This window comes from Anser anser (genome assembly GCF_964211835.1).
Source record: "Anser anser genome assembly, chromosome: 7".
NCBI lineage: Eukaryota > Metazoa > Chordata > Aves > Anseriformes > Anatidae > Anser > Anser anser.
Window position 1 is genome coordinate 36,998,154 of NC_139727.1, and position 56,655 is coordinate 37,054,808.

General features: G+C 44.2%; 3 protein-coding genes across 3 annotated transcripts; all 3 read left to right on the forward strand.

Moving 5' to 3' along the window:
- Positions 1 to 7,821: 7,821 nt before the first annotated feature.
- On the forward strand, positions 7,822 to 56,301 carry LOC310902327 (scavenger receptor cysteine-rich domain-containing protein DMBT1-like). The gene is made up of 30 exons (XM_083843682.1): positions 7,822 to 8,514; positions 8,807 to 8,854; positions 9,772 to 10,083; positions 10,345 to 10,386; positions 10,994 to 11,305; positions 11,570 to 11,611; positions 12,879 to 13,190; positions 13,374 to 13,493; positions 13,786 to 13,833; positions 14,751 to 15,062; positions 15,324 to 15,365; positions 15,973 to 16,284; positions 16,546 to 16,587; positions 17,782 to 18,264; positions 34,029 to 34,190; positions 34,844 to 35,104; positions 35,272 to 35,583; positions 36,694 to 36,844; positions 37,143 to 37,354; positions 45,378 to 45,575; positions 46,415 to 46,726; positions 47,366 to 47,389; positions 47,771 to 48,082; positions 49,504 to 49,527; positions 50,158 to 50,469; positions 51,490 to 51,513; positions 52,491 to 52,802; positions 53,556 to 53,579; positions 54,285 to 54,596; positions 54,802 to 56,301. Exons 1-30 carry the CDS (start codon positions 8,352 to 8,354, stop codon positions 54,813 to 54,815), a joined length of 5,556 nt encoding a protein of 1,851 aa, XP_083699808.1. The 5' UTR covers positions 7,822 to 8,351; the 3' UTR covers positions 54,816 to 56,301.
- On the forward strand, positions 18,944 to 27,615 carry LOC310902349 (scavenger receptor cysteine-rich domain-containing protein DMBT1-like). Its single transcript, XM_083843736.1, has 8 exons — positions 18,944 to 20,088; positions 20,347 to 20,391; positions 21,228 to 21,381; positions 21,588 to 21,796; positions 22,415 to 22,587; positions 23,169 to 23,560; positions 25,457 to 25,734; positions 26,410 to 27,615. The coding sequence occupies exons 1-8, from the start codon at positions 19,710 to 19,712 to the stop codon at positions 26,580 to 26,582; spliced, it is 1,803 nt and encodes a 600-aa protein (XP_083699862.1). The 5' UTR covers positions 18,944 to 19,709; the 3' UTR covers positions 26,583 to 27,615.
- Positions 37,429 to 40,822, forward strand: LOC310902357 (scavenger receptor cysteine-rich domain-containing protein DMBT1-like). Its single transcript, XM_083843769.1, has 3 exons — positions 37,429 to 37,770; positions 38,278 to 38,666; positions 39,274 to 40,822. Exons 1-3 carry the CDS (start codon positions 37,621 to 37,623, stop codon positions 39,557 to 39,559), a joined length of 825 nt encoding a protein of 274 aa, XP_083699895.1. The 5' UTR covers positions 37,429 to 37,620; the 3' UTR covers positions 39,560 to 40,822.
- Positions 56,302 to 56,655: the final 354 nt, after the last annotated feature.

A 56,655-nucleotide genomic window follows, 5' to 3' on the forward strand; every position in this document is an offset into this window, starting at 1 on the left:
GTTCAAAACAGATCTAGTTTTCTAACGAGAATTATTTAACTAGATATTGATTTAAAGTATTTATCTTTGTTGGTGATTGACAGATATGCCCCAGAGCTGAACAAGAACTTTGGGTCAATCTATTTTTTAGTTTCAGTTCCATTTCCTGCAATGGACATAGCTAATTCTTCCTCATGCAAAGGATTTATAAGTGATTTATCATAGAATGTATTAATAAATCCTATTGTTAAAAAAGTATTACCAGATGTTAAACTTCCTACAGTCTGTACCAGTCACCTTATCAGCATAGCACCAGGTTTGATTATCTTTCCTGAAGTCTGAAAGACAATGCGTTGGCCATGCAAGTGGTCTTCCTAACCTTACATGGCTCCGTTAACAAGGTCAGGAATTGCACAAGCGCTCCTTCAGAAGAGATGAATGTTGTGGAGTTCAATTTTGAAAAGATGGTACTGAGAATAGAGCTGTGGAAAATGTAAATAATTATTCTTCTGTTGGGGTAGGTCTGTAAATCACCAAGAATTTCACAGCAGGTGACATTATTGCTGCTTTGGTGGCATAAACGTAAGAGATCTGCTTATCAATTAGCAGTAGCTATAAACAACCTCCTCACATTTCAGTCAGCACTTACCAAAAATGCTAATTGCACGGATTTTGTAAGAAGAGAAGTGTTAGCAAGGAGTTTATGTTTTGGCTCAGCCTTACCTCATGAGACATTTTTTTTTAATTGAACTTCCCATTATCCATGATAACCAGCTTTTCTGGTTTGTTTGTGGGATTTTCTAATACACCTCTGTCTTTATAGGTGGTAGGGCTTGTTACCCTGGCAAAAATCCAGTTGCCCTGCTGAAGTTCAGTATGTGCAAGGATGGGAGCCTCCCCTGTTCTTCTTCCAGAGCTCGTCTGAAAGCTTTTAAATGCTTGGGTCCTTCAGCTGAGAAAATCAACACCCAGTAATCCTGGCTTTTCCGTTATGACCCTTGCTTTTTTTCTGCTTTTTAACCTCTGAAACAAGATAAAATTCATGAGAGATACAGCTCTGGGCAGCACAATGTAGATATCTGCTGTGCAAGCTACCAGTTAGGAAATCTTGGGGAACACCTACTTAAGCTGGGCTGATAATGAAAACCAGCACTGGCTATCACTGTAAACTTATCTCTGGGAGTCGAGACTGTTAGTCCTGTTGGCTTCTTTAGGGTCAAAAGAATTAAGTAATTTTAATGTGTTGTTCTGTTTTGTTGTTGTTGTTGTTGTTGTTGTTGTTTGTTTTTTTCCCCACTTAGAACTACAGGTGTTCCTCCCCACATCTGTATACTTGAAACAGAGATATGATGAGACATGGGACTGGAGTTTAGTATGACAGGTAACAAAAAGGAATGCTTACTCTATTAGCTTTTGAATTTCCTCAAATACCACATGTAAAAAAAATTATGCACACTATTTTTTTTTATCCAATAATATTTCCTGCAAATAAAATGTATTATTTTTAAGTAGCTTAATTCAGCTTTTTCTTTGCATTTTTATGTTTAATCACAGGATAATTTTTAGATGACAAGTTTTGGCAGGTGTATAGGATGAAGAGAAAGTCCTTGACAAAGATACCATGTTGTGGTGAGATAATTAAAGAGTTTTTCAAAGTTCACAAAGTCATTGAAAGTCTTTAGAAGTAAGCTATTGTTGTCATGTTCTGAGAACAAATGGAAAAATCTGTAGGTTAGTTAAAACAAGACATGGAAACATGGTCTTGAAGGGAGCTGGAATGGTTAAAACCTTCTAGACAAAATGATTTATGTGGGTTAATTTCAGCTTTCTCTAGGAGTTTGCTGCTTAACAGTTTGAATACGCTGTAAAGTAGCATAAAAGTTGAGTAACATGTTGTAAGTGGATTGGTGCTGGGAAGTAATCACTGCAAAACTTCTAAATGAGTGAGGAGTCATTTCACAGGAGACTTCCTGCTGTGATTTTGGTATGTGCAGTATAAAATAGAGGTACTAAGGGATTTTTTGTACAGAGGATGCTGGCATTCAAGCAGATGTAAACCAAAGGTACCTGTTATTAAATCGGAAGATACAGGTCCTAAGTTAACTTAAAAATGTTGACTGGAAATGTCAGAAATTTCCTGTTAGGCTGGAATACGGTGAGGCCTGGCAAGAACTCTGAAAGCCTAGTTTGTGATAAAGAGCTATGCTTGCAGATTTAATGCTTCCACATTTAATGCTTTTATAATAAAATGCTTTTATGCTTCCACATTTAATTAATGTGGATAAATTCAACCACTGCACATCTATCCCTCTTCTGTTCTTGAACCTCCTTGACATCATCCATAAATTTTCTATTCATGGTACCACAGACCAGCTGAGGCTGAATTGCATCTCTGGAGATCATCTGGACCACCTCCCTTCTCTAGGTGGGGTCACCAAAAGCAGGTTGCTCAGGACTGTGCCCAGTCAGATTTGACTATCTGTAAGGATGGAGGAATCCACGGCCTTGCTGGGCAACCTGAGCCAGTCCTTGGTCACCCTCACAGTGAAATTCAATTTTAAAAATTTTTAAATGGATTTTACTGTACTTCATGCCCATTGCCTCGTCCTGTCACCACTGAGAAGAGGCTGGCTCTGTCTTTACTCCATCCCATCAGATCTTTATACATACTGATGAGATCCCTCTGAACCTTTTCCAGGTTCAACAGAGGCTCTCTCAGCCTTGCCTTCTATGAGAGATGCTCCACACCTTTAATCATCTGAACAACTTCTCTAGACTTGCTCTAGTATGTCCATGTCTCTCATGTACTGGGTAACCCAGAACTGGAACCAGAACCCCAGGTGGGTCTCACTGTATTGGGTTTACGTGGCAAGGTTTTGGTGGCAGAGGGGCTGCAGGGGGGGGCCTCTGTGAGCAGAGCCCAGCAGCTGCCCCATGCCAGATCAGAGACAGCTCCAGCGAAACCAGCACGCTCACCAGTGCTGAGCACAGGGGATGACAGATCACCTCCCTCAGCTGCTGGCAATGTGCTTCTGAAAGCGGCACCAGCGTGCCATTGGCCATCTTCGCTGCAATGGCACGTTGTGGGGTCATGGTCAATTTGTTCACCAGGACCCCAAGGTTCCTTGCCTGCAAAACTGCTTTTCAGCTGGTTGAGCACCTTGGCCTGTACAAAAATGGTTTTTTTCAAGAATTTAAAGGAAGGAAAATGACCCCACAGCCCCTTCCGAATCATGATGTGTGATCACTCCACTGAGCACATGGTATTGTTTTTCCTTTTGTCAGGAACAGCAGAGCTGTGAATAGCAATGTTCATGCTTCCATTTCTTCATTACATGAATACAATCAGTTGTATTTACCATTGTCCTCCAGTTTGTTTGTTCTTCTCAGTGACTGCTTTGACAACTTCTGATTCTGTTTCTGGACCCTGGTCTTTTGTCTTTTCTTCCTCTATTCTAGTGCTGTTAACCTTTTCAGAAAGAGAATTCCTTATTCCCTTTGTCTCTAGACCCAAGCTGTGCCTTGCTGCAAGAGGAAGGTTGGAGTATACCATCAGGAATCACGAATTATGTCAGCTATGTGGTTTGATTGGTGTTTGTATCATAGCCAAAATGGACAGATAAGTATAGCCTGGATGAAGTGTAATGAACAGAATATTAGACCAACAAATATCCTGTTTCTAGCTGTCCTGTATTTCTTCTCGTCACATGGGGAGAAATAGTAGAAGTGCAATATAGTGACTCCAGCTAACAAATTAGCAGGACAGGCTGTTGTTCCCTTAGCATTCTAAAAATGCATTAAGACTTCACACAGACCAAATAATGAAACCAGTTCAACAGAACTTTTGGGTTTTCTTCAACCCATATTTCTTTCTCTTTTGATAAACTTCATGGTTCAAAGGATTTTTTATTGTCAAATTCAGCTAAGGAGCATAGTGGTAGATTGAGGGAAGACATTGCTAAACCAGAGCAAGCTCAACAGAGGTCCCTGGTTAGGCTTAGTTAGGGTATTTAACAAATAGCTGACATTAATTTATTTTTGGTACCAGACTCAATCACATGTATGATGTGCTGTTTGTTGACAAGCAACAGAGAAGCAAGCGTGTAATTTCAAGAGGAAACCATCAGAAATAGAAACATTTATGAGACCAGAATTCTTTCTTGAAGGATTCATCAGAAAGCCTGGTATGAATTTGATGCCTCACCTTGCAATGCATTACAGTCTGCTTACTTAAGCCATTAGCTACAAGCAGCAAGTAAATAAAATTGGTATGGTAGGTGCAAAGAAACACATGGGTTCACCAGTCTGGTTCCAAAGGTAATGCTGGGCCTGCACACAAGTCAAATATATAGTTAAGATAATTTGTATTAGTGACGACAGCACAAATTTTACAGGAAATGGAAACTTTGTTCTTCATAGGTTATCTTTCTGTAAAGATCAGGTAGTCATAAAAATATTGGATAAGAAATCAGACATAACTTGGACCATGACTGTTAAACTACATTTCATAACCACCTATTGTTTGGACAGACTGGCCTTGGGAGCCTCACCCTTTCACAGGTGTAGAAGTATAAATTCTGATGCTCTGCTTTATTGGCACCTCTTGGCAAGATGGGTACCAACAAGATCTTGCTTTTCCTCCTAAGTACAGCACTTCTGGATGCCACAGGTAAACCACTTAAAATTTTTAAAACCAGTATTTCCAAAAAAAGGTAGAAAAAAAGGGGATGTCTTACGCTTCTTCAGTGGTTCCATACATGTAACTCATGTGCTAACGTTATAAACTTTGTGCAAAGATTGGATGTAAAACGGGCTACAATTTGATAGCATCATGTTGTCTTATTAAAAATATGATCCATTCAACATTGTGATTAACTATTATTTATATTTAAGTAAATTTATTACAATGAAATCAGTATCGTTCCAACTTTAACAGTAGTGTCCTGTAACGTAGATTAAACCAAATAAAAAAAATAAATGACCTTGAATATACTAATAAAAGACTTTGCATAAATTTGTGTTTTTCAATATGAAATTATGAAAAAATGTAGTTCCTTGGCTGTAATGTATACTTGCTTTAAAAGAATTCAAAGTTAACCTTCTAGATGCTTATGGAACCACCCAATACTTATTTAACTTTATATAACTTAATAGAAGCACAATAGTAAGACACAGTTGCTATCATGCATGGCATCATGTAGTACCAGGGGCATGCATTTTCCTCCCAGTTATGCCATTGAGATGGTCATGCACACAGATGGAAAACCTGGAGACTGTAAAAACCCAGCCTTGCACATTTACACAACCAAATCATAACAGAGACAGTATTCAGGTAGGTTGTGCTTTCTCAGAAACCAACATTTAGTTGACTGAGGACTTTCTAAATACTACTGATATTTCACAAGGGTGATATCTTGCACTCGCCATTCTCAGCAGACACCTCCTGAGCAGTGTTATGCCCATCCGCATCATGGTTTGCATTAGCAAAGGGACTTCCCAGCTTTAATTCAGGCACATGTGCTTTTAAGACATAGGCAAAAAAAAAAAAAAAAAGGTGTTATAATCCTTCTAGGGAAACCTGTCTGTTTGCTGAAACCTATCTGTTGTTCTTTGCAGCTATGAATAAGAAAACATCCTTTGCATCCTTCCAGTATTTAAAATATATTGGTGGGCAAAATATACAGCAGGCCCTTTCCTTAAAGCACATTTTCAGCAAATCTCCCTCACACCTCTCCTGTGTGTCTTGTCAGAAGATGCGTCAGTGTGCTGTTGTAAGAGTCATTGCATGGATTGAGTATGTCTCAGAAAAAAAGTTTGTCTAGCTGTTTTGTTTTCCCATTGTAAACCCATTGTCTCAACTGAAATTTGTAGCCCTAGAAAAAGTAATCTGCATAGTTTTATTGATTTACTTTAAATTGCTTACAAATTGTATTTCTGTCAGTTTCTACATAAGATTGTACAACTAAATCCCTATCCAAGGCATTAGATTGTGCAACCAAATACACAAGTATCTAGCTGAGAAGTAGATAAAAATGAAAAAGGAGGAATTCTGGAGAAATTCTCTCTTCTGGAAAGATTCCCGTGTCCAAATAAAAGATCATGTCTCACAGTCTGGAAACTGTGAAAGCACATCACTGAATAACCCAGAACTGTGAACAAGACTTGTAATGCTCCTTCCTCCCAAAGTCCCTCACTTAATTATTGCTTTTCCTCAATCCACAAGTACAAGTATCTCAAGAAGGTCTACGACCATAAGTATATTTACAGGTATGTATGCATCTCCCTTGGCACCTTTCTCTGCATTCTCCTCGGGCGACACTGGTTAGCAGCCCAAGCAGCTTGGCGGTCTGACGCTGCCCAGTGCCAGGTTTGGGGGGGCAGGAGGGCAGTGCTGGTAGCCGCACACACCAGGGCAGGGCATGGTGCTGCCCCTGGGGTTGTTGTGTGCCTTGCCTGCAGGCATGGAGAGCGCAGAGCACAAGGATGCACCGTGCCCTGTCCAGATTGTGCTTTCATCCAGAAGTCCCTCACTTGCTTCTTTCTCTTCCTCCAGCAACAGATACTATATCCACGACGAGCTCATATCCCACCACAACTCCAGGTACGTCTGCATGTCCCATGGCTCCTTTCTGTGCGCTCTTCTCGGGCTGCACTGATTAGCAGCCCAAGCAGGTTGGCCACAAGCATCAGGCTAGTGCATGGTGCTGCCCCTGGGGCTGTTGTATGCCTTGCCTGCAGGCATGGAGAGTGCAGAGATCCAGGAGAGATTGCTCTGTATCATTATAGATGAGGGATATTCAGGGAAAATATTCCTCACTTGAGGTTGCCCCTCTTCTATGTGGACAAATGTAACCACTCTTTAAACATGCCATTTCCAACAAGAAACTCAGCTTAGTTTACGAGACATAGAGATGGTTCCTTTGCCATTCCTGTTTTGCTCTGTCCCCACGCTGGATGCCCGTGCTAAGACCCCAACACTATGCATCGCCAGCGCGCCTGGTCAGCAGCGCCATGCCCAGTGCTGGGAGCAAACCTGGTCATGCTCCTTCCTCCCAAAGTTCCTCACTTACTTTTTTCTCTTCCTCCTGCAACAGCTGAAACAGCCATGACGAGCAAAATTCCCACCACAACTCCAGGTACGTCTACATCTCCTGTGGCTCCTTTCTGCAGTCACAGAGAGCGTAGAGCTCAGGGATGCACCGTGCCCTGTCCAGATTGCTCCTTCATCCAGAAGTCCCTCACTTGCTTCTTTCTCTTCCTTCCTCTGCAGCTGCAATAACCACGACGAGCCCATATCCCACCACAACTCCAGGTACGTCTACATCTCCCATGGCTCCTTTCTGTGCATTCTTCTCGGGCGGCACTGGTTAGCAGCCCAAGCAGCTTGGCGGTCTGATGCTGCCCAGTGCCAGGTGTGGAGGGGCAGGAGGGTGGTGGTGGTTGCCACGTGCACCAGGGCAGGGCATGGTGCTGCCCCTGGGGCTGTTGTGGCCCCCCATTGGAATGGCTGCCATATCTTTTTATCCAGATTCCGTTGTGGAGCTCAGAACTGTGCACAGGACTCGAGGTGCAGCCACAGCTGTGCTGAGTTCAGTGGGGCAAGCACTCCTTCCGACCGGCTAGCTCAGCGGTACTATGTGCACGCCACATCAGGGCTGGCCCTGTTGGCAACCAGGGCCCGTTGCTGTCTCACATTGAGCTTCCAACCACCAATGCCCCCTGAACCCTTTTAAATCAACACCAGAGTCACAGAATAGAAGGATGGGAGAGGCAAGCCAGGGGAAAGGCGGAGCCTAGTAGCATGGAGGGTGCTGATTCCAGTGGCCTGAAAGTGTTGTGGTGATGAAATGCAACGGTGAGGGAAGGTGCCTGTGTGCCAGCAGCTTTTCCCACGTTTTCCTTGTGCCCTGCTTTCCCAGGTGTCTCTCTGAGCTTGGTGAATGGCAGGAACCGGTGTGAGGGGCGCATAGAGATCTACCGCAATGGGAGCCGGGGCACGGTGTGTGACGACAGCTGGGGCCTCAGTGATGCTCAAGTTGTGTGCAGGCAGCTGGGATGCGGCTATGCTGTTTCTGCACTCGGAAATGCCTATTTTGGACAAGGCAGTGGCAGTATTTACCTGGACGATGTGCAGTGCACAGGGAGTGAGTCCTCCCTGTTTGAGTGCAGGAGCTCTGGCTGGGGCGTCCACAACTGTGGGCACTATGAGGACGCAGGTGTTGTCTGCTCAGGTAGTGTTGCTTTTTCTCCATCAATCATAGAGCGATTTCATAAAATACCCCTACTTTGCCTGACAAGGAGATGGTTCGGAGCCACTCTTGCCATTTCTGTTTGGCTCTGTTCCTACACTGGATGCCTGTGCTGAGCCCCCCATGCTCTGCATCACCAGTGCAACCGGGCAGCATGAAATTGACCATTGCTGGGAGCAAAACCTGCTAATGTTCCTTCCTCCAAAAGTCCCTCACTTTCTTTTTTCTTTCCTTCCCTCAACAGCTGCAAATTCCATGACAAGTCTATATCCCACCACAACTCCAGGTACGTCTGCATCTCCCATGGCTCCTTTCTGTGCATTCTTCTCGGGCGGCACTGGTTAGCTGCCCAAGCAGCTTGGCGGTCTGACGCTGCCCAGTGCCCGGTTGGGATGGGCAGGAGGGCAGTGCTGGAAGCCGCACGCACCAGGGCAGGGCATGGTGCTGCCCCTGGGGCTGTCGTGTGCCTTGCCTGCAGGCATGGAGAGCGTAGAGCTCAGGGATGCACCGTGCCCTGTAAAGATTGCTCCTTCATCCAGAAGTCCCTCACTTGCTTCTTTCTCTTCCTCCCTCAACAGGTCGGACGTACAGAACCACAGTTGGCTTCCAACCAACCGTTCCTCCAGGTACGTCTATATTTTTCCAGTGTTTTCTGTGCACTTCTTTTGGGTATCATCAGTTGCTGAGTGCCAGGGTGGGCTTTGCCTCTTCCGTGGAGTCCCAGACCCGTAGAATATCCAGAGCTGGGAAGGACTCACAAGGGCCATCGAGTCCGTCTCCTGCACGTGTCTAGGAGCATTGTGGAAATGCTTCCTCAGCACTGAGAGGCCTAGGGCCATGACCACTTGCCAGGGAGCCTGCTGCAGTGCCTGACCTGCCTCTCAGTGAAGACGCTGTTCCTACCATCCAACCTGAGCCTCCCCTGAGGCAGGTTTCAGGCATTTCCTCGTGTCCTGTCACCGGAGGAAAGAGATCGGTGCCTCCCTCTCCATTCCCCATTGAGAGGAAGGTGCAGGCAGCAGCGGGCTCACCCCTCAGGCTCCTCTTCTCTAAGCTGAACAAACCAAATGGCCTGAGCCTCTCTTGCTAATGTCAAGCCCTCTAGGCCTTTCCCCATCCCTGTGACCCTCCATTGGAATGGCTGCAATCTTTTTATATCCTTCTTCTGTCGTGGAGCCCACAGGACTCAAGGTGCAGCCACAGCTGTGCTGAGTTCAGTGGGGCAAGCACTCCTTCTGACCGGCTAGCTCAGCGGTGCTATGTGCGCCCCACGTCAGGGCTGGCCCTGTTAGCGACCAGGGCCGGTTAGTAGCTCATGTTGAACTTCCATCCACCAATGCCCCCCGATCCCTTTCAAAGAAGCACCACAGTCACAAAATAGAAGGATGGGAGAGTCGAGCCAGGGGAAAGGCGGAGCCTAATAGAGCGGAGCATGTTGATCCCAGTGGCCTGAAAGTGTTGTGGTGATGACATGCAACGGTGAGCGCAGGTGCCGGTTTGCCAGCAGCTTTTCCCATGTTTTCCTTGTGCCCTGCTTTCCCAGGTGTCTCTCTGAGCTTGGTGAATGGCAGGAACCGGTGTGAGGGGCGCATAGAGATCAACCACTATGGGAGCCGGGGCACGGTGTGTGACGACGACTGGGACCTCAATGATGCTCAAGTTCTGTGCAGGCAGCTGGAATGCGGCTATGCTGTTTCTGCACTCGGAAATGCCTATTTTGGACAAGGCAGTGGCAGTATTTACCTGGACGATGTGCAGTGCATGGGGAGTGAGTCCTCCCTGTTTGAGTGCAGGAGCTCTGGCTGGGGCGTCCACAACTGTGGGCACAGTGAAGACGCAGGTGTTGTCTGCTCAGGTAGTGTTGGTTTTCCTCCATCAATCCTGGTGTGCTTTCATAAATCGCCCTTATTTTGCCTGTTGTGGAGAAGGTTCAGAGCCACATTTCCTGTTTCTCTTTTGCTCTGTCCCCATGCTGGATGGCCGTGCTGAGCCCCCCATGCTCTGTATCACCAGTGCAACCGGGCAGCAGCAACACGCCCAGTGCCGGGATGAAACCTGGTCATGCTCCTTCCTCCCAAAGTCCCTCACTCACTTCTTTCTCTTCCTTCCTCTGCAGCTGCAATAACCACGACGAGCCCATATCCCACCACAACTCCAGGTACGTCTGCATCTCCCGTGGCTCCTTTCTGTGCATTCTTCTCGGGCGGCACTGGTTAGCAGCCCAAGCAGCTTGGCGGTCTGACGCTGCCCAGTGGCAGGTGTGGAGGGGCAGGAGGGTGGTGGTGGTTGCCACGTGCACCAGGGCAGGGCATGGTGCTGCCCCTGGGGCTGTTGTGGCCCCCCATTGGAATGGCTGCCATATCTTTTTATCCAGATTCCGTTGTGGAGCCCAGAACTGTGCACAGGACTCGAGGTGCAGCCACAGCTGTGCTGAGTTCAGTGGGGCAAGCACTCCTTCCGACCGGCTAGCTCAGCGGTACTATGTGCACCCCACGTCAGGGCTGGCCCTGTTGGCAACCAGGGCCCGTTGCTGGCTCACATTGAGCTTCCATCCACCAATGCCCCCTGAGCCCTTTTAAATCAACACCAGAGTCACAGAATAGAAGGATGGGAGAGTCGAGCCAGGGAAAAGGCAGAGCATAGTAGCGTGGAGGGTGCTGATTCCAGTGGCCTGAAAGTGTTGTGGTGATGAAATGCAACAGTGAGGGAAGGTGCCTGTGTGCCAGCAGCTTTTCTCACATTTTTCTTGTGCCCTGCTTTCCCAGGTGTCTCTCTGAGCTTGGTGAATGGCAGGAACCGGTGTGAGGGGCGCATAGAGATCTACCGCAATGGGAGCCGGGGCACGGTGTGTGACGACAGCTGGGGCCTCAATGATGCCCACGTTGTGTGCAGGCAGCTGGGATGCGGCTATGCTGTTTCTGCACTCGGAAATGCCTATTTTGGACAAGGCAGTGGCAGTATTTACCTGGACGATGTGCAGTGCACGGGGAGTGAGTCCTCCCTGTTTGAGTGCAGGAACTCTGGCTGGGGCGTCCACAACTGTGGGCACAGTGAAGACGCAGGTGTTGTCTGCTCAGGTAGTGTTGCTTTTTCTCCATCAATCATAGAGCGATTTCATAAAATACCCCTACTTTGCCTGACAAGGAGATGGTTCGGAGCCACTCTTGCCGTTTCTGTTTGGCTCTGTTCTTATACTGGATTCCCTTTGCTGAGCCCCCCCATGCTCTGCATCGCCAGTGCAACCGGGCAGCATGAAATTGACCATTGCTGGGAGCAAAACCTGCTAATGTTCCTTCCTCCAAAAGTCCCTCACTTTCTTTTTTCTTTCCTTCCCTCAACAGCTGCAAATTCCATGACAAGTCTATATCCCACCACAACTCCAGGTACGTCTGCATCTCCCATGGCTCCTTTCTGTGCATTCTTCTCAGGCGGCACTGGTTAGCAGCCCAAGCACCTTGGCGGTCTGACGCTGCCCAGTGCCCGGTTGGGATGGGCAGGAGGGCAGTGCTGGAAGCCGCACGCACCAGGGCAGGGCATGGTGCTGCCCCTGGGGCTGTCGTGTGCCTTGCCTGCAGGCATGGAGAGCGTAGAGCTCAGGGATGCACCGTGCCCTGTAAAGATTGCTCCTTCATCCAGAAGTCCCTCACTTGCTTCTTTCTCTTCCTCCATCAACAGCTCGGACATACAGAACCACAGTTGGCTTCCAACCAACCGTTCCTCCAGGTACGTCTATATTTTTCCAGTGTTTTCTGTGTGCTCCTTTTGGGTTTCATCAGTTGCTGAGTGCCAGGGTGGGCTTTGCCTCTTCCGTGGAGTCCCAGACCCGTAGAATATCCAGAGCTGGGAAGGACTCACAAGCGCCATCGAGTCCATCTCCTGCACGTGTCTAGGAGCATTGTGGAAATGCTTCCTCAGCACTGAAAGGCCTAGGGCCATGACCACTTGCCAGGGAGCCTGCTGCAGTGCCTGACCTGCCTCTCAGTGAAGACGCTGTTCCTACCATCCAACCTGAGCCTCCCCTGAGGCAGGTTTCAGGCATTTCCTTCTGTCTGGTCACCGGAGGAAAGAGATCGGTGCCTCCCTCTCCATTCCCCATTGAGAGGAAGGTGCAGGCAGCAGCGGGCTCACCCCTCAGGCTCCTCTTCTCTAAGCTGAACAAACCAAATGGCCTCAGCCTCTCCTGCTAATGTCAAGCCCTCTAGGCCTTTCCCCATCCCTGTGACCCTCCATTGGAATGGCTGCAATCTTTTTATATCCTTCTTCTGTCGTGGAGCCCAGAACTGTGCACAGGACTCGAGGTGCAGCCACAGCTGTGCTGAGTTCAGTGGGGCAAGCACTCCTTCTGACCGGCTAGCTCAGTGGTGCTATGTGCACCCCACGTCAGGGCTGGCCCTTTTGGTGACCAGGGCCCCTTGTTAGGTCATTTTGAGCTTGCTTCCACCAATGCCCCCCGATCCCTTTCAAAGAAGCACCACAGTCACAGAATAGAAGGATGGGAGAGTCGAGCCAGGGGAAAGGCGGAGCCTAATAGAGCGGAGCGTGTTGATCCCAGTGGCCTGAAAGTGTTGTGGTGATGAAATGCAACGGTGAGGGCAGGTGCTTGTATGCCAGCAGCTTTTCCCACATTTTCCTTGTGCCCTGCTTTCCCAGGTGTCTCTCTGAGCTTGGTGAATGGCAGGAACCGGTGTGAGGGGCGCATAGAGATCAACCACTATGGGAGCCGGGGCACGGTGTGTGACGACGGCTGGGGCCTCAATGATGCTCAAGTTGTGTGCAGGCAGCTGGGATGCGGCTATGCTGTTTCTGCACTCGGAAATGCCTATTTTGGACAAGGCAGTGGCAGTATTTACCTGGACGATGTGCAGTGCACGGGGAGTGAGTCCTCCCTGTTTGAGTGCAGAAGCTCTGGCTGGGGCATCCACAACTGTGGCCACTATGAAGACGCTGGTGTTGTCTGCTCAGGTAGTGTTGGTTTTCCTCCATCAATCATAGAGCGATTTCATAAAATACCCCTACTTTGCCTGGCATGGAGATGGTTCGGAGCCACTCTTGCCATTTCTGTTTGGCTCTGTTCCTACACTGGATGCCTGTGCTGAGCCCCCCATGCTCTGCATCACCAGTGCAACCGGGCAGCATGAAATTGACCATTGCTGGAGCAAAACCTGCTAATGTTCCTTCCTCCAAAAGTCCCTCACTTTCTTTTTTCTTTTCTTCCCTCAACAGCTGCAAATTCCATGACAAGTCTATATCCCACCACAACTCCAGGTACGTCTGCATCTCCCATGCCTCCTTTCTGTGCATTCTTCTTGGGCGGCACTGGTTAGCAGCCCAAGCAGCTTGGCGGTCTGACGCTGCCCAGTGCCCGGTTGGGATGGGCAGGAGGGCAGTGCTGGAAGCCGCACGCACCAGGGCAGGATATGGTGCTGCCCCTGAGGTTGTCGTATGCCTTGCCTGCAGGCATGGAGAGCGTAGAGCTCAGGGATGCACCGTGCCCTGTAAAGATTGCTCCTTCATCCAGAAGTCCCTCACTTGCTTCTTTCTCTTCCTCCATCAACAGGTCGGACGTACAGAACCACAGTTGGCTTCCAACCAACCGTTCCTCCAGGTACGTCTATATTTTTCCAGTGTTTTCTGTGTGCTCCTTTTGGGTTTCATCAGTTGCTGAGTGCCAGGGTGGGCTTTGCCTCTTCCGTGGAGTCCCAGACCCGTAGAATATCCAGAGCTGGGAGGGACTCACAAGGGCCATCGAGTCCGTCTCCTGCACGTGTCTAGGAGCATTGTGGAAATGCTTCCTCAGCACTGAGAGGCCTAGGGCCATGACCACTTGCCAGGGAGCCTGCTGCAGTGCCTGACCTGCCTCTCAGTGAAGACGCTGTTCCTACCATCCAACCTGAGCCTCCCCTGAGGCAGGTTTCAGGCATTTCCTTCTGTCTGGTCACCGGAGGAAAGAGATCGGTGCCTCCCTCTCCATTCCCCATTGAGAGGAAGGTGCAGGCAGCAGCGGGCTCACCCCTCAGGCTCCTCTTCTCTAAGCTGAACAAACCAAATGGCCTCAGCCTCTCTTGCTAATGTCAAGCCCTCTAGGCCTTTCCCCATCCCTGTGACCCTCCATTGGAATGGCTGCAATCTTTTTATATCCTTCTTCTGTCATGGAGCCCACAGGACTCAAGGTGCAGCCACAGCTGTGCTGAGTTCAGTGGGGCAAGCACTCCTTCTGACCGGCTAGCTCAGCGGTGCTATGTGCACCCCACGTCAGGGCTGGCCCTGTTAGAGACCAGGGCCGGTTAGTAGCTCATGTTGAGCTTGCATCCACCAATGCCCCCCGATCGCTTTCAAAGAAGCACCACAGTCACAGAATAGAAGGATGGGAGAGTCGAGCCAGGGGAAAGGCGGAGCCTAATAGAGCGGAGCATGTTGATCCCAGTGGCCTGAAAGTGTTGTGGTGATGACATGCAATGGTGAGCGCAGGTGCCTGTTTGCCAGCAGCTTTTCCCATGTTTTCCTTGTGCCCTGCTTTCCCAGGTGTCTCTCTGAGCTTGGTGAATGGCAGGAACCGGTGTGAGGGGCGCATAGAGATCAACCACTATGGGAGCCGGGGCACGGTGTGTGACGACGGCTGGGGCCTCAATGATGCTCAAGTTGTGTGCAGGCAGCTGGGATGTGGCTATGCTGTTTCTGCACTCGGAAATGCCTATTTTGGACCAGGCAGTGGCAGTATTTACCTGGACGACGTGCAGTGCACGGGGAGTGAGTCCTCCCTGTTTGAGTGCAGGAGCTCTGGCTGGGGCGTCCACAACTGTGGGCACAGTGAAGACGCAGGTGTTGTCTGCTCAGGTAGTGTTGGTTTTCCTCCATCAATCCTGGTGTGCTTTCATAAATCGCCCTTATTTTGCCTGTTGTGGAGAAGGTTCAGAGCCACATTTCCTGTTTCTCTTTTGCTCTGTCCCCATGCTGGATGGCCGTGCTGAGCCCCCCATGCTCTGTATCACCAGTGCAACCGGGCAGCAGCAACACGCCCAGTGCCGGGATGAAACCTGGTCATGCTCCTTCCTCCCAAAGTCCCTCACTCACTTCTTTCTCTTCCTTCCTCTGCAGCTGCAATAACCACGACGAGCCCATATCCCACCACAACTCCAGGTACGTCTGCATCTCCCGTGGCTCCTTTCTGTGCATTCTTCTCGGGCGGCACTGGTTAGCAGCCCAAGCAGCTTGGCGGTCTGACGCTGCCCAGTGGCAGGTGTGGAGGGGCAGGAGGGTGGTGGTGGTTGCCACGTGCACCAGGGCAGGGCATGGTGCTGCCCCTGGGGCTGTTGTGGCCCCCCATTGGAATGGCTGCCATATCTTTTTATCCAGTTGCCGTTGTGGAGCCCAGAACTGTGCACAGGACTCGAGGTGCAGCCACAGCTGTGCTGAGTAGAGTGGGGCAAGCACTCCTTCCGACCGGCTAGCTCAGCGGTACTATGTGCACCCCACGTCAGGGCTGGCCCTGTTGGCGACCAGGGTCCGTTGCTAGCTCATGTTGAGCTCGCATCCACCAATGCCCCCCGATCCCTTTTAAAGAAGCACCAGAGTCACAGAATAGAAGGATGGGAGAGTCGAGCCAGGGGAAAGGCAGAGCCTAATAGCGTGGAGGGTGGCGATCCCAGTGGCCTGAAAGTGTTGTGGTGATGAAATGCAACAGTGAGGGCAGGTGCCTGTTTGCCAGCAGCTTTTCCCACATTTTCCTTGTGCCCTGCTTTCCCAGGTGTCTCTCTGAGCTTGGTGAATGGCAGGAACCGGTGTGAGGGGCGCATAGAGATCTACCGCAATGGGAGCCGTGGCACGGTGTGTGACGACGGCTGGGACCTCAATGATGCCCACGTTGTGTGCAGGCAGCTGGGATGTGGCTATGCTGTTTCTGCATTCGGAAGTGCTTATTTTGGACAAGGCAGTGGCAGTATTTACCTGGACGATGTGCAGTGCACAGGGAGTGAGTCCTCCCTGTTTGAGTGCAGGAGCTCTGGCTGGGGCGTCCACAACTGTGGCCACCATGAAGACGCAGGTGTTCTCTGCTCAGGTACCCTTCGTTTTCCTCCATCAATCATAGCGCGCTATCATAGATTGCCCCTACATTGCCTGATGGGGAGAAGGTTCAGAGCCACATTTCCTTTTTCTAATTTGCCCTGTCCCCACGCCTGATGCCCATGCTGAGATTCCCATGCTCTGCGATGGCAACACGACCGGGCAGCAGCAACATCCCCAGTGCCGGGAGCAAACCTGGTCATGCTCCTTCCTCCCAAAGTCCCTCACTTACTTCTTTCTCTTCCTCCCACAACAGCTGCAATAACCATGACGAGCCCAAGTCCCACCACAACTCCAGGTACGTGTGCATCTCCCATGGCTCCTTTCTGCAGGCATGGAGAACTCAGAGCTCAGGGCTGCACCGTGCCCTGTGCAGATTGCACCTTCATCACGAGTGGTGTTCCCCTAGGGTTGGTGTTGGTGCCCATCCTCTCTAGTATCTTAACTGATGATTTGGATGGGACAATTAAGTGCCCCCTCAGTAAATTTTAAGTTGACGCCAAGTTGCGAGGAAGTGGCGATCTTCTGCAGGATGGAAAGTCCCTGCAGAGGCACCTGGTCAGGTTGGATCGATGGGCTGAGCCCCAGGGGATGAGGTTCAACATGGCTAAGTTTCAGATCCTGCACTTTGGTCACAACAGCCCCCTACAGCGCTACAGGCTTGGGGCAGAGTGGCTGGAAAGCTGTGCAGTGAAAAAGGACCTGGGGGTGTTGGTCACTGCTCACCTGAACATGAGCTGGCAGTGTGCCCAGGTGGCCAAGAAGGCCAAGGGCATCCTGGTTGTGTCAGGAATGGTGCAGCCAGCAGAAGCAGGGAGGTGATCGTCCCCCTGTGCTCTGCTCTGGTGAGGCCGTGCCTCGAGCGCTGTGTTCAGCTTTGGGCCCCTCACTACAAGAAGGACATCGAGGCCCTGGAGCGTGTCCAGAGAAGGGCTGCGAAGCTGGTGAAGGGTCTGGGACACAAGTCCTATGGGGAGCAGCTGAAGGCACTGGGGTTGTTTAGTCTGGAGAGAACAGGCTCAGGGGAGACATTATTGCTGTCTACAGCTCCCTAAAAGGGAGGTGTGGGGAGCTGGGGGTCAGCCTGTTCTCACAGGTATCTAGTGATAGAACTAGGGGGAATGGCCTCAGGTTCCACGAAGGCAGATTCAGGTCGGAAATGAGGAGATATTTCTCCTCAGAAAGTGCAGTCGGGCGTTGGGATGGGTTGCCCAGGGAGGTGGTGGCGTCACCGTCCCTGGGGGTGTTCAAGGAGAGGTTGGACGTGGTGCTTGGGGACATGGTTTAGTGGGTGATATTGGTAGTAGGGGGATGGTTGGATCAGAGGATCTTGGAGGGCTTCTCCAACTTTAATGATTCTCTGATTCGAATAGAGTGGAAGGTATTGATGCCGGTGGCCTGAAAGTGGTGTGGTGATGAAATGCAACGGTGCGGGAAGGTGCCTGTGTGCCAGCAGCTTTTCCCATGTTTTCCTTGTTCCCTGCTTTCCCAGGTGTCTCTCTGAGCTTGGTGAATGGCAGGAACCGGTGTGAGGGGCGCATAGAGATCTACCGCAATGGGAGCCAGGGCACGGTGTGTGATGACGGCTGGGACCTCAGTGATGCCCAAGTTGTGTGCAGGCAGCTGGGATGCGGCTATGCTGTTTCTGCACTCGGAAATGCCTATTTTGGACAAGGCAGTGGCAGTATTTACCTGGACGATGTGCAGTGCACAGGGAATGAGTCCTCCCTGTTTGAGTGCAGAAGCTCTGGCTGGGGCGTCCACAACTGTGGCCACTATGAAGACGCAGGTGTTGTCTGCTCAGGTAGTGTTGGTTTTCCTCCATCAGTCCTGGTGTGCTTTCATAGATTGCCTCTATGTGCCTGGTGTGGAGAAGGCTTGGAACTCACTTGTTCTAAGTCCCTCACTTGCATCTCTCTTCCTCCCTCTACAGCTGCAATAACCACGACGAGCCCATATCCCACCACAACTCCAGGTATGTCTGTATCTCCCATGGCTCCTTTCTGTGCATTCTTCTCAGGCGGCACTGGTTAGCAGCCCAAGCAGCTTGGTGGTCTGATGCTGCCCAGTGCCAGGTGTGGAGGGGCATGAGGGTGGTGGTGGTAGCCACACGCACCAGGGCAGGGCATGGTGCTGCCCCTGGGTCCGTTGTGGCCCCCCATTGGAATGGCTGCAATCTTTTTATATCCTTCTTCTGTCATGGAGCCCAGAACTGTGCACAGGACTTGAGGTGCAGCCACAGCTGTGCTGAGTAGAGTGGGGCAAGCACTCTTTCCGACCGGCTAGCTCAGTGGTGCTATGTGTACCCCAGGCCAGGTCTGGCCCTGTTGGCAACCAGGGCCCATTACTAGCTCACGTTGAGCTTGAATCCACCAACGCCCCCTGATCCCTTTCAAAGAAGCACCAGAGTCACAGAATAGAAGGATGGGAGAGCCGAGCCAAGGGAAAGTGGACAGAGAAATTGGGTGCACCCTCAGCATATTTGCTGATGTCACCAAGCTATGTCGTGTGGTCAACACGTTGGAGGAAAAGGATGCCACCCAGAGGGACCTGGGCAGGCTTGAGAGGTCAGCCTGTGTGAACCTCCAGGGGTTCAACAAGGCCAAGTATCTGGATCAGGGAATACCTAGCACAAATAGAGGCTGGGTGGAGCATGGATTGAGAGCAGGCATGAGGGGAAGAGCTGCTGGTGGATGAGAAGCTCAACATGAGCCAGCAATGCGTGCCTGTGGCCCAGAAAGCCAACCATACCCTGGGCTGCACCAGCAGCAGTACAGCCATCAGGGCGAGGGTGGGGATTCTCCTCCTCTGCTCTGCTCTGCTCTCCTGAGACCCCACCTGGAGTCCTGTTTTCCGGTGTGAGACCCCAGCGCAAGAAGGACATCGAAGTATAAGAACTAGTCTAGAGAGGCGCCACTAAGATGATCAAGGGGCTGGAGAATCTCTCCTGTGAAGACAAGCTGAGGGAGTTGGGGTTGTTCAGCCTGAAGAAGAGAAGGCTCCAGGGAGGCCTTATAGTGGCCTTCCACTACCTAAAGGGCGCTGCAGAAAATCTGGGGAGGGACTCTTTGTCAGGGGGTAGAAGAGGTGTTAGAAAGGGTAATGGCTTTAAACTACAAGAGGGTAGATTTAGATTAGATATAAGGAGGAAATTCTTCACTCGGAGGGTGGTGAGGCCCTGGCACAGGCTGCCGGGAGAAGTTGGGGATGGCCCATCCCTGGAAGTGTTCAAGGTCAGGCTGGATGGGGCTTTGGGGTCTGGTGAAAGGTGCCATGGTGTGGGAGTTGTAACAGGATGGTCTTTAGGGTCCCTGCCAACCCAAACCATTCTGTGATTATCTGATTCTATAAAAGGCACAGTCTAATGGAGTGGAGGGTGACGATCCCGGTGGCCTGAAAGTGGTGTGGTGATGAAATGCAATGGTGAGGGAAGGTGCCTGTGTGCCAGCAGCTTTTCCCATGTTTTCCTTGTTCCCTGCTTTCCCAGGTGTCTCTCTGAGCTTGGTGAATGGCACAAACCGATGTGAGGGGCGCATAGAGATCTACCGCAATGGGAGCCAGGGCACGGTGTGTGACGACGGCTGGGACCTCAATGATGCCCACGTTGTGTGCAGGCAGCTGGAATGCGGCTATGCTGTTTCTGCACTCGGAAATGCCTATTTTGGACAAGGCAGTGGCAGTATTTACCTGGACGATGTGCAGTGCACAGGGAATGAGTCCTCCCTGTTTGAGTGTAGGAGCTCTGGCTGGGGCGTCCACAACTGTGGGCACTATGAAGACGCAGGTGTTGTCTGCTCAGGTAGTGTTGGTTTTCCTCCATCAATCATAGTGCGCTTTCATAAATTGCCCCTACTTTGCCTGACATGGAGATCATTCGGAGACACTCTTGCCGTTTCTGTTTTGCTCTGTTCCCATGCTGGATGCCCGTGCTGAGACCCCCACGCTCTGCATAGCCAGTGCGACTGGGCAGCAGCAAATTCACCATTGCTGGGAGCAAACCTGATCATGCACCTTCCTCCCAAAGTCCCTCACTTGCTTCTTTCTCTTTCTTCCTCAGGAGCTATAAATTCCACAACGAGCCCATATCCCACCACAACTCCAGGTACGTCTGCAACTCCCGTGGCTCCTTTCTGTGCATTCTTCTCGGGCGGCACTGGTTAGCAGCCCAAGCAGCTTGGCGGTCTGACGCTGCCCAGTGCCCGGTTTGGATGGGCAGAAGGGCAGTGCTGGTAGCCGCACGCACCAGGGCAGGGCATGGTGCTATCCCTGGGGCTGTCGTGTGCCTTGCCTGCAGGCATGGAGAGTGGAAAGCTTCACAAGAGATTGTGCTTTGTTCCTCAAGATGTATCTCTTCAGGGATAATATTCCTCACTTGTGATTTTGGACTACACTTTTTAGTAGCCCAGTTTGGTGGTTGGATAAATACCTCAAACCCTGTTTCTACTCCAGTTTTAATTACTCTATGTGTGTTTGCATTTTTCACTATTTTCCTGTGCATATATTTTGATTTCTTTTAGTTACTAATGCATAGACTGGAATTGTAGTAATTACATTCTTTAATTTATTCCATATAATTAATTATTTTTTCTTCTTTAATCCTACACACTCTCCTCTATGACTCAGTTTCTTCTGGGGATAGATTTCAGCCTCTGTTGATTTTGTTTCTGACCTTTTCTATACCTTGTATTATTTGGGCCAGTGTCTCTTTCTGTCTCTTGTACACATATATATCTTAAGTTCACCAGCTTCAAAGTAGTACAGAAGAGTCAGAATTCGTTGATTAAATCACCCTTGTAGTCTCAGTTAGAAGAACATATCCATCCAGTTTCTCTAGAGACTTTACCATCAGTTGCTATGGCTTGGGTACATAAAATATATATTTATTTGTTCATAGGCAAATCTATGTGAATCACATCTGTATGTTTTTTTTTTTTTCAGCTAGAAAATATTTTTGTGGTGGCTTATTGTCAAGATCCTCCGGAACAATTCAGAGTCCTTTTTATCCTTCAAATTATCCAGATAATGCAAATTGTTTGTGGGAAATACAAGTGATGAATAACTTCCGCATTATGATCACATTTAGAAGCATTCAGTAAGTAAATTTCTTGTTGCTCGGGCACTAAATAGGGCCCAAATCTCAACTGAAAGCACAATTCCCAAGTGTGTTTCCAATACTTATAAAGGAATTTTAAATATTATCTGGAAATTGTGTGAATGCAGTATCTTATTTTATTGTTCAGCGCTTGAAAACTGAAGTTTACCGAATGTGTTTACCCTATATTCATGTTGCTTCCTCAGGTTGCAAGGTGGATGCCAGAATGACTATATTGAGATCTATGATGGGCCACCCAATACTTCTCCTCTGCTTCGAAGAATTTGTTCTGGGTATAACGTTGCCTACACATCATCCTCAAACCTAATGACCATCAGATTTCACAGCGACTCCAGATATTCAAGTAGCGGGTTTTATGCTGAATATCGATCCTTTCCAGCAGATCAGAGTACCAGTAAGTTTCCTTCACTTAATAATGTTTTCTTTGCTAAAAGGCTTTTATACCCTGATTTTATTTGCCAGATAAGTATTTGTTGACATTGTTGAGCCGCTCCCACAAAGATGATATTCCTTCTTGAATTTCATAACTAGTTATTGACTGATCACTTTCAGACAATAATTACTTTTTACTTTAAAAAAGACTTTCAATTATGTAATTAGTTGCCCTTAGATGTTTCCTATGATGGTCAGTCTAAACTTATCTTTCTTCGTACCACCTCATTACTTGCACTTTTTTTTTTTTATCCTTGTGGACAAATTTTCACAGAATCATAGAAATATTGGTTAGAAAGGCTATCTGCAATTTTCCTACTCCAACTTTTCCAAGCAGAGCTATTACCTACACCATATCAGCTCCATTAAGCATTTATCTAACAATGAAGGCAAAACTGGATCTTGAGCTGCTGAGGTTTGTCAGAGACTATTCATATCTAAGCATAAAGTGTAAAAGTAAGTGTTCTGGTTAATGAATTCTCTCCCCTAAACGGTAGTAGCTTTTGCATTTGGTGAAGTTTTAACATGTAAGCATTATCAATTACCTGAATTCATTAATAATTCATATTTTCTTCACTAGCCCTTGTGTGCTTGCCAACATATATGCATGCAGTTATAGAAAGGAGCTATCTCCAGTCACAGGGCTACTCAGCGTGGAGCACCAGCTTGTCTGATTCTTCTTGTAGACCAACAATTACATCGACTCAGGTTATATTCAACATTCCATACAACAGCTGTGGTACACGTAGACAGGTGGGTGTCGATGTATTCTTGAGAGGTCTCCAGGTCTGGGCACAGAAATTTAATAGACATTTGGGAAACTGCCAAAAATCACAAGGGGCATTGTGGTCCAATGGTATTCAAAACACAGAAAAGAAGCATGTGTTTTGGGAGACTAAGGTCCGTTAAACATTCCTACTTGTCCTTCCCAAGTATTAGGTAGTCTCTGTATCTATTTCAGAGTGATGTTCTAGAGAAGAAAATGTAGGATAGAGTTGAGTGAACAATCCCATCCAGGATGCTTTGGGTTTTTGTGTATGACGTATGAGGAAAAACATCTTCACTGTGAGGGTGACAGAGCACTGAAAGAGGTTGCCCAGAGAGGTTGTGGAGTGATCCTGTGCAATGTGCTTTAGGTGACCCTGCTTGAGCAGGTGGGTTGGACTAGACGATCTCCAGAGGTCCCTTCCAACCTCAACCATTCTGTGATTATGTGATTCTGTGGCAAGTTCTTTCTGAATAATACGAGGACCTGGCACATACAGAAGTTTATACTGCACAGTGTGAACATGACTGCATGTATTAATTTTGCACTTATCTAATGTGTTGAACAGGGCGACAATGAAACGATCACCTATTCCAATGTGATAAGAGCATCTGTTTCTGATTCCATCATCAAGAGGCAAAAGGACCTTCAGTTGCACATTAACTGCAAAATGCTGCAGAACACCTGGGTGCAAGTAATGTACATTGCTGATAATGACACTGTTAATGTCACTGAAACCCAATACAGTAGATACAATGTGAACCTGACATTCTACAATTCCTCATCGTTCCTGTGGCCAGTGCATGACTTTCCTTACTACGTTGACCTGAATCAGAATTTGTTCCTTCAAGCTTCTCTTTACAGCTCTGACACAAATCTGGTGTTGTTCGTGGATACATGTGTGGCATCACCTGATCCTAATAATTTTACAACAATGAAATATGAATTAATCAGAAGTGGGTAAGAACTTTCTTAGGAATTATTTTAAATCTGTGTACACAGTTCTTAAAGTTCTTCACTTATGAAAGAGGTAATTTAGTGCCAGTGTACATTGGTTGCAATTCTCAATACAAACGCAATTCTAAGAAAGATTTTCTGGCAAAGCCTGAATAAAATTAAATATGACAATTGAAATTCTATTCAGAATTTGCAGTAAAGCACTGAGGTCTGAACTTGTTTCTGACATAGATGAGTGAAGAATTTCCTCCTTATATCTAACCTAAATATACCCTCTTTTAGTTTAAAGCCATTACCCCTTGTCCTATCATTGTATTCCCTGACAAAAAGTCCCTCCCCAGCTTTCCAGTAGGCCCCTTTAGGTATTGGAAGGTTCTCAGGAGCCTTCTATTACGCTGTTTTGCAACAATGTTATTCAAATATTGTTAATGATATCTAGAGAATGATAACCAGAACACAACATAGTCTATTCAGAAAGAAAGCAAATTCCTTAGACTTTTCTTGCTATTCCAAAAATCTAGGACATTTTGCTTGATTTGCTACAAAATGTGACTTTTGATAAAACAGTTGTGGTGTCTTGTAAGGAACGCAAAACAGACAAGGAGATAGAAGCATAAAAGTGTGCCTCTTGGAGTCCCATTTTCTTCTAGGAAGGAAAGGCCTATGCTAATTTATTTCCCTCCTGTGCTAGGTAGGATTTGAATCTTTCTGCCTCCTGGGAGGGTGTTGATATTGGTAACCTTAGCAAGGTAGGAGTGTAGTAACCTACCACTAAGCTGGAAGGTTACAGCATGTATCAGGCTTAAATGTCCCAGTGTCTATTGCCTGCCAAGTGAATGGCTTCCTTTTCACACGTTATGTGAATCTGAGAAAGGTTTTCCTCTTGTTGGGATTTCTTTAGATTTTTCTTTTTTTTTTTTTTTTTTTTTTGTAAAAATACATATTCATTAAGCTTTGTGAGCAGGACACTCTCACAGGAGATGGAGCAAATACATTCTGATCTTTTTCCAGTTATTTTTTATTCATGTATTATAGAACTGTGTCAAACAGAAATGTATTGACTGAATGTTAAATCGATAATATCCATCTATAAATATGGGTGTTGGGATATCATTGCAGTCTAAAATAAACCGTGAGGACTGTTAGGTCTTTATTAGGCAAATGAGCAGTGAAATATTTTTGGAGATAAAAAAGTAATTAATGACAACTTTGAAATATTCTGGGGTAACAGCTGTGGGTGAATCATTTCACGGTTGTTAAATTTATCTGGAATGACCAAGATCTAGTTTGGGTAATTGCAAAGGCTAGTCACTGATAGAAAGAGAAACTCTGTGACAAGAAAGTTAACATAACAACTTGCTCTGTGAAATGTGGAAATATTTGACATCTGTCAAGTGTTGGGACAAGTGTTGAGCAAGATACAGTTGGGACAGGTGTTGAGCACAGTACTCTGCAAACACCGAAGGACTAGAGAGCCTATTGCTTGCCTATGATGATATGTATCAGAATAACTTTTGTTCTTCCAGGGTAGAAATAGGCCCTTTCTGCTTCTGCAACAACCTGCAGGTAACCCTGTTAGCAAATGCAGAACAGGTCTTCACCTGTACCTTAAACACAGAAGACAGCAGAACTACAAGTTATTTTTCAGCTATTCATGTTTACAAGAACTTTGTTGAGTTATGAAATGTATATATTTTGATTGAAATCACTGGCACTGCTACATGTTTTTGCCTTTTATTTTCTCTTGCTAAAAACATACTTTTGTTAAAAATCCTTTTGAGTTCCCTTATAGTCTTACCTTTTGGTTTTATATCTGAACCTGAAGCATATTGCACAGAGATAGTGTAACAGTGTTTCTGGTTAAGACAACTAATCTGTTACTTTCATATCTCTCTCTAGGTGTGTCAAAGATCCTACCTACTCTTCTTACTATTCACCATACAGAAGTGTCAGTCGTTTTACCTTTAATGCATTTTCATTTGTTGGACGATACCCGTCAGTCTTCCTGCAGTGTGAGCTGGTGGTGTGCAGGCAAAATGACTATTCTTCCCGCTGCTATCAAGGCTGTGTTAACAGGTTCAAGAGGAATGCAGGATCTTCGCAGGAAAAAATGAGTGTTATTGTTGGACCTATTCAGCTTCAGGAGGCTCCCACTGAGAACAGAAATGCTGGTATTGGTAAATAACTTCCACTTGTATTTAATGCAGAACTCTCTATGTTGCTGTGCATTTACATATCAGTTCAGAAATCTAGTTCTGAAATATGCCTTTGCTGGTTTATTCACAACTCTGCTATAATTATTATGGGCAACTTATTTTTTTTTTTAAAATAATGGATATAAAATTGTTTTATAATGTTTACAGACTATTTCCTTTTTATCTTAGATCAACTATTTATTCTGCATGTGTCAAATGGCAATTGATTAAGTTCTGGAAGAGAAATGAGATGTAACCCATCTACCTGCAGGATCTGTATTAGATTCTCAATGCTGTCCCTGCCTGATTTGCATATCTCTTATTTATTAGTGAACAATCTATAGGTCCCCTTGAAAATGTTTTCCAGTGTCCTATAGCTGGTGTTTCTACTGTCAGGAAATAGCATCTTATGGTCTTAAAGTGTAATCATTATAAGTTCTTAGTTGCTTCATAATTTCTTGCCGTAATCTTTACTTGTTTGGTACGGCCACGGGATCATTTGTTAATGTGTGATAAAGCAATTTGTTTTCTGATCATATCCACATTGCAACATTTTATATCAATTTCTCTTTGCCTCACTAACTTTGAGATTAACCAGCTCAGTAAACAAATCCACTCTATTTGCCAAAGCCACTCTATTTGCTCTCTTCTGCACAGATCTGGCCTCTAACATCCAGGAGAGAGGGGAGTCTGAGAGCTTAGCGCCTGCTGCTAGCTCTCATGTTCCTCTGGCTGTGACCACCGTGGTGCTGGCAGCTGCCATCCTCACCGTGGGAGGATTTCTTCTGAAGCGCAAACTGCAGGAACCCACCCCGTACCAGATAATGTGAGAGGTGACCAAACATCTGCAGGTGGAGGGTGCAATTTGAACATTTCAGCGCATCTCAACTGAGCTCCTACTTTGAAAGTCTGTCTCAGGAGACTGATTTGGGTGGCTTGAGAAGGAATAGAAGTGATTTCTTTTGCCGTGCTTATATGCATATAAAGCATATGGTAGTGTTTTACTGATATGAGATACTCTGGAGAGTAATCCAAGAAAAATATTTATTTTGGGTAAAAGTATCTCTGTAATCAGCCATAAGCAAAAATACACACTTTGCATATAAGAAATTGCTCCAGTACAACTTTCCCTGTTTTGAGGGACATGGTTCTTCACATTTAGGTGTTTCTCTGAAAAAATGTAGACCATTTCTGAGCCTTTGTATAGAGGATGAATATGATCAAACCTGTTATGTAAATGTGTAATTAATAAAAACAAAAGAGAAAACATTTTTAGAGCAATATTTTGTGTATTTGCAAATGCTTTTCCTATGTGTTTGAGCTCCCAGCTAAAACATTTTCAGACTGAAGAACATGATTTCTGACAAAGTGAATTTGCCAAGCAATGATACGTGCTCTCGTTCTTACGCATTTCTAAATCTGTAGTGGTGGGTGGAAGAGAGAGTGTACGTAAGTTGCCATAAGGAAGTGTCACTGGTCTCCTATCCCCTTGCGAAAACAAATTAAAAACGATAATAAAGGAAAAACCTGTTTGGAAGAACTCACTTACTATGGTGGAAAGGTCACTGGTGTTTGATTGAGAAATGCACCTCTTTAGACATTCTTATTTTCTTGTGAGCTGTGAAAGAGAAATATTTGTTGGGAACAACATAATGTACTGTGCTTGGGGTGGGCCAGAGACCAAGTAGTGACCTATACTCCAGCGTTACATCGTGTCATGACGTGGAGGATGTGGGCAGCTCAGTGCTCATTTCAGCCTGTATTTTAATCATTTCAGCCTGTATTATTTCTTCCTATAAACTGCCTTTTCTAGGTGACCCAAGGTAGGCATCTTCCCACATCTCCATGCTGTGGAAAAGGGACTTTACAAGGTGGGACTGGCATTGCCCACAGAGAATGGAAAGGAATTTTATTGCCTGCACATGAGGAGCAAGGACTGAGGAACATCCTCCCCTCCTCTACTTACAGCTACATTTGAAGGGCAGAGCAATCAGGAAGCTGGATTACCTTTCATCTAGTCCTGTTGTGCAGCCTAGAGATTACCCAGACTTGGAGGTGCTCAGCATAGCAGACCCTTTCCTGGTCTTGGAGTTTTCTGCCTCGCTAGAAGAGGACCTTCCCCTCTGTTCTTCCCAAATGTGTTGTTTTCTCTCCTGCACCAGCTCCCTTTATGGCCTTGCAGCTGCAGTTGTGCTACTCCACCATTTTCAGGGCATAGCCTAATGGCACTTTTTCTATTTCGCAGTCCCAGAGTACCTTTGTGATCAGACTAGCAGAAAGATCCTAGGCCTAGGGTGTTGATGCCTCCCATCTGTAACATGCCTGTACTGTTCAGAACTGAGTCTTCCCATGCTATGCCTGTGCCAGGGTTTCCAGATGTGGATATATGAGAATTATACCAGAATACAAGGAAGAAATACCAAGTTCAGTGGTTTCCATATTAAATGTTTCTGCAGAAAACACTGCTAAACTACTCAACCATTTGGTGTCTCAGAATCATTCTCCTTAACTCCCCTCACCTTCTGTAATCCACAAACAGTGTCGATAATGCAGAGTTCAAGAAAACTGGAATTGGTGAGGAAAAAAAGGTCATGTTCTAAAGTAAATGTGCTTGGTGAAAGGCCCCTCTGCGAAGAACCTTCCCTCCCACCTCCTGTCCTACCACATTCAGGAGTTTTTCTAGTGGAAAATCCAGTTGATTTGACTCTCACCTGTAGATGGTTTTGATCTGCTTGCCTCCTCACCATTAAACAAATGCAAATGGATTTGTAATGACATTTTTCATGTGACACAGGCAACAGAGCCCAAGAGGCCATCAAGAAACCCAATAAATAAGACTAAGCCACCTCATTGGATCATAACTCAAGCATTCAGACTATTGTTCCTTTGTGCAGAAGTCTGTGGATACCCTCATTCCATTGTAGATGGTTTTTGGGTAGTCATGAATGAAAGCTGATTAATATTCTATGTCCTTTCAATGGTTTTCATCTGAACCTCACAAAAGTTAATATGTCTGCAGAAGTCTCCTGCAGAAATAGGCAGCAGAACTGTTTTCAAAGCTTAATGGATCTTCTTTCACAGACTAATGTGCTGAAAAAACATTTAAAGCTGCTAGAAAAGTCCTACAGGTACTACAAAGAAAATATGGATTAGTACAAGAGACATATCTACCCAATGGGAAGGATGAAAACATGCTTTGTATGGTATTTGAATTAATTAATTTAATTTAATCTGAACACTGCGTTTATCTATTACTACTGTGCAGATGGTTTGATAATTAAGATCTCTAGAAATATGTAGATCTTTGACATTTGTAGCAAAGGATTAATTAGTGAAGAATGTACTGGTAAATTAGTAATCTGTGTTGTTCCTTTACCTGGACAGCTACGTGGGTATTTTTTCCATTTGAACCATCAGGGAACCATTTGTCTGCTCCCCTTCCTCCCCTGCCTTTTCAGTTATTACAAGAGTTTGGAGAAGAATTGCTATCCATCACTTATTCTTGCTTCACCGATTGCGGTGTTTGGTTGGTCAGCCAATATACTGTATTTTTCCTGCTTCTTGCCAAGTTGTCAAAACCAGAAAAATATGAATAGTGAATACGAAGTCTTGGGTACATTTCCTCATTCATGTACAAATGTGGTTGTTTGGATAAAGAAGAAATATATTTACCCTTCGTTTATGTTTGCTTTCAAGGCTTCCAACATTATATTTGGCCTCTTGTGTCTTGCACTTCCTTCTTCCATTCCAATAATGCTGGCCTTTGTGGAAAGATCTTCTCAGTCATTCTGTTGGGCTCCTGGACTTCAGTCTTCTTCCTTGATGACTCCCCCTGGTTGCAATAAATTTGTATATGACAAGAATTGTGCCACAGATTTTGACTCCTGGTAATGCCATCCAAGCCATGGTGGCTGTAGAAGTAAGAATCAAGATGAAGAACAATATTTTGGCTCTGCAATCTTAGGATGGTCATCAGCCTTTTATTTTAAAATAGTTAGAACACAATCAAACAGGAAAGTAGCCACACTGGCAAGAGAATCATGAGTGAGAAATAACCATTATTTTATGCTATGGAAAAGCTTTGTATTCATTCTGCAAAGAACAACAGAGAAGTAATAGTCTCTGTGCAAAATTAAACAGGAATATATTAACAGAAATTCTTAGATCTGAATCATTTTTTTTCATTTAATGGTTCAAAAGATAAGAGGAAAGTTTAGAACAGATTTAAGTTGCAACCTATGTAATTTACCTAAATATGCGTAGAATCCACTGATTTTTCTGCCTGATTTTCACAAAAAGTTATCTGCTGATCCTGATTCTCTTGACAGTTTCTTGCCACCTAAGCTTCACAGTGAACAGAGTATGAGTTTTGACTTGAACTTAAAATGTCAGGAAGGAATAGGTTCATATTGGGGCTGCACGTGTTCACTTCAGCAGCAAGGTTCTTCTGATGTCTCAAAGATTTGCTTATAAAGCTTGGCTCAGTCTCTCTAATTGTCTGGAGCAATTTGCCCACATAGTATGGCAAAGTATGTATCGCACATTATGGCATGAGATCCTCTCTGCTTATGGATGAGGTTCTCAAGCATGTAAACTAGCAAGCAAGGCTTCACGCCTCTATGAGGTCTGCTTCTCCTTGCATCAACTCTCCTTCCCCATGTCCTGGACTGGTAGCTCAGCCCCTGACCACTAATTGCCCACTCTCCTTTCTCCATGTCTCCACCATGTTGCCTCTGTAGGGGTTTCTAGAGAGCGCCAGTGGCTCCCTTCCAGTGGCACCAAGAGGCTGCAGCCACCTGCTAACTTAACCCTCTTGTTGGATCTATTGCCCATGGCAGAGGCGTTGATATTGTGGTGCAGCTAGCAATTTTGATAGGACCAAACTATCTTGATTAGGTGTCTCTTGGTCATCACGTTACGTTCAGCAACAGCCACTGTTCTCATGGGTTATGTTCGGAGACCCCCCAGTCATGCTTGAACATGGTGTTTTCTTACTATATTTGAAGTATGCCAAAGCTGTAAGACATTCATGGCTCTCCAGGAAGCTTGTCTTACTAGCTGGAACCAAGCTATGAAGCCCTCTAACTACTTTGCTGGAGGAAGCCTGTTTCAATTTTAAGCTCCCACTACCTTCCGCGGACCTGTCAAGAAATCTCCCCATAGAAGAAAAATATGAGATTCATCAGCCAAAAAGGTATCTTTGGATAAGAGCTCATTTTGTTTGTACAATGAGATGATTGTAACACCTATGGTAGCATAAATATTTCCTTCCAGGCAGTGGAAAATGTTACTCTTGAGATATTATCTTAATGCAGAAACCAGGATGTTACAAAATATTGAATAACAAATCAAACGTATTTTTGTTTCAGATCATAGTACCATGATCATTTTATCATCCTCCTGTAGAAAAAGAGATCGATAAAGCCACTCCCCTTCAGAAATAGAGACTATAAATTCTGATGGTCCTTTTTGTCAACAACTCTTGATAAGATGGGTACCATTATGATATTGATGTGCCTATTCTTTTTTGGCCCAGCAGTTCTGGAGGCCAGATCAGGTAAAGCACTTAGACTTGTTCCAGGGCACATAGAAAATAAAATATAAAGACTGTTGATTCCATAGATAGAACTGGCATAGAAAATAAAATATAAGGACTGTTGATTCCATAAATAGAAATGGCATTCATGCTGGTATCAGTTTGGGCAAAAGATTAAAGGTGAAATTAAAAGAGAAATTAACAGTTTTAGTAGAATGGAACTGTGCTTAATCAGTGTAAATGATAAGAATGATTTAAAACATTTAATTGAGGGATAGTTCTTGTCTTAGTGTCTTGAATCCTTGCTAGAATTGTGTCTATGAGTATGTTATACATGTGTGATTCTTCCAGTTACAGAAATTTGATCTAAGAATTATGGAAGAACAGATTTGTTTTTCACTAAAATGTATAATTATTCCAGAGTATACGTACGCGTACATATGCTACAGGTAAAATATTGCTTGCATTATTTGAATCTTCTTTGACATACAGTTTAGTGAAATATAATAAGAGGTTAATTTTCATAATCTATCACTGTGGATAAATGAGTGACAGATAAAAATAATCAAAGTCATGAAACGATTTTCGTTCAACTTTCTTTTTGTCATTGTCTTTTTTCTTACATGATAGTTTCTATCTCCTAAGCGACTTAGATGGCTTTGAGCTAAGTAAATGTAAATCCTAGAATAACTGCAGATAATTTTTCTAACTAGCTATTTAAGCATCATTATGTTAATTTATGTTGCCATCATCCACCTCATCCAGTTTTCCTCATCTGTGCTCTGCTTGCCATCCTACTCTTGCTGTTGTAGTCCTTCTCTCTGCTTTGGCTTCATTTCCCAGCCCCTGCCTCTGTTCCTTGGGCACAGTAAGTTACTTTTTTTTCCAGGTTTGCTGTTCCAATTCTCAAAAATCCTACAAGTATAGTTTAAAAATGTGCATCTTCAAGTAAATACTTGAAGAAATAATTCCGATATAAGTCAAGGGGCAAATTTATAGCTTCTTGCTTTGAACTGGCAGTTAAATACATACAAATAGGGAAATACTTGGTTTGGATACTGTCTTGACAATGAATTAGATGCAGTGAAGAATCCTGGAGCTGGTAACTCCACAGAATTCTTTTGCTTTGGATGACTTATTCAGAGTTTAATAACTAAATAATAAGTTTAATAGCTAAATAATAGTTAATAGTTAATAGTTAATAGTTAAATAGTTAATAGTTAATAGTTAATAGTTAAATAATAAGTTTAATAGCTAAATATCTATTTGGCAGACATGCAAAGCATGACATATGCAGCATGCATATTTTGATTTCCAAAGTGTAAATACTGTAGATCTTAAGTTACACCGACATTTTTAAGGTGACTTACTTAGACTTGGTGGTAAAGTCTTTAATAAACTTCTTCACCAAAAATGAATCTTTAGAATTGGTATTTTCACACGGTTCATGCAGAATGTCTAAATTATGAAAAAGCTAAATCAAACTGAAAAGCAGATGGAATTTATCTGAATGAATGCATTGTAACAGCAGATATCAGGTGTACTCGTGCAAGGTTATTGAGCATTTCTTTATTTGTAACTCTAATACAATTTTATAGGTATTTAGGAAAGTAAAAGCCAGTGGATTCCTAATGAAATTTTTATAATCCCATTGAGTTCATTGTCCAGTCTTTTGAACACTTAGCAGAATTATTCTGGTAAGATTACTCTTAAAAACTACAGGATTTTTTTGCGATGTGTGGACCTTAGGTTTTTAAAATTCTCTTAAAAAATTTTACAGGAAGACAAATCCCAATTAAATCGCATAAAACAAGGAGAAAAGGTAAGAATGGCTATTGTTTTCTCAAAAGTTCTCTAGTTCTTTTTCTGAAGGCTTCATTTGGTCTTATTTTGACATCATTTAAACAAAGTAGCACACTGTTTGATGTCCTTAATTTTAGACTTCAGTACTGTACAATGTCAAATTATCTGCCTGGTAATTTTTATACAGCACCCCATGTGCATTTATTTAGCAGTCCCATGTGAACAGGTTTAGGAAAAAGTGGTCTTGGATGTCCAAGCTGCATCTTGCTGTCCCTTGCTCCCCTTGCTCTCCCTCTGCCCCTTGCCTTCAGGTCAGCAAAGGCTCTCTACATCATGCAGAATTGCTATACACACACACTTCTGGTAAGACACAGGCTGGGGGCAGAAAACTGTGCTGTACTTCCTAAATTCCTGTAGGATTCAAAGCAAATGGCTACATCTCCTTGTTCTTTAGCATAAAACATTTAGATGGCAATGTAAAAAAAGGAAACACCTAAACATGCTATATGTTCCTAAACTACATGTATTTTGTTATGTGAAAAATTTCAGTGCTATTTTTCTTAACAGAGTTTTACCTACATTTCATTCTGATAGTGAAATTCATTTTCTTTCGTTTCCTCTCCCGCTGTGTTTTTCCTATCAAAAATGTTCCTTTCTTGCTGAAACAGTTTGTGCTTAGCCATCTGTCTAAGTTTCCTGTCGAAATCTTGCATGAAATATCATAGGAATATGTGCAGCTGATTTGGAGATCTGGCAGAGAGGAAGAAAAAAAAGTGGAGTCTCTCCCTGTATCATCTCTGTCCTCACAGGCGTTTAATACTAGGGTAGACAAACACCTCCTAGGAATGGTGGTAGCCTGGGGCAGGAGGATGGAACTTCTTAAGGTCACTTCCATCTTATTTGTCTGACTCTGTGCTTAATTCCCTCTTTCCCAAAGGAACTGGTCTCCGACTGGTGAATGGAAGGCACAGATGCGAAGGTCGTGTTGAGCTTTATTATGAAGGACAGTGGGGGACTGTGTGTGATGATCTCTGGGACCTTTCCGATGCCCAGGTTGTGTGCAGGCAGCTGGGATGTGGCCGGGCCATCTCAGCTCCGGGTAGTGCCTATTTTGGCCAAGGCTCAGGCAGCATCTTGCTGGACGATCTGCGGTGCCAGGGAAACGAGCCTGCCCTGTGGCATTGTAATCACAGCGGATGGAGGAGACACAACTGCAACCACCACGAAGATGCTGGTGTTGTCTGTTCAGGTGCTGTCACTTTTTTTTTGTTTTCCAAATACTTTTTCTATAAATTGCACCCAATATACATGTGTCAGCATAGGGATATGCAGATGTCCTCCTCCCAAGATAACAAAAAGCTTGCTGTGATATCTCTGCTGCTGCATGCATGCTGTGTTCCTTACATTTTAAGTGACATTTATTTTCTACTTGGCATCTATAGCTAGGAGGAACCTGTAGAGCAGAGCTGCCAGGCTCACCTGGCCCATGGTGTCTGTGACTTGGAGCAGGTGCCAAGCAGTACTTTTGTCTGGTGCCACCATCTGTAAATAACACTTTCAAGAACAATTTTAAACTGGCTGTTACCCTCCTCCATTCTCTCCATTGACCTATCAAGATGGAGTATGCCAAAAAAGTAATTTCTCCCAACTTCACTTCATTCACTAGGAACTGGGTCCGCAGCTTACACAAAGACATACCCATTGCACAAACACAGTCCTCATGTGGGTCGTGTTTTTGTTTTGTACTCACAGAACGGACATCTACAACACCAATATCCTCCACAGTAGGGATGACCACCTCAGTGCCAACAACCTTGTTGTCAGAGATCACCTCCACACCACCAGAGACCACACAAGTGGAGACAAGCACCGCCTTGTTGACCCCCATGCTGGAGACAACCGCTGCATTGACAACGAGCTCTGTATTCCCAGAAGGGAACTCCACAGAGCCAGTGCCCTCCACAGCAGTCTGGTTGACAGAGATCACCTCCACAGCAGCGACGAGCACAACAGGTAACCCACCCAGGGTCACTCACCCTGATCGCCCTTCCCACACCTGATGGCACAGGGGGGGTCTGCAGAGAGGACGAGAGCAGAGCGTGGGGACGAGCTGGTAGTTCGGGCTGGTGGGTGGGGGAGGCAGGACATGCAGCGACCGCCTTCACTGTGCTGTGTCCCAGGTGCCCACCTGCGGCTGGCTGACGGCCGGCACGGCTGCGAGGGCCGCGTGGAGGTGTGGGACGGGCGCAGCTGGGGGACGGTGTGCGACGACTTCTGGGACCTGGGCGAGGCGCAGGTGGTGTGCCGCCAGCTGGGCTGCGGCCCCGCCACGGCCGCCCCGGGCAGCGCTCACTTCGGCGCCGGCAGCGGCCACATCCTCCTGGACAACATGTGGTGCCACGGGAACGAGGCCTCCCTGCTGCTCTGCGGGCACAACGGTTGGGGCGTACACAACTGCGTCCACAGAGAGGATGCCGGTGTCATCTGTGAAGGTAGGGAAGCGGCTCCACGTGGAGCTCCCGGCCTTCTGTCCCCTCCAGCCCTGAATCACCATTGTGGTACTCTGTGCCCCCGGGCCCCTTCTCCAGAGCATTACATCTCACTTGTGGCTCTTCTTCCTCCACTCTCACAGCTGCCACAACCACCCCTGCGCCTACAGAAGGTAATGCTCTCCCGTGGTTCTTCGAATCTTTTTTATTTGTACATGCACAGTGCTATTCTATTGACATTAATTGCTTGTGCGGAGTATGCTTTGGTTAGGTCATGATTTCTATACAGTTCTCGTAAACCATTTTCCAAAACAATTCTGATTTAATTGAAAAGTTCCCCATTTGTATTTATACTAGCAGGTAGTTTATCAGTGAGGTGGTGTGGAATCAGTAATTTTTGCCTTTATTAGAGGTGTTATGATATCCAGCCTGCTACTTTTGCATTGGAAAGCAGAATTCAGATGTAGAGCTGACCACTCACATCAGAAATCAGTATGGACGTGAATGTGCCCAAGAACCCATCCAGGAGTGTGCTGCACGGGGCTGTGATGCTGTGCAGGAACATAAAATGGTGGTGGTGAGGAAGGGGTTTCCTTTGCATGTCATGTGCTGTAGGAACTAAATTCAGAACCCATGCCCACCTTCCTATGAGGAAGCTGTTAGGATTATCTGTGTTTAACATAAGAATGCACTCATGCTGGCAGGAACATGAATGCTTTTTGCAGCCACTCTCATAGGCGGAGCAAGAGATATAATATCTCCTACTCTGCCCAGCTGCCTGGAGTGCTTATTGCAGTCTGAGGGGACGCTGTCCGTACAGGAAGGTGTTTCCATGTTGACTGTCATAACCAGATAACTCCCAGAACCAGAACTGCAGAAAGGAGACACCAGAGCAGCCTGAAGATGGTGATCTGACACCATAGATGTGACAGCATGCACTATGAAATTAAACCTACAGCAAAACCAAATATTTGTTTTGATTTGAGTCTTACTGAGGATGATCTGAAGACAGCAGGAAACCTGCTTTTCAGCAGCTGCAGATTAGCCATGTACAACAAAAGTACCATTTTTAGAGGTTACTGTAAGTAAATTCTCTTCCATTTCTTTCTGCAGCACCTTATTTTTGTGGTGGCTTAATTTCAAATTCCTCTGGGATGCTGCAGAGTCCGTACTACCCTGGAAATTATCCAAACAACGCTCACTGTGTGTGGGAAATACAAGTAGAGAATAACTTCCGTGTTATGCTCACATTTAGAGATATTGCGTAAGTAGAACGTTGATTCCCTGGGCAAATAACAAAGTCAAAACTTACTTGAAAAGCTTGAAAACTTATTTGAGATAGGCAACCTTAACAAATTTAAAGATATTTTCAATATCATCTAGCAGGTAGAAAGCTTGAACAAACACTGGATTAGTGAAGTATTTTCTCCTCACAACTACATGCAAAATGAATAAAGCATCTGCTGTGAAAACTTTAGGTGCTGAAATATTTTATCACATGTTAGGCAGGTAAATCAGGGTTTCTGGAGCGTGTTGACGAGGTGCTGATGTTTGTTCCCCAGGTTGCAGAACAACAGATGCCAGTATGACTACATTGAAGTCTATGATGGGCCTCCACACTCTTCTCCACTTCTTGGGAGAATTTGTGCTGGTTCCTTCCTCACATACACGTCGTCTTCAAACCTAATGAGCATCCACTTTCACAGTGACTCTAGATACACACTTAGAGGGTTCCAGGCCCACTACTCCTCCATCCCAACAGATCACAACATTGGTGAGTTCCCCTTCAGAGCAGAAACTCTGCTTCTCAGCAGACAAGCCTGTTTATAGTTTTTGTTTGCAAAATAAATGTGTGTGTGTATTTAAAGATGCAAGGGAAAGGAAGTGATGCATGCTGGGTTGGTATGTGAAGAGACTACCTTCTACATTAAGAAAAAAGCAACGTTTGGTTCAGTTAAAACCTTCGATCATTAACAAATAGCTGATTTAACTGTTATATTGTATCTTCTTCTACCAGCCCTTACGTGCTTGCCAGAATACATGCATGCTGTGGTTAGCAGGGACTATCTCCAGTCACGAGGCTACTCTGCAGAGACGGTCACCCTGAATGACACTCGCTGTGAGCCAACACTCACGCCACACGAGGTGGTGTTCAACGTTCCCTACGACAGCTGTGGGACGATACGAGAGGTATGAACTGAACTAAACTGGGTGAACTGAACTGAACTGGGTGAACTGAATTTCAGGGCACACTTTGAAGTGAGACACATGAGAGCCATTGTGGTCCTCAGCGGTAAGAAACGAATTGAGACCCAGGGGTTTTAATGCTTTAGCTTTCCTTGCCGTAGGGAATCCCCATCCTTACCAGAAATGAGAGTCTAGGGAGGAAGCTCATGAGTTTAATGCCATGCAGGTTTGGGATGATTGTGTATTAAATGATCAGTGTTCTGTACAGAAGTGCAATGAGTTGGCTCTGCCTTGAATTTAACAGAGCTTTTCTCCACTGATTTCCATTTAATTAAATACTTTATATCAGCAAGTTTATTTCCATGTGTGCAGAAAAGACCATCATCAAGCTTTTTTGCTCCAAGAGTTTAAGATGAAACTATATTTTCAATTTCATATTACTATGTCAAAGCTTAGAGTATAGTATGTGACAGAAATGCAATTCCTCATTTTATGTTACACCTTAAACAGGAAAGCAATGATACAATCAACTATTCCAACATGATCAAAGTTACCTCTTCTGAGTATGTAATCAAGAGGAAAAAGGATCTTCACTTACACCTCAGTTGCAAGATGTTACAAAACACGCGGATACAAATCATGTATGTTGCTGAGGATATTGCAGACATGAATGAAAATCAGTTTGGAAGATACTCTGTGAACATCACGTTTTATGATTCCTCGTCATTCCTGCGGCCAGTGCATGACTCTCCATACTACATTGACCTGAACCAAAATTTGTACCTTCAAGCTTATCTTCACAGCTCTGACCCAAATCTGATGCTGTTTGTGGACACATGTGTGGCATCACCTGATCCTCATGATTTTAACACTCTATCCTATGATATAATCAAGAATGGGTAAGAGCTTTCTCAAGTTGTTAGATGCATAGCTGTTATATCCTTTCTTCATTTATTTTAAGAGAATAGAGCAAACATGAATTGGTTTGGATCTCATTATCAACAGACAGTTAAAAGATTTTTATTTATTTATTTATTTTTACAATATGAGCCTGGAAACAACACCTAAACCTTACTAAAATTTTGTTTCACTGACTTCATCAATATATGCAAAAATATATGCAAATATATGCAAAACTCAAAGTGGTGGGAGTGAGTTAGATGAGGAGGTGAAAACCGGCAGCAGAAATCTATTTTACCATAGGCATTAACATTTTAGTAAAACCTGCAGAACCAGGTCAAGCATCAGGCCCATTTCTTTTTTTTTTCCAGACATTCAGCAAAGGGTCCATTCTCCCCTCTTCACCACTTAGTGTCCTTTTCTTGGAGAAAAATGAGTCTGCTCTAGCTTCTTCATGGACTTAATTATGCTTAGAAATACTCTAAAAGTTGCACTTTCATCCCTTTGAGTTCTCAGTACCTGGTTATGTTTTAATCTACTGCATTTTTTCAGGAATGTACGTGTGTAAATCCAGAGTGACTAATTCTCTTCTTCATTTCTTTCCAGATGTGTTGGAGATTCTTCCTATGCCACATACTACACTCCCAACAGTCACTTTGCTCGGTTCAAATTTAATGCCTTTGAGTTCATTAACCACCACTCATTAGTCTACCTGCGGTGTCAGCTGGTGGTGTGCAGGCTCGGGGACTACTCCTCCCGCTGCTACCAGGGCTGCCTGAGTAGGTTCAAGAGAGATGCAAGCTCTGCCCAGGAAAAAGTGGATGTTGTTGTCGGACCTCTGAAACTTCGAAAAGAGGGTGCTCAGAGCAGGAATACCAGTGAAGTCGAATAAATTTATCTCATATTTACCCTGAGACGACTTAGGTCTTCATGACAAAATGCCATAGCTCTGTTTGTTTCTGACATCTGTCCCTGAAATCTGCTTATGCTAACTCTACTGTAAACAGGAAGGCATTGTTTGGCTGACTTAAATGTGTATGACATCCTTCTTCTTTCAACACCTTGCAAACTGTTTTCACCTGCATGCATGAATAATGGTAACCTCTTTGGTGGCCCCAAAACAGAGGGCGCATGTAACCCAATGTAGTGCTATAACTGTTGAACTAGTTAGCTCAATCTGATTGTGTAACATGATTGCCAGCTCTACTCCTGAGAAACAAGATCCCAGGCTTCTTCAGAAATGTTCAATTCCCTCAATTGTCTTCTACTAATGACATCTGCATAGTTAAGTTGTCATCCCTGCTAATACAAAGCCTGATCAAAGAGCAATGAAATTAGAACTTAGCTTAATTCTGGCTGTGATCTAGGGAGCACCCCTTCTAACTCTGCCGCTCGTTGAGCCCGGGCCCTTGGCACAAGACCAAGCCCTTCTGCCTTCCCTCGCAGAGATGGACTCTGCCGCGCCTCCTCCCCAAGCGGTTCCTGCTGTGGCTGGGAATGTGCTCGGGCCGCTAACTGCTGCTGTCGCCATCCTGACCATCATCGTTTTTGTTCTTGCTGGCTTTCTTGTGAGACCTGCACTGAAGAAACTGCTTTTACAGTGGATAATGTGAGATCGAAGGTCAGCATCATCTGCTAAATGATTACAGGACAGTCACATACTGTGAGCCGCCAGGATGCTCCACCAGTGACAGTCACATACGTGCCATGTGTAAGAAGCTGTGATGTCCTTATCCCGGGTGAATCCTAGCCTGTAACAATGCTTCAAAATAACTTTATAATCCTAACACCTCTTAGATGATTGAGAAATAATTTCAATATTTGTACTAACACACATTGTTTGGTGTGGTCATTTATAATATTTCTCCTCTTAATTATCTTGTCATATCCTCACAGGACTGCTTATCTAATCCTTTAAAATTTTGCAAGCTGGAGAAAAAATACAAATGAGGCATTAATAAATAATTCAAGGTTTATTAAAAGGAGGAAGATTAATTTGGGGGGAAGTAATAGGCCATGTTGGAAAAAGAAATACCAATATTGATCTTAGTATGTCATTTTGTATTGTGGCTATGTACTACTCCAATTATATTAAGCATTGTTTTGATGCTAAATTTCTCATTGAAACAATAATAGGTCTGTGCTTATTTATAAAATGCAGAGATTTTCAAGCTGAAGATATCTATTATATGAGCAGTGTCATTTAAAATCAAATGAAGGAATGCTTACAAAACAATAATTCAATTTTTTGTTTTGAATGAATGTCTCTGTGATTAAAATACAAATGAATGCTTTGCTGTGTCCGAACATGGTCTGTTGGATTGAAAACTTGCCGAGTACGTTCAAATTTACGGAAAATTTCTGGCCTTGGGAAGCCAGAGAATAGATTGGTGATGCCTGATGGAGAAATGCCTTCTCTTTTGGTTTTGTGTTACTCTCTCCCCAGTGTCACACACAAGCACTACACGACCCACTGGGGACTTCAAAGGACCTACCTATCGGTATGTCCCCTGCCCCTGTGTTCCCTCCAAACCATGTGGCTGACCTAGTCCCTGAGAATCCTCTCCCATCCAAGCAGCCCCCATGCCCACCTGCAACCTGGGCTCTTGCAAATACCTATCTCACTCTTCACTGGTATGTATATGGAAAAAAGCCCACCGCGTGCCTGGGAGGAACAACTGTGCCAGTGTGTATCTTCATGTTGTTGGAGGGAAAGCTTTCCCTCCAGCATTCAGCTTTCTGCCCATCCTTTGTATCGTGAAACACTTCCACATAGTGCTGTGAAGACGTGGCTGGTATCTCTGTGCTGTGTAAGCACTGGACGTATCTGTGTGTGTGTGGTTACAGGGTACTTTGAGGGAGTTGAACTGTATAGGGTGCACCCTCATCACCACCACATCTTCCCAGCAGATGCTGCCCAAACTTCAAAACTTGCACTGCAACCAAGGCAATCTCTCCTCGTGCTGCCCAAGGCTCGCTATTGAAATGAGCATCACTGTTGAAAAGGTTTTTCGAAATGCCTCCCCTTGACTTTCACTGTTGCTGTTCAAGCCCATTAGTTCTTGCCCTGTGCTTCCTGGCCATGCAAAGTAATTTTGTCACCTTTCTCTTTAGGTGCATTTTGCTGGTGTTTTCCCATTACATTTCCAATTCTCTAGATTAAATAGATCCAAATTCAAAAGACACTGAGCTGTTAAGGGTGTTCTGTTTCCAATATTTAAGGCTGAACCATATGATCTGATACAAGGACTTCTCAAATCAATTGGAAGACTTCACACTGACTTAGGGGTTTTTGGATACATCCTAAACCAGACAAAAACTGTAAATCTCATTAAAGAGATTGAATCTCAATCAGGAGATTTTTCAGGTCTCATTAAGATGTTATATAAGTATCAAAAGAAATCTTGTATCTGCTTCCCAGAAGGAAGAATTCTTTAAAAACTTTTAAAGTTTTTAAATTCTTTAAAACTTTTGGTTGCTTATCACAATGAAATTATTATTATTATTATTTTTCCCCACAGTTGTTTACTTTGTGGTTGTGAGGATTTTGGCTACTCAGGACTTACCCAGAATATAAAAAACGACATGCTAAAATCCATTAAAAGTGCCAAGCAATGTAGTGTGAGCTGGGTCGGGAAAGGATAATTACTGAACTAAAACTAGCCTATACACAGCATGAAGGTACAATTGCTTGTAACTCTGATGAAACTGCACATTCCTCAACTCTCCCAAAGTAGCACTTGAGAAGGTGTTTCATGGAAACAGGATGGAGTTAAAGCAATCTGTCTTCAAATATGCATTTTTTTGGGGGAAAAAAAAGGCATTTTACAGACTGTGTGGGCTCCTGCCAGTGTGCTGTCCCCAGTGAAATCATACAATGTATTTGGCCAGCACTGGGGTTAAAACAGGTCTTAGAAATAAAGTTCTTGTTTGTTTGTTTGTATGCTGAATTTCCTGTGCTTTGCTGTCCTGCTTATCCTTCTATTCTAATTTTGGAGTATGGACCGATAATTCAACTCTGTAGGCCTCCTTCCCAGGAACATATTATAAAAATATTTATAATAGGGTATAAATAAACATTGTTTTGTTTCTGGATCCCATAGCCAACAGATTCATTTTCCAGTTTTTAATAATAAATCCCCATGTTTTGTAGATTGAAACTAAAAAGAGCTTTTGCTTTTGCAGGGTATGAGTAAGAAACATGGCTTTTCTTGTTTTCATTTCTTTCTTCCCATACCTTGCAACAAAAGCCCACAAATACTTGTTGACATCAGGCTGAACTAAGCAGCTAACCTGCTTACGGTTCCAGCTTAGGTGTTCTTTAATACCCAAGGTGGAACACGTGTACCATGTTCTAATTAAATCATTAAATGAATATACTGCAGAGATCACTTTCACTTGAGTGACAATTATTGTTTTAAATAACTGTATCAGACTCACCAACCAAGCTTTTTTTCCTTGATTGAACTAGAATCTACCCTGAGCTGGAGGTCAGGCAGAGAGAGGCTGCAGCTGGGTTTCTGACCCGCCCACCATGCTTAAAAAACTCAGGGGAAAGAGCAAAAACTTTTCTTTAGAGAGCCTGCTGCTGCCCTTTGTCTGCGATGAGTTCGAGATAAGAATAATTGCTGGCTTTTGATGACAAGCATCTCTGAGCACAAACATAAGTTTTTGCACAATTTTTGTTAAATGTCTTGTGTTACAAGGAGAGCTGATTTTCCCTAATTATTTTTCTTTATTTTGATAGCTTGCTTTTTTTTTTCATATTTGTTTTTAATTTAATTTGTATTTGTTTTGGCAGTTTAATTCTAGCTGGAAAAAAAACAAGGAGATACTGAAATTCTCACAGCAGTTTGTGTATTTTGGGAGACTTTCTATCTCAGGCTCAAGAGCTCTGACATGAAAAACATTTTTTTACAAAGTTGTGCTTAGCTGAGGAAACCCATCTGGGTCACTGGGAGTGGCATTTGTTTTCATTTGCTAGAATAACCCTTGGATCACCTCTTTTGCCATGAACCAATTAGTACTCATCCAAGAAGCTTTTTCCTTTCTCAGATAAATGAATTAGTTATGGGCTGTAAAGTAGAAAGAAATTGCACTGCCACTGTACTAAAGAACACAATGAGTTTGAATGACTGTAGTATTTTTTTCTTTTGTTTCTTTCCTTTTTTTTTTTCCCTCTAATTTCAGAAACTGTAGTTTCCAAGAGATACCTTCTCAATTTCCTCATCTTTCTGTATGAGTGCTGTGATTTTTTTTGTCCTCAGTTGTCATCATGAAAACCTGCTGAGACTAAGGAAGTTTTCCGTGGGTGTGTAAGTCACTAATCAGAAGAGATAAAATGTGGTTTTTAAACAGCTGCAGCACATCAGCCCATCTACCAGGCTGGGGATGAAGTCTTCATGTTTTTAGTAGATGGCCTGTATGGCTTTTTCCCTTTGTGCTTCTTTTGCTTCCCTCCTCTTCCTTCTTGAAAGCAGTGCAAATAACTTTCTAACGCCTGTCAAGGTCTCAAGGTCTTGTTGCTCCTTGCCTTATCTCCCTCATCACTTCTGCTTGTTTTTGTTTTGTTTTGTTTTTTTTAATGTAGGCATTGGGTAGAAACAGGCCATCCATAGGAAACCTGACTTAAAGCATCCAGGCCTTCGCCTTTGGCATTCACCACCACCTCTCTTTATTCAGCCTGGATACAAGCAGAGCTTTTTTGCATGAGACTTGATGAGAATTGAGTTATGCTGCTGTGAGGGCCCTGTTCTCCCATGGAAAGAGCATGACGATATCAACGTAGCAAAACCACCCTCTCCAAAATGCTGGATCCTGGAGCACCGGGCTCGGAAAACTGACTACGAAGCCCCAGATGCCGGAGGGCAGCCAAAAACCTGTTGCTTCACTTTCTCTTCGAGCTCCTGGACAGCCTGGGCAGTGTTGTATTTGGAAGCTGCACGCTGTGCATGTAAAGTAAACTCTCGATCTGAGCTGTGCCAGCATGAAACAAGTTGTCTTTGTTTCGTAAGAGTTTGTTGGATGTCTCTAAAGCACGTATTGTTGAGGAAGACAAGTGCCCTTCTCTCTGCCAAGCCTGCACGGATTAATCCAGGCATCACGTGAAATGCTTTCCTAAGGCTGGGAAGTACGAAGGCTGAAAATTTCAGCCCTCAGCCTTCCGTTTCAGTACGAGACTGAAAATTAACAACTTTCAAAGGCCCAATTAATCTTAAAACACAGTCTAGAACTTGTACAGTCTGGAGGAGTGTCTGGCATTGCATTTGGAAAGAAAGCGTTTTTTTCCTAGCAGATAGGGCCATCCATTGCTCCAGCGATGCTTTTAGTTACAGGCACTGTTTTGCCCAGGGCTGCGATGAGGCTACAGCCACCCAGCTGGGGCCACCTGGGTTCGGTGGATGCGAGGGGACAGGGAGCGCAACAGAACAGCAAACACCTGCATCCACTTCAGGACAGGGGAAAAACTGAGAGGTGAAAGAAACCTGCTATTGTTTTTCACTTGGTATCAGTAATTTTCTCCCTGGCTGCACGCAGCCAGTTCCTCCTGAACCAGCGGCTGCCATTGGGTCTGGTAAGGGGAGGGTTTGGCTAGTGTTTCCATAGAGGAGAAGGGATTGGAATGATAATTAAGGTAATCAAAAAATCAAGCTATTATAAACAAAGTCTTGCCAAAAAAAAATCAAGAGGATGTTTTTAAATGTTAAAAGTATCTCCATTGTATGAAATCATGAACGTACTTAAAAAAATAATAAGGCTGATCAAGCTGCAGAACACACCCCTTTATATCTACACATTTATAAATTCTGAAATGTTTTATCAGCATTATAGGAGCGCAGTTAAAATGAAACCCGCGCTGACCATTGTGTGGATGCTACTGCTGCATGGAGGGGGTCTGCAGGCGTCAGGTACTGTGCCCAGTGCTGCTCAGTCCTACCTCCCTATCGCTTGTGTTTTCCTCTAAAATCAATGCTGGCAAAATTTGTAGCTTGCAGAAAAGCCTCCTCAAACTGGTTGACATCTTGGGTATTTAGCGGGCTTGAAGGACTGATGATGCCACCGGGTACTCTTAAGATTTCATCAGTGTGATGTAGAAACCATATATTGTATTGTATTTTAATGTGTTGTAGGAAAAAAAAAATGTTCCTTATAGTAAGATGCTTGTCCGTCAGAGGGTGTCTGTGCATTTTGGCACTATTAATAACAAATGCAGGTAATAATCTGAAAACAACTCAGAGGCAAGGGGTAATTTGGTGGTCTTCATGCAGCTCTTCAGCTGCAGGCTGCATGCATGGTCTACATTCACCCAGTGCAAAAATAATCCCTAAGGGACCACATCCCTTCAAATTTTCCTTCAAGAGTGAAATACTGAGGGCAGTGACCCTCTGCTACGCTATTCTGAGCACTGCCTTCCTTGTTTAATTCATTGTGGTCAGAAGAAACACAATATGACATGCCAGAGTCCCCACCAGACGGTGATGGCTTTGTGTTAGTGTAATGCTAATTTCATGCAATTGCCGTAGGGGCACTCAGGTGCCTCACCCTTGGAAGATGTTTTAAATTCAGTCCTGAACCCATAGGAGCTCAAGTCTGGTGAGCCGAAGAGGATAGAGCACGCTTCCCTTGCTGGTGAGCTCCTTGGGAAGCTGTTGTGAAGCATTTCCTCTGATAGCCTGCGACTGCAGGTGTCCCTGGAAGCACAGCAGCCACTCCAAGGGTTGGTCTGATTTCCTTTTGTCTCCCAAAGAATTCTCCCTGCGGCTGGTGAATGGGCAGAACAGATGTCAGGGCCGTGTTGAAGTATTTTACAACGGAGTCTGGGGAACGATTTGCGACGACTCCTGGGACAGAAGAGATGCTGACGTGGTGTGCGGTCAGCTCGGGTGCGGCAGAGCCACCGCGGCCGTGGGAGAAGCCCGTTTTGGTGAAGGCACAGGAGAAATCCTCCTGGACGAAGTGCAGTGCCAAGGGAACGAAGCTCTTCTCTGGCAGTGCTCCCACGACGGGTGGTTCGTCAATGACTGTTTTCACCAGGAAGATGCCGGTGTCATCTGCGCAGGTAACTAGATTTACTGACATCTGTGGTCAGTAGCGTGCTATAAGTATGAGCCAGAATGAGGTCCTGGTGCTCAGCGAAAGGGAACTAAACTACCAAAATCATTGTCAAGCTCTACAGGACATCCCCTCTGCGATCCAACAAATACTTCTTAAGAGAGTACTACAACCTATATATTAGCCTTCACATTCAAAACCTTTTAATAATAAGCTCTAAGAAGCAGAACGGTTATGTTTTCTTTTTTGATGGAGTATAACCTATTTTACGCCCCATTCAGAGGCTTTTCCATCTGGCCACTGCCATTGCTTCCCACCTAAAGGATGAATTCAATTGGTCATTCCTATGAATCATTGACTATGATTCCTATGAATCATTAACTAGCAATTTCCATATGTGATGTGGAAAACAGTCTTTCATGAGAGATACTACTGTATGTGAAAATACATACTACTATACATTTTAAAAAATATAAGTTAGCTTATAAAGACAAAATCCCAATGTACTGAGGGTTGGTTTTGTGTTACTTTTTTTTTCTTTTTTTTTTTTTTCCCCTAGCAGTGCAGGTAAACTACTGCTCACTTTGTTTAGTGCAAGTTGTTAAAAAGTAATCTTTCTCACTCTGTTCTTTCTTTTTTTTTTCAGCTTCTTTGATGTCTGAAGTTCCTGGTAATTTTCATCTTGTATAGTTGATTTTACTGACAAAGTCATATTACAAAATGTAGTCATTTAGTATAAGTATACAGTTTATGAAGAGGAGTATTGGCAAGTATATCATACATATCATATCATACATTAATCCCAATCTTTTGTGTTAGGAATATGCTGTATCTTTAAGTTTTTAATGTATTGGTCAAATTTCACAAGCTTGAATTAAAAAAAAAAAAAAGAGAGATTATAAAAAGAAGATTATAAATATTTCTGGTCTATCTCCTAACTTTGCTTATCAGGAGTTCTTACTGTTGCCTCAAATTTGCAACAGCCCACTTAAAGCCTGGTGATGTGGGAGCATCCCTCATAAATAACTCTCTCATTTTTGGCCTTCCAAAGATTTGTCCCTGAGGCTCGTGAACGGGAGGAACCGATGCGAGGGCCGTGTCGAGGTCCATTACCAGGGCAGGTGGGGCACCGTCTGCGATGACTCCTGGGACCTGAAGGATGCTCAGGTCGTCTGCAGCCAGCTGGGGTGCGGCAGGGCTCTTTCCGCCCCCGGTAACGCCAATTTCAGTCAAGGCTCAGGAGAGATCCTTCTTGACGACGTGCAGTGCAAAGGGAACGAGGCTTACCTCTGGGAGTGCCCCAGCAGAGGGTGGTCGGTCCACAACTGCGTGCACGTGGAAGATGCCAGCGCCGTTTGCTCAGGTGCGTTGTACGTAGCAGCCTTACCTCGCCGGGCAGACCCCAAGGTGAATGTAGGCATAAAAAAAAAAAAAAAGCCACTATTTCAAAAACCTGCTGATTTATTCCTCTCATCCAGAACCTCCACTCACCTGCCCGGTGCAGAGCCACGGCCAGCCAAAGGGCTGAGCTGTGCGGGGTGGGCATCCCACTGCACTGCTGCCTTCCCCGAGCAAACCGGGCAAGACCTGCATGTTTCCAGCTATTTTTTCACCTCCTGCAGTATTCTAGTATAATAATTGTTTTTCTTATTATGCAGCGGTGCTTGTTAATGATTTCTACACTGATGAACTAAAAAAAATCTGCTAAATGAGTTGAAAAGTTGTTATGTATGTCCCATAGGTGTTTTAGTCTAGGTTAGATCTTGCAGTGAAAATGGGCTAACTGTCCAACAGAGTTACCAGGGGCAGTAAAACCATTTAGCCAACTGCTTCTGTGTATCACCTGATATTATTTCCTGCTCCCCCTGATGTGGAGGTTCCTTTGATGCCTGGTTAACTGATAGCCGGCATGCAGCAAAGGGAGCCACCCCATGGGAGAAGTGCCACAGCAGACACAGAGGACAGGTCCAGCCTGGTGCCTGAGCCACCCCTCACAGCTTATCTTTGCAAATTTTAACACAAAGGTGTCATTGTGTTAGCTGTGGTACAAACAGTGGCCCACAGGGTCACTGGGGGTAACCGCCTGCTTGGACATCGATCATCTGAACTCTGAACAGCCTGTCCTCACCCTTTACTGGTTAACTGCAATAACACAACCCATACTGCACTGAAATGTATCTCAGTTACAGGTCTACAAGGAAATTAGTACCCTGAACTTACACCTAACAAGAAACCTTGGCCTTGACATAGGTTTCACTGCTGCACTCCAGAGAATAGCTTAGACCTTCAGCTTTTCTCTTTCCTCTGCTGCTACCTGAGCTTCCTCATTAGCCTAAGTCTTCTGAAAGCCAGCAAGCAACCATTAAAAATGAAACAATGGCCATCACTTCTTCTTCAGATTCTCAGAATATTTCTACCATCTAGTAACATTTCCCCTGTAGTACTCCAACCACATCAAATCAAAACCCTTGTTTTATTTTGATTACCTTGGGGTTCTTCCCTAGTGATTACGTTGTCTCGTTTATAACACTTTTTTTATCACTAACAACTTTATAAATTTATAATTCATATTTTCCCCTACAGTCATAAGCTAATATATTTCAGAACAGGTCTACCTTCTGTTATAGACCTGTGTAACAGTACTGACAAAAGGAACATTATCATTTGTATTACTGTTTTTTTCAGCATAACGTGCAATTTGTCATATTTCATCAATAGATTCAGTTATTACTGCAGTTACTGAAAATTCCACCTAAAAATGAACTGTGTTTTTTTCATCTGCAGCTTCCACAGGATCTGAAGTGACAGGTAAGCTTCTTAAACACGTGTCATTACTTTTAATATCAACAGGTTTTGATGTTTTAGAACTGAATGTGTAGAGCTGAAAACACTGATGGTTTCTAATCAAAAAGGCTGGTCATTGCTCTCTTCACGTTGGAAGTGACTTCCCTTTAAAATAGTACAACACTGTAGCCCAGGTACCAAACAGATGCTCAGCATTTTTGTTCTGTTAGTGTAAAACATGGAATAAAGTCAAGAAATTGCCCAACTTATATCCACGTACGAGTTAAGTCTGGATAAATGAGGCATGGCTTTGTACATGCAGAGTTACATGAAAGTTCACAAACTACAGTTTATTCAGAACATCAGTGTTGTGGATCCTGTGTTGCAAAGCTTGAACTATTCAGGAGTATCAGTGTCTTCAGATAGGGTAGGTAGTGGCTTAAGGAGCATGGTTTTACCCCAGGGGCTCTGAAAATCAGGAGTTTCTAGGTAGGCTGAAAATGCATGTGCATGGCTAACTAGTGAAATTTAACATGGCATGGAAACCTGTCTGTCCTTTAGCCTGCTGTGTTCCACCTTAGTTCCTCCTTAGCAAAAAAAAAAAAAAAATAAAAAAATCCCAAGTTCAGTGAAATTCTCTTTTTTCTTTCAAAGAGATGTCAGTGAGGTTGGTGAATGGATGGAACCAGTGTGAAGGGCGTGTTGAAATACTTTACAGAGGAACCTGGGGGACCATTTGTGAGGATTCCTGGGATATAAATGATGCAGACGTTGTCTGTAACCAGCGGGCTTGTGGACATGCTGTATCATCTTCAGGAAATGTCACCTTTACTCGCGGCCCGAGATATATTGTCATGGATGATGTGCAGTGCAGAGGGGATGAGAACTACCTGTGGCAGTGTTCTCACAGGGGGTGGTATAGAGAGAAGTGTGACAGCCGGCGCGATGCCAGCGTCATTTGCTCAGGTATACAGTGATATATTTGCTTTATGAAAAAGAGTCACAATAAGAAATATTCTAATTTAATTTTAATTTAATTTAAATTTTGTTTTTAAGTTTAAACTTTAAGTTTTGGTTTTAAGTTTAATTTTAAATTTTGTCACATTGAAAATTTCTCCCCTGAACTAGAAAACCCTTTTCTCAGAAGAGTTTTGGTTCTGTTGCAAGTAACAAGGCTCTTTCCTACACAGAGAATTTCCCTCTTTCCTTATTTGGTCAAAATCTGTTATTGCAAACTTCTGCACAGATAAGCTGTGAAAACCTTTAGAGTATTTCAATCAGTGTCACTCAGAGTGCATCCAGTGTTTTTGTACAACCATTATATTATTTTAATCTTCTGTAATCTGTATTAACCAATACTATTTGCTTGCCACCAGACTAGAGAGGAGCACCAAAACCCAATCCCGAGGCACATTCTGCCCTTACAGCACTAACAGGCTTTCACACAAGAGAGACTTCTCATGAGCTTAGGTCCTAATCCCACACGTCTTTCCTTGACAAAGCTTCTATTGAACATCTGCAGACTATTTATTTGAGTGAGATACTCAGGACCAAATCCAAAGGTTTAGAGCCGTGACACTTCTGCAGTCTGAGGGGCAGGAAGCAAGGAGGAGAAGGAGCCAGGGCTCTGTCAGATCCCTCTGAAGAAGGATGTACTTAGACTTCTGGTGGTCTTAGGTACTCACCCAGTTGTAACCCTGATAACTTTTTCTACATCTGTCAAATAGTAACAAAAGTTCCAAAATCTTATCCTGTTCTCCACTGATTTTCAAGTTGTTAGTGAGGGAAGTCAGTTTATAATCTCATGTCTTATCATTTTTATCATCTTCGAACACATGTATTGCAAACAGCTTAATTAATTAGATGTTGAATGCTTTCTGAAATAAAAGTAGACTTTGTAAAGAAGTATTGTGTTCTACAAATTTAGTTAATTTTATAAACACCAATGGCTAAAATGTGCATTTTCTCTATTTCCTTCTCTCACAGCTTCTACAGGAACTGAAATACCTGGTAATTTAAATTTCATACTTATTCAATCATTTCTCTCTGGAATTTTCTATAGCAAAAGCAACTTCTTGTTAATTATTAAAAATGCAAATCTCATTTAGTTTATTCAGTAGTTTATATATGAAAATAGCTTCTTAAAATGCAGTGTATTTTGACTGTAATGAAAGTAGCAATACTGATCTATACAGTTTTTATGATGATAACCATGGGTTTTTAATCTTTAAAGAGAATTCATAACTGAAGCTGAAATGTATACCTGATTGTTGTAGAGTACAGAAATGATAGGACTTTCTGAGTCTGAAAAAGATTCACTGGACTAGGTTGCTTTAAGTCCAAGGTCCTTTAAAATAAAAGGTATTATATAAATCAGTATTTCAATAATCCCACCTGTTGGATGGAGCTACATTACACTCTTAAAAGATAAACTTTTTCCATGTTCTAATAAAACTCAGAAACCCTTAAGTGTTATTAAAATTCAGGAAGAAGAGAGAATTTAGTTATTAGGAAGTCTTAGTCCCACTGTGTTGCTTTGGCTTGATGAACCTTGTTTCTTGGTCACCCCATGTCTATGATTAAAACCTTGATTTTCCTTCTACTGAGTATAGTGTTTTGCTGTGAATATATTGATAAAGAAATACCCGCTAGTGTTTAGCTAACACAGGTCACTTCTTTCATTAATATTAATCTCACAGCCTCTATTAAGCTGGGAAGGAAAACCTTATTTAGGCAGCTGTGAACACCTGCCAAGTCTTGACTCAAAGCATGAGCCAGGAAGCCGCAGGTGACTGCGAACTGCCACACGATGACACTGGGCGTGCTGGAAATAAACAGCGTTTTCCTCACCTTCCCTGGAGAGGAAAGGCCAGGAGAGAACCCAGTAGCCAGCGTAACATACTGAACCAGCTCCAGAGCTACTCCGGGATTATAATTTATCACTTCGGCAGTCTGCACTCTTATCTCCTCTCTCTTCTCTTTCACAGAATTGTCCATGAGGCTGGTAAATGGTAGAGACAGATGTGAAGGTCGTGTGGAAGTCTACTACAAAGGAAGCTGGGGGACGGTCTGTGATGACTTCTGGGACCTAAATGATGCACAGGTCGTGTGCAGGCAGCTGGGATGTGGAGAAGCTCTCTCTGCACTGGGAAAAGCCCACTTCACGCCAGGATCGGGGGACATTCTCCTGGATGACGTGCAGTGCCTTGGAAGTGAATCTTACCTGTGGGAATGCTCTCATAGAGGATGGTCAACACATAACTGCGGGCACAAAGAAGATGCCGGTGTGCGTTGCTCAGGTACATTTGGAATGTTTTTATTTATGTAAGTAAAGCTGTGAATTGTGTAAATCTCAAATCTCATCATCAGCCTGAGGCAAGGGCTATAGCAACAAAGCCAGCAGAGCTGTAGGAGTGCGACACAAGAAAAGCATGGTGAAGGCAGAAATTGAGAGCCTGACTGCCTCTCTCTGTTCTCCTCTGCATGCTTCAGAGGTGGTTACAGGGAGCGAGGACTGGTGAGAGGAAGGGCAGCGTGTCTTCTGGTCCGGGATGCTCAGAAGATGCTGGTGGCAGTCAGTGACGTTGATGGGAGGGCAGAAAGGGGGCACAATATGTCTCACACAGGGTACCAGAGGAGGAAGTGGTTGGTGGTTTGGTAGGCACATCACAATTTGGGCTTCATGGGCATGGCTCTCCCATAAGTATTCTGAAGCGACTGGATACCAGCACGTACAGCACAGATACACAGATTTCAGAGGATGTTCAAACTGAACCCTTCCCAGGATGCCTCTCCAGAACATCATTTTTAACTGGTTTAGTTTTTTAAACTCAGAAGCCATTCCTAAAGGATTAACTCTTGCTCTGACTTTTCAATGCAAGTTGAAATGTTTGCCTTGATTAAGATAGGTTATAAAAAAATAACTTAGTTTTAGAACAAATTAGATAATATAAGAGAGAGACTCTCACCAGATGTTGCAAAGTCTGTTTTGTCTTTGTTCTGCTGAAATACAACTGAAGATTAAAATTTTCGTATTTATTCCTAATCCACAGCTTCTAGAGGAGACAGAACTCCTGGTAAGTCTTATCATTTCTTTAACTGGTCATTCTAAAAACTGGGTATTTACTGTTAACACGTTTTGCTTTTGTTTGATGAAAAGTCTTGGGGAAAAATATAACATTTATTTGAGGAGGATGGACAAATTCCATACTTAAGTTTTTCAGAAGTTGTAGATGATTATTATTATGGATGGCTCAAATGTTGGGAAAACACCTTAAAACAGTATAAGGTGTGTAATGCATAACTTGTTACTGATTGAAAATCAGACTCCCCTAAGCGTACCTCACCATTCAACAAACCACAATGCAAGGAGGGAAATTCTTGGACACACTTTCAGAAATTCATCATGGCAGAAGAGCAAAGTGTCAGTCACATGTGACTGCTTACCTTCTCTAGGAGTTGTTCTCAGGGAATTCAGGCTTCCTTAATTCATTCTGGTGCTCCAAAGATTCACTGACCTTCTACAGCGCAAATGGCCACTTATACCATTTTTACAAAAATCTGGTCTCTGTAACTCCTTGTTTAATTATGGTGCAAGCGTAACAGCATCAGAGGGAGGTTTGCCTGCTCCAAAGGACACATCAGGCTGCATGAACAGCCCCATTCTGCAGAATAACTTTTCCTCTAGTCTTGTCCATTTTGTAACACAATCCCACACCTGGCACAAGCGTAAGGTTAGAGTTACGGCTGTGTGTAATTTACTTCTGCTCTGTCTTTGCTAGAAGTATCTCTGCGGCTGGAGAATGGTGGCAATCGATGTGAGGGGCGTGTTGAAATTTTTTACAAAGGACAATGGGGAACAGTCTGCGATGATTTCTGGGATATCAATGATGCTCAGGTCATTTGCAGACAGCTTGGGTGTGGGGAGCCCCTGTCGGCACCAGGAGCTGCCCAGTTTGGGGAAGGCTCTGGAGTTATTTTTCTGGATGATGTACAGTGCAGAGGCAATGAATTTTACCTATGGGAATGCTCCCACAATGGTTGGTCAAGACATAACTGTGGCCACAATGAAGATGCCAGCGTTGTCTGCTCAGGTACTTTCTGCTTTGTTTTATTCATTTCAAGAATTTCACATAAGATACATTTTGAAATATAGTTGCAAAATCATTAGCAGTTGAGCCCATGTTGCAAAATCAATTCTTTTTTCACTTCTGTGGACTAATAGAGACCTAGTAAATACGAATCTCATAGCTATTTGCCAGATCATTTGATCATTTTTCTCTTTGGTCATTCTTACAGGGCGTGCAGCATAAGCAGAGCGGATAAAGATGTACATTACCTTTAAAGCTTGTAACTTTCCGAGGCATCTACAAGAAATTCAGCAGGCACTTTCAACTTACAGATCTGCAGTCTCCATGAGAACTGGATTTCTCAATGCAGAATAATGAGGAAAGCTTCTTTCCAATCACTTTCATCTGTTTCAAACTCAAAGTCTCAGTGATTTCATCTGCCACCTGCCTGACACTCCCAAGGCTGACTGTTCTGTGACTCGTGTTTTCAACCTTTAGTTCACATAGCAGAATATAAGCTGTTCCTACTCCTTCTGCTCTATAGAGTCCACTAGGATTGGTGTACCCAGTAAGAAAACTTTGAGACAAACTTTGTTAGCTTGATCGACACAGGAGATTTGTTCAGTCTGGAGTCAGAAAAGGATGATGACCTTCCTCCGTTGCGGAGATCTACTTGGCACACACATGTCCACAACAGTCTCCTCTCTTGGAGAGGACAGCTCCTCAGAGAAGTATTGTTTGTGTTGCTCTCCCACCACTCCATGCCTCTGATTCCTGTATCTGAAGAGATAAAAATGGCTCCATTGCCATCCACCACAGGCTGCTGGCCTCAACCACAGAACCAGAACAGTTCTGGGCTGGGACTGAGGATCCTCTGGAGATGTGGAGTTTGAACGCTGCTACCCTTATATACTTTTTGCTTTAGCTAATGGTGCTGTTTACTCATGACAAAACACTCTTTAGAAAACAATATATTTGTATAATCCATCTAACAATAAATCTTTCCTCCAGTAATCTCACCCTATATGCATTCTGTTGGAAACGCACAGTTCTTGTGCTTTAATTCTCTCTTCATGCTTGCAAACAGTCAGACATTCAAATAAACACAAACTAAGCCTGATTACAACCTGATCTAGTAGAAACATTTCCAGCGACAGAGTATCAGCACAAATCACTCTAATACATGGACTGAGGATAGTCAGATATATTTTCTTTACATACCTAAGGCGAACGTATAAAATGATGTGACTATAAGATATCATCAATTAGTAATAAATGCTTTCATTGCACGATATGGATTACTACTCATCCTTCTTTTTTTCCATACCAAGACTCTGACTGCATTCATTGTCCAAATGTCACAGTTAGACAGAATATCTGCTTTTCCACATCGTGCTTGTGGAAAGCAGAGTCACTCCTTGCCAACCTCTCACAACCAACCACCACCCAACGTGGTTCCCTTTGACAGATGGGGCAGGAGAAGGTGTCCCTCCAACTTGTCCCCCCAAAGCACTCCTTGTTGGTCACTTAATAGGTGCTACACCTATTGCAACTTTGTTTGGATAGCTTTACGTGTGCTTGACTGCTTTGTGGGAGACAAATTTAAAAATAATAATAATAAAAAAAATCAGTGTACAGACAAAAGCAACCTACAATTTTCTTTTATGTCCAGTTTTTCCTTTTACACCCCAGCCACTGATGATTCATGCAGGAAAGAAAGCTTTCCTAATTAACTGATGTAGTTAGACTGATTAATTCTTATTATTTATTTTTCTAGTAATTCATTTTTGCTATTTTGTTAATAGTTCATTTCATTATCTTTCATTAGTAACTAATAAAGCAAAGCCAGGGCAACATCAGTTCTATTTATCATTATTATCTCCAGTAAATATGTATCAAAATTTGATGCTGCTTTGTACCTGCACCTGGTACGTTTAGCAACAGCTATCTTATGAATCAAGACCCAGAGGAAAGTTACATGAATTTCCTGAGGAAAATCAAAATGCAAAACCCATTCTCTTTGCTCCCTTGGGTGTCACTGGGGCAGGAGCCATCCGAGGGCCCTGTTGCGATCCTTTACCAG

Coding starts and splice junctions, on each gene's coding strand:
- LOC310902327 (XM_083843682.1), top strand. CDS start 8,352: ATGCTCTGCATCACCAGTGCAACCGGGCAGCATGAAATTGACCATTGC. Junction 36,845..37,142: donor CTCACATTTAGAGATATTGC/GTAAGTAGAACG, acceptor TTTGTTCCCCAG/GTTGCAGAACAACAGATGCC. Junction 53,580..54,284: donor TAGAGGAGACAGAACTCCTG/GTAAGTCTTATC, acceptor TGTCTTTGCTAG/AAGTATCTCTGCGGCTGGAG.
- LOC310902349 (XM_083843736.1), top strand. CDS start 19,710: ATGGTGAGGGAAGGTGCCTGTGTGCCAGCAGCTTTTCCCATGTTTTCC. Junction 20,089..20,346: donor CGCAGGTGTTGTCTGCTCAG/GTAGTGTTGGTT, acceptor TTTCTTCCTCAG/GAGCTATAAATTCCACAACG. Junction 25,735..26,409: donor GAACAGAAATGCTGGTATTG/GTAAATAACTTC, acceptor TCTTCTGCACAG/ATCTGGCCTCTAACATCCAG.
- LOC310902357 (XM_083843769.1), top strand. CDS start 37,621: ATGCATGCTGTGGTTAGCAGGGACTATCTCCAGTCACGAGGCTACTCT. Junction 37,771..38,277: donor GCTGTGGGACGATACGAGAG/GTATGAACTGAA, acceptor CACCTTAAACAG/GAAAGCAATGATACAATCAA. Junction 38,667..39,273: donor TATGATATAATCAAGAATGG/GTAAGAGCTTTC, acceptor ATTTCTTTCCAG/ATGTGTTGGAGATTCTTCCT.